Raw genomic sequence first — 72089 nt, 5'->3', positions numbered from 1 at the left:
TGCAAAGCTATACATTTGTGTTAAAACATAGAAGTGGAAGGTATAATAGGGTTGTAGATGCATTAATTAGGAGACATTTGTTGCTGAAGGTAATGCAGGTTGAAGTGGTTGGGTTTGATGAACTCAAGAATCTATACCCTGAGGATCCTGACTTTACAGAGGCTTGGAAGGCTTGCAAAGAACCTATTTCTCTAGATAGGACCAAGTGGCTAGATTACATGATTCATAATTGTATGTTGTTCAAGGGAAGTCAATTGTGTATTCCAAGGAGTTCCATGAGGGAAAACTTGATCAAGGAGAAACACAGTAGAGGGATGGCAGGACACTTTGGTCAAGATAAGACCATTGCCATTATTAGGGAACATTATTTTTGGCCTCAATTATCATAGGATGTGAAGAAGATTGTATAGAGTTGTCAAGTATGTCAAACAACCAAAGGATTTAGTCACAATACTGGACTCTATCAACCATTGCCTGTTTCATCGAAGCCTTGGGAGGACATAAATATGGATTTTGTTCTTGGATTGCCAAGTACACAAAGGGGTAATGACTTAGTATTTGTGGTGGTTGATAGGTTCTCTAGGATGGCGCATTTCATTCTATGCCACAAGACTCATAATGCAGTACATATTGCATATTTTTTTTCAGAGAGGTGGTGAGGCTACATGGTCTCCCAAAAAGTATTGTTTTTGATAGAGATACTAAATTTGTGGGGTATTTTTGGAGGACTTTGTGGAAGAAGTTGAAGACATAATTGAAGTTTAGTTCTGCACATCATCCATAGACTAATGGACAATAGAAGTAGTGGATAGGAGTTTGGGCAATTTGTTGAGATGTTTAGTAGGAGATAAGACCAAGGGATGGGATTTGATTCTACCACAACTAGAATTTTCTTGCATTAATTCTATGACCAGGAGTACGTACTAGTAGATCACCATTCCAAATTGTGTATGGGAGGAGTATAGGGACTACACGAGAGCTGAGGAAGATGGAGCAAGGGGAGAGGACAAGTGTTGAGGTAGAAGACTTTGCTAAACATGTCAAGAACCTACATGAGGAGGTGCAAGCACCTATTACCAAGATGAACCTACAATATCAGTCTAGGGCAGATTGAAAGAGGAGATATAAGGAGTTCCAAGTTGGAGATTAGGTTATGGCATATTTGAGGAAGGAACGATTTCTAATGGGTACCTACAATAAGCTGAAGATGAAGAAATTTGGCCCCTCCAAAATTTTGAAGAAACATGATTCAGGGAATGCATATGAGGTGGAGTTGCAAGATGAGATTCACATTTCTCCTATTTTCAATATTGCAGACTTAACAAAATATCATGATAATGGTGCAGATGAGGAGATGATGTTGGAGCCATGTCCAATTCCTACTTCTAAGAAGTAAGAGATAGAAGAAATTCTAGATAGTCATGTGGGCTAGAGTACCAGAAATATGCATTATGAAGAATACTTAGTAAAGTGGAAAGGATGACCAGTAGAAGATTCAACATGGATATTCGCAACAGTTTTTTCCCAATTGGTTTTTCCTCTACCATCTATAAAGTGGTAGGGTCACTTTTCAATCTACCGTTGGTGTCTGATGTAGGAGTATCCAATGGTGTAAGGGCAATCCTGTATCACCCAAAAATATGCTTAGTGTTAGTTTTTGTTTAATGTATTTTCATTTATGGATACCCATTTGGGTCAAATAAAGATACCAACTCTCATAGTTCCACTATTGGTTTTCTAGGTTAGAGTTTTTTTAGCACCTTGGGATACGTGCCAATGTAGAAAATAGGTTTTTTTTAATTGAGCCATAATTATGATGAGTTATAGGGTGTAAGTTGGAGGGATGATTATAATTGTAATTTAAAGCACTGCAGAAAAAGAATTAGGTCAAAAGGCTTTATGGTTTGAAAGTTATGGCAATTTTAAGTTGCCTAGACACCTCCTAAGAGCACTTCAAAGTCAGATTTGAGGCACTAAATGGCCTTGTATGGGCCCAAAAATGGGGGAAAAGCACAAAAAATCCATAGGACTATAGAGCGCTTGGAGAGCTTTTTAGAAATGTATACAGTTCGTCAATCAGAGTCTTGTATCAAAAGTTATGCCTCCCAGAAGTTGGACTACTATTTTTGGATTCTTCAAATTTTACACCAACTTTTGACGTGTTTTCTAGAACCTTCTGTTTTGGTGGTGGATGCAAAATGGCATATTCTAAAATGTATTCCTAACCCTAAACCTAATTTGGGTTACTTAAGGACATTTTTGGCATTGTAAAGGCAGTTTTTTTGTGGAGTTTGGGAGAGGGTACTGTGAGGAGGATTTTTCTCCAGAATTAGACCATTTTAAGCCCATAGGGCATGTCTTTGAGTCTATTTTCATTGTACTGAATGTAATAGTATATTACTTTTGATAATAATATTCCCTTGTTCCCTATTGTGTTTATTTTGGTCTTGGATTGTGCCCTCATCAGATAGTGTGGTCAATATTTAGATTTATTTTGACATGATTTAATTGCAATGAACTACGAGTCACTAAGAGAATGATTGTACTACCTTACTATTACGAAATGAAGTCATTGTTTTTGGAAAGAATTTTCCTTAACGTGTAGTATGCCTTCTTGATGGACATACAAGAAGGAAACTATTGAGCTAAATTACTTTTCTTATGTAATTGATTGAAACATATTATCTTTCATTTGGCTACAAAAAATTGTGTTACTTGTCTTTGCAAAGATGTGTTACTTGTCTAGTTGAATTATAGACAATGTGTTGCACAATTCCATTACTTTTTTTGGTTTTATCTATTTAGTCTTTCTTGATGTCAGGCTGGGTATCATTCATGTCAAGAAAGATTCTAGGGAAGCTTAACAACTTCATGGTAGGTTGGTAAAGCCCTCCTATAATATTCTCTCCCCTTGTGTTCTGAGACAAGTTTTGGAGTTGATTTTAACTCGGTCATCATGGTTAGACCATCTGGTATCTACTATTTGGTATCTAGTATCTGGTCTTTGGTATTTGGTATCTAAGATCTAGTATCTAATATCTACTATTTGGTATATGTATTCTTTTAAATTTAATCTTAATTAAATATTATATTAACTTATCAATATTCCAATTACCTTGACTCTCGTTGACCTTCCCCATTTTATGGAGATTGCTAATGTGGCATTGGTTTTGCAGGAGCAGTATTTACATTAAGTAGGTATCAAGCAATATTTAATAATTTTGTGCATGCATAATAGATCTGATGTACCATTTAAGATTTTTGGATGTGTGGAGTTAGTTATAATGACTACTTGTATGCTTCCCTTAATCATATTTTTGGCTTTTAATGTATATTATATAAGATTTAATATTTTGACAATGTAGTTTTTTAAATCTAAATTTCTTGTTTTCTATGTATTAGATTGGAAAAGTGATCTAGAATACATTAGCACTAATGTGCACCTCTTAAGTGATCAGTTAAGCATTTTTATCATACATAATATTGTTTGTTTTATCTTTTAATAGTAAGTGTACATGTTGAAGATGCATTGTACTTTAAAAGATGAGGTTTTCTTTGTTGTTTAATCAAAGATATTTGATAAGTTTGTCAAATGATTACAACTATGAACAATCTATGATAATTGTTGTACAACTTCTTAAAATTATCAAAAAATACATAAAAAGTACATCTTGTAGGGCCCATTTACCATTGCACCAAAAGCCATGACTGTTAGTGAACATGGAACACCACATAATTAACCACATGTGGGCAGGGGAGCACGTCGCATCACCCAACAATCTCCCCCTCAACGTGCATACTAGGTGCTTACGCGGGTCAGGAAGGCACTGGGGAGATTTGAACCCATGACTAGGCCAAAACCAGGCTCTGATACCAATTGTAGGGCACATTTACCATTGCACCAAAAGCCATGATTGTTAGTGAACATGGAACACCACATAATTAACCACCTATGGGCCACCTGTGGGCAGGGGAGTGCGTCGCATCACCCAACAATCTCCCCCTCGATGCGCATACCAGGGGCTTACGCAAGTCAGGAAGGCACCGAGGAGATTTGAACCCATGACCAAGCCAAAACCAGGCTCTGATACCAATTGTGGGGCCCATTTACCATTGCACCAAAAGCCATGATTGTTAGTGAACATGGAACACCACATAATTAACCACCTGTGGGTAGGGGAGCGCGTCACATCACCCAACACATCTTAACTTTTATTTTGACATGTTAAAAATAAAATTTGAAATTCATCAAAATGTTACCATTAACATCTAGTATGAGATGAAACTTGACAAAGAAGATGACAAATCAATACTAACATCCATCTTAATAAAAAGTGTTCTTTAAAACACAAAGATTTTTTGACAATATTAGCACATCACAAAAACAAGTAATTATTTAAGAAAATATTAGATATAACAAATGAAGGTGGTTTCTAAACTTTAGGATTTTCTTTTTGTAACTTTATAAAAATTGTATTAGAATAATTGAATATTATTAATTTCAAATATTAAGGATGTTTATCATATTTTCAAATGATATCATTTACACATTCAATGACATTTTAACTCAAGATAAGACAACTACATGAGTAGAGAACATATCAAAGCACAAAATAATATAATATATCTTTTAAATCAATCCAAACTTCAACTCAACTTGATCTTAAAATTTTAGATTAAAGCACCTCAAATTCTAAAAGATTCATGATATATTTTTTAGATTTTTTTAAATTATTTGTATTTAATATTCTCATACATACATATATAAATATAAATATATATGCATGTGTGTATATATACATCCATACATGCATGTATATACATACATAACATGCATAGGCACACATTTCTCAAATAAGATTCATGTAATAAATCACAACACATAATTTCATGTAAAAAATAATAATAAAATTGTTTGATTTTTCACAATATATAGAAAATATTTATTACAACTTAGAAAGAGGGGTAAACGCTTTTGACCTGGAGCTATGAACCAGTGAGGCCACAAACGGGGGACCTCATCCCCATGAGATTTGAACCTTGATGGCAAGGATAACAACACAACAACTTAACCATCACAACATGCCACTATTGGCAATATTTATTACAACTTGTTTCTAATATAAATTACAATTATATCTGTGTGTTATCTAAACAAATAGTTTTCAACTTGATTTTGTCATTTACTAAGATTCCAAAGTAGCTTTATATTTGTCAGCTATCTATAATGAGGTTAATCATCTTGATGAACAAAATGTAGTACAAACATGTTATAGTGGTCAAATATTTTGATTTTATAGTTGAGTGATAACACAAACATGTTTTTAAATAAACAAATGTATTAGAAAATTGGACATTCATTGAATTTGTTATAAACTAAATATAAACTCAAATTCAAGATTCAAAATCAACTAGTACAAACACTTCATTAGGCCCATTTTCTAAGTTCAATCTATAACACTATAAAAAATAGTGGTTGCTATTACCTATGAACTTGAGAGAACTCAATTTCAAAATTCTCTATATTTAGGTATAACCTATCAGCAATACTACTAGTAGTAAAAATATTGTAATAAGTTGAATTCAAGACTTTGAACGTGTATTTATAAGTTCGTTTCCATTCACAATATGTAATAAGAACATAAAGTGAATAAGAACATAAAGAAAAATATTGATTCTATGACTATATACATGTGACAAATTAAAGGTTTCTAATTGAAATAAAAGTATTACTTTCTCACTAATAAATAGATAAACAAATTTTTTTCCTAAAAACAAATTTGCATTTTAATGATCGAAATTAACTAATAATAAAAGCAACTAAAATTGATAAGAAAAAATTATGAACAACTTTAGTTTAATGATAGATTAAGTACAATTTTGCTAGAAAGTCATTTTTACATAACTCTATTAAACATAGTCATATTTTATTTTGTTAGCATATGCTAGGTCATATTCTTTTATGGTAGTTATTCTCTTTTTATAATCTTTTCTCTTATCCCCTAAAGCTTTGTTTGGTTCGTGGAATTAGATCATAATTGACTTTTGTAAAAATTGGATTTAGAAAATTTTGCTTTTGTGTCGAAAATTCAAAATAGAATTAAAATTGCAGAATTCTAATTTTACCTCAAAATCAGGTTATCAGACTTCCCATTAGCTACTTGGAATTAAAAATCAAAATCTGATTACACTTCTTTTAGTAGTATAAAAAATTTCTTTTTAACTTTTTTTTTTTGTTCGATGACAAGATTCAATGATTTTTAACTAATTTCTTCCATGCCTATTCATAAGTGGATACAACTAGTGATATAGTTTCTATTAGAGCTTGTATTTCACTCTTTTCAATTTTGTTGTGGCATCTTGCCCATATACCTCATGCAACACCTCTATAAGGGGTTTTCTAGCTCTATCGTAACCTTTGTGTTCTATTTTTATTTAGTTGGAAAACAATGCCCAAATGTCTGATTTTACTGTAATCTTCAAAGCCAATCCATTTTTAAAGAAAAATTATAGTTTCTTATCTGAAACTATCTACTCTTATTTTTTGAAATCATTTTTGGATTATTTTTTGCAAAAAATTGTCTTTTAATCCATGTAGGATTTTGCATACTATTTTTTGTAACTATTTTGTAGTCAATTCTAAGTTCAACAACAATTTTCATGTTTATTTGTGATTACTCGTGGTTCATTTTTTTTTCTTGCAAAAGGTTCTTTGTTGATCTATAACTAGTTCATTCTAGACATTTTGATCAGCCATTTATCAGCAACAAAAATATGATTTAAAATGTTTTTTTGGTCTTTTCAAAGTTTCCTAAGAACTTTAAAAAATGATCTTCCCATTTATCTTCCACGTAAATCAAACGGGCCTACTAAAATCTCAAAAATCATTTTGAAGATTCATAAATTCTTGATTTGGCTAATTCAAGATTTGTAGAAATCTCAATTTCTACAATTCCACTTACCAAATAGAACCTAAAAGAAGATGGCATCATGTTATTTAGTGATTACAAGATTTCCATAAATTAGATTTGTTTAAATGACATTAAATTTTTAAGCAAGTGCAATAAGCAAGGATAAAGTTAAAATCTATGGTTCCTTTAATGATCTTCTTAGCTTATGCTAAAAATGTAACTTTGAAAGAAGGATATTGACATCCCTCAATAATATTTGAAGGTTGTGTGCACCAATATGATCTACAAAAAGGGAGGTATAAGTGGACACCTTTTTTCTAAAATCGGGTAAAACTAATCTTCGAAGACCCATTTGAGGGTCATGCACTCAAAATGGGAAGATTTGTAAAACACAAAAGTTGCAGTACTTTAAATCTAGTTTCTAAACTACTAAGGGATTTTTATAATAGAAAAAATTAGTAGGGTCAAACCCCATGCCCACAAAAAAATGTTCCTATTTTTTGCTGAAAAATATAATGTAGTTGTTTCCATGGACTCAAAAAAACATATAATTATGTTTAGTATTTTTAAAAACTCTTTGTTAGGATGATAGGTAAATGTGAGATCTAGAAGTTGTGTATTTAAAAAAAAAATGACAAGTAGCTTTTTTTAATGATTTTTTGAAGTGACTCCATCCTGAAATTCTAGTACCTCTTCATGTGTTTGGCATAACTTGCATCAAAATAATCTAAAATCAACACTTTTTTTTAAATGTGTATAGAATAAAGTGTAGAACAATAATATCTAATTTATTTTCCATTTGGTTAAGTAGATCAAAATTTATTAAAAAATGGTAGACATATGTCTGAGACGACTGTCAAGGCATTGATATAGAAAAATCAACTTCACAATGCCAATCTTGTCCAAAAATTAAAAAATTACATGGTTAGAAAGGTAAGAAAATGTGTGAGATTATGGTGGTAATTTTAGAGATACCCACTTCACCATTTACAAACATGATGAAGTCAGAGACGCGAATTGATCTTAGAAGTTGAAAAAATGTCTAAACCAATGAAAATTAGAGGGGAAATATCAACCCAAGCCTTTGGGTAGTTAAATGTGCCTATTACCAAGCCTAAATGTGATTGCATTTTTTGTTAACAAAACACGATCACTTTATTCTTTGTATGACTAAACTATCTAGACATAATGTGATTGCATTATGTCTAGTATGACTTTACTAGACATAATGTGATTGTGATATGTCTATGTAAAAGTATAGTAAATTGTTTAGAGGCCTAATTAGGCCCAATTAATGAAGCAACTACCTAAAAATGGATTAATTGCATCAAAGAAATGATTGGAGAGATGACTCACTGTGGGTTTTATACAAAGATTCAAATGCCAATTATATTAAGGAAAGTTTAACTTTAGGAACTTAGACTGTGGGTCTTGGAATCATTTAGTTGTTGTTCATCCAAATGATGGTCCTTAGACAGAAGACCTAAGTAAAATTTAATAGTACCATGTAAGGTCGAGATATAGGAGAGAGATTCTTGTGGTTGAACCATAAGATAAATCATCTTCTCAAGAAATGATGAAGATTTCTTATGAAGGCTTCACGGTACGTCCATTCATTTTACTCAACTTTCTCTTTTATTTTTGTCATGTAGTAAAATTTAGTGATGGTTTTTTGTGTGTATGCCATGAATAGGAGGAAGAAGGGTCTAAAATAAATCCTAGGGTGCATCACCATGAAAAACAAGGAAACCTACAATAATATTCTTGTTGAATAGAGAGATAAATTTTTGGAGCTCTTTGCCAAGATGGAAGAAAATTTGATGCTCAAAATTGATAGCCAATTTAGTGCAGATCTTGAAACAATGAAACATGTTGATAACATCTTAGGTGAATGTATGGATATAATTCTAGAGGTGCCTCAATTTCTTTGTGTGTGTGTGTGTGTGTGTTTGAAACAAGAGATATAAAAATTTCCATGACATTCTAGTAGTTGGAGGTGTTATCTTCATTACAAGTTTTCTATTACAATCTAGTAGGTGTAGGTGTCATCTTCATGATAATTTTTCCATGAGAGTCCAGTAGTTGTAGGTGCCATCTTCATCACATGTTTTTCATGATAGTTCAATAGTTGCAGGTGCCATCATCATCACAAGTTTTTCATGACAGACTAGTAGTTGGAGGTGTCATCTTTATCAAATGTTTTCCATGACACTCTAGTAGTTGCAGGTGCCATCTTCATCACAAATTTTCCATGATAGTCCAATAGCTGCAGGTGTCATCTTCATTACAAGTTTTCTAAGTACATGTGCATTGAAGACCTTCTTTCACCACCTGAGCTACTAGTAGATGGTGAGTATTCATAATCATAATCTGATATAGGCTGACATGCATATCATGTGTTAAGTGAAACCAAAGTGAATGTTAAATAGGTCTTCCTAGTTTGAACAATCTTGGGAACCATCATAGCCTATCAATATGTTGGAACACCACTAGATTTGGAGGGTATAGAAATGCAACCATCATTAGCATATGTGATACACTTTATTTCATATATTGCAATCATATTTTCACTTTAAACATAAACACATTTCCATTGTAATAAATATTTGTATAAGTATTTGTGTTTAAATATGTAGTTATGACTTTGCATGTTAATAGGGCATGCAGAGCTTATCATTGAGCTTCATATTTGTATTTTCATTTAGGTACTATAAAAGGACTAGGAGGTCTAGTTGGGAGAAAACTTCAAAACTGACATGACATCAATTGAGGTGAGATATCTAAGATTATTGCAAATGCAATGGTTGTATCTCCTTTTTTGACAAATATAAGAGCTTCTAGAGGCTTGTTGGCCCTAATGCATCAAAAGGGGTCATAATGGGTCTTAGTGTGTCAAAAGAGACATTAGGAGCCCTTAAGATCCCATAAGATCCCTCTAAATTTTGTTTCTAAGTACATGTGCACTAAAGACCACCTATTACTACTTGATCCACTACTAGATGGTGAGTGTTCATAGAAACGATCCAAATCAAATTGTGATTAGCCACTTTGAGAGGAAGAAAAGTCAAATATCATATAATGATTCATGTGACCAAGCATTGAAGAGTCAAATCTCCAGTCATAAAGATCCACATGGCTTCAGACCCACAACAAGCCAAGTGAAGTGGTTAATAAGCAATTGAATCCAACGACCCTCGCTTTACTACTTTAGCCAGATGCAAACTCTTTAATCTTCATAGTGTAGCGGGAGCTGTAGATCTCCTTTCACCTAGTAATTTATAGGCCTAGATCATCAATTCATCCTTATCATGCAGCAAAGCTAAGATCGAATGATCCTAGTCATGTTTCGGGCCTAAATGTTGAAGGACAAAAAGTTTTGGAGAAAGTCTCTGGAATAATGACACTTGTCCATACTCAAATACATTTTGAGCCAAAAATAAAAAGGATCAAAACTAACTTGAAAAGTCATCCAAAGATACATCCATGGATAGTAAAGCATAACATTGTATGGTCAAATCTAAAGCTTCCCAGAATTACACTTTTCTACCAAGTGACTGTACAAAAGGCCACATGTCAAGAAGAGTCAACTAGGGTTTGACTAACCTTTGAAAGGGCCTGATTTAGATTCAAATATATGAGTATTGTATATCAATAGACAAATGAAGAATGAGAGATGCTTTGTAGCAGTAGCAGGATGAGATTTCAAGTGGGCACTTGTCATGTACAGATAGGATCCAAGATTCCTTATTCTTCTACATCTTTCTCTTCTTTCTCTTGTAGGGGGGTTGATTCTAGTCCATTGAGTAGAGCTGACAATATCCTCATTCCAGGTGTCATGTTGCTAAAGAATGTAACTGATGCAATGAATGCCTATAAAGCTAAATCTGTAACTCCAAAGAAGAACTGATGTTCTGTCAAAAGCGTTATATTATCCCTACAAGATGTGACAAGTGTCACCCCTTCTTCCTCTCTCTTTTTCTGATATTTTGGCCATATTTGGCATTCTCCTCATAGGCTAAGGCTTTGTAATAGATGACTAACCAGTCAATCCTATTTTAAGAACATGTCTATGCTTTGTATGGTAATCATGAAATGTAACTAGCCAGTTCTAAAGGGCCTATAAATGTAACTTTTTGAGAAGTAAATAACATCGACAAAATTTCTATGTGGGAAACCCCCTATAGCTGGGATTGTTGTGTGAGACTCTGCGTCCATATTTTAATTTTGCCATTCATGTTAGTCTAATTTAGCTCTTGTATGGTGCTTGGAATAAAATGTGATGATAATGAAATTTGTGGGATTGCAAATAAACTAGGTTTTGTTTCTTTCTCTTCAGTGGTTATAAGATTTATTTCCCTTATTTATAGTATTATCTCATTTCCTATAATGTATGCAAGTTAGTGCATGTGCATTTTCATGGTTGTGTGAGAAGTTCAACATTTTGTTGATGTAAGCTATTGAGTAGGAAGCAAGTTGTTGTGAAATCTCAACAATTTGGTCAATTTGGGTATTTCTTAGTTGTTCATACTTTCTCTTCTTATGCAGTATGCATTATTAGATAGTCTTGCATTGTTGCATCTTGCATTCAATAGATTTGATAGACTACATTTAGGTGTTAGAATAAATTAAAAGTGGCTCATATGTATTCATAGTCATGAAGGTTGTGAGTCATCATCTAAAATCCACTTGGATTGCTTGAAGTGTTGCGTAATCTGGTCATACCTCTTCTGCTCTCTAGTAAAGAGCATACCCCTAGATATTGTTGATCTATTAAAAACAAGATTCATTGCAAACCTTTGCACACAAGGGAGTTGTACCTTTCAATTCAGGGGTCCTTGATAGAACACCTACATTGACCCATTCTATTGCTAACTACTTTGTCTTTCACTACATTGGGCACATTAAGAGTTAGGGTATAAAACAAAATCCAAGGAAGACAAACTGTTAACCACTAGTTTTTGGTGACTCTACAGGGGATTTGAATCAAGGTCTAGTGCTTGGGTTTTCATTCTAAAAAATTAATAGGTTGCTCCCCAAGGATGGAGGATGGTGACTTTGTATGAAGGACCTACTTTCTTTGGTCTAGGAAGGTCCGATGTAACTCAATGGCCATGCCAAATTCAAAAAATCGGAGAAGGCCAAGGCCTAAATCGACTCTCCAAGAGCTCAATGAGACTAATGATAAGTTGATATAAGAGTTAATGGTTCTATATAAAGCAAGCATCTCCCATGTCATCCAAATGAATATCAACATTGAAGATGATCATGTTTCTGCATCCCTATGAGAATGTGTGTGCACCGAATTCTGCAAGTTGAATGAAGAGATGAGGTTGAAGAAAGAAAGGCTGAAGCTCATTACCACTCTCAAAGAGCTCAATGCCATAGATGACAAGGTATTTCGTGATCATTTTTCCCAATATAGAGAGAGTATGTCCTATGCAATTAGCGAAAACATCAGTATTGAAGATGATCATATGTCAAAGATGTTTTGGAACCACATCTATGCCCATTTCCGTAAACTAAAGGATTTGCATGAATGTGAAAGAAAGATGATGAAGCAAGCACATATAGTTGAACATGAAGGCCTCCTGGTAAAGTAACCAGATTACATCCTTGATAGTTTTCCAATGTTTTTTGACTAGGTGAACATTGCATATGTTCCAAAAGTTGAAAGTAAGTCTTCATCAAATGCATTTGATGAAGAAAATCTCAAATCAAAGGTGGATGATCATCATACTATCCTAAAGAATCCATTCCATGATGAGAAACTAGGAGGTAAGACTTTAATATCTACCTTGAAGATGTGCAAAGAGAGACCCATGAAGAAATCCTACCAGTATGAAGAGGAGCTTCATGAAGATAAGGTAATGCTTCTCAATGGTAAGGAATCTTCTCCTATGTAAGATTTGATTGAAGAAGGAAGTCTTGTTGACAATTGTTAGTCTTTGGACACTTCTACATCAATAGTGGATACAAATCTCCTTTATAAGAAGGAGGATGTATTTTGTGAATCCTTGTCATCCCTCAGAAAAATGAGTCATTTGATGGCCCAACTACTAGCTCAGATCAAATAGAAGAAGGGTTTTTCATGATTGAACCTCCTATGTTTAGTCCTGTTATTTTTAAGAATAATGATGATACATTGGAGAATAGGGAGAATCATGATTACTGCATATCTAAGGGTGATTTGATTCTTAAATTCAAGGAAGTAGATTTCTATCCAAGAGCAGATCTTGTGTAGAAGAATCCTTTATGTGCCCAAGTTGACGAAGCTCAATTATGTGAGAGTGATACTGAAAGCCTCGGTGCTAATCACCCTACTTCTATTAAAGAAGTGGGTATCCATATTTCTCTCCTAGGAGATCATCTAGAGGAGACTATAAATGAACCTGAGGAGGATGAAGTGATATGTAATGAAGCATGGCTTTTTGGACCTGAGTGGGCATTCAGTCAAGTCTTGCATACTACCTGGAGGTTTTGAATTGCCATGATGCTGATGTAAGTAGTGGTCATGTTGGGAAAACAAAACCAATTATGGAAGAAAGGCTCCTACTTCTCTCAATTTGTCAATGGTTTCATGTAAGTACCTTATGTCGTTAGTTTCTATGGTGGAGGTTCTTCCTACCTCTATACATATTTTAGGTTAGGTTCTGTGCTTTAGTTTAGTTTGTTTCTTTCCTGCTTTGTGTGTTTTCTTTCCTTGTGTTTGTTTGCCCTACTTGCTTACCACCCATTTGCAGTTGCATCTCCCTGTGTTATTCTAGATTTTACAACCCAATGGACAAGGTACTAATCTCTGCAATTCTAGTTGTGTGTCCTATCATAATAAAGAAGTAAGGTAGTTTGTTGCTGGTGTGTAAGTGTGTTCTCTTGATTCATTTGGAAAAACTCAGAGATATCTAGGCTTCTACTTAGGCATCCTCATACCTAAGTTCCCAAGTCAGAGCCTGTTGTTGGTACACTTTAGATCTTCCCAGTTTTGAGCTCCTAAGTGAATGGTAATCCAATGCAAAATATGTCAAGTCGGGTCTAAACTACCATTAGGATGGCTTTTCTTCTCATATACCCCTGTGAGCCTAACGATGCGAAAAATGGAGCAAGCCAATAACTATTAGTAAACTAGGTGATTCTAGGATGGGCGGGCAAGTGTCAAGCTTTTCCTAAGATGAGAAGAAAGATAAATGAGCTCTATCGATACATCTATCTATGCTCAAAACCTGCTTGAAGTGAAGAACTAGTTTTGTGTACATTAGAGAAAAAGATTGCATGAAGATATAGAGCTAGAGAAATGAAGAAGGAACTAGTTGAATGAAGAGATCATGGAAAGCATAGACAAAAGTTGGCGATGCATTTTAGGTCATTGATGTGATCCGAGCAACAATCTAGATCAAATCCCAATCAGCCACATTAGGAGACAAAAAAATTAAATATCATAAAGTAAGGATTCGTGTGACTAAGCATTGAAGACTCAAAGATCTATTCATAAAGTTCCACATGGTGGTGGACCCATGACGAGCCAAGTGAAGTGGTTAATAAGCGATTGGATCCAACGACCCTCACTTTATTACTTTAGCTAGATTCAAAGTCTCTAATCTTCAGAGGGTAGCGGAAGCCTTAGATCTCCTTCCACCTAGTAAGTTGGGGGCCTACATTGTCAATTCATCCTGATCATCCAACAAAGCTAAGATCAAATGGCCCTAGTCATGTTTCAAGCCTAAATGTTGAAGGATAAAAGGTTATGGAGAAAATCTCTAGAATAATGACACTTCTCCACACTCAAAGCCATTTTGGCCCAAACATTAAAAGGATAAAAAATGACTTGAAAAGTCATTTGAAGGTATGCCCATGGATAGTTAAGCATAACATCGTATAGTCAAATATGAAGCTTCCCAGAGTTAGGTTTTTCTGCCAAGTGACTGTACAAAAGGCCATGTTTCAAGAAGAGTCAACCAGGGGCCTAATTTTGATTCAAATATATGAGTATTGTATATCAGTAGAAAGAGGAAAGATGAGAGATGCTTTGTAGAAGAAGGAACATGAGATTTCAAGTGGACACTTGTCATGTATAGATCAGATCCAAGATTCCTCATTCTTCTATATCTTTCTCTTTTTTCTTATTGTATGGCGATTGGTTCTAGTCTATTGAGTAGAGTTGACAATATCCGCATTCCAAATGTCATGGAGCTAAAGAATGTAATTGATGCAATGAAGGTCTAAAAAGATAGTGTCACCTCTTCTTCCTCTCTCTTTTTCTGATATTTTGGCCATATTTGGCATTCTCCTCATAGAGAGATGATTGATCAATCAATCCTATTTTTAGAACATGTCTATGCTCTATATGATAATCATGAAATGTAATTGGCCAATTCTAAAGAGCCTATAAATGTAACTTTTAAGAAGTAAATAAGATCAACAAAATTTCTATGTGGGCAAACCCTTGTAGCTGGGACTATTGTGTGAGACTCTGTGTCCATATTTTGATTTTGTCATTCATGTTAGTCTATTTTTAGTTCTTGTATGGTGCTTGAAATGAAATGTGATGTTAATGAAAGTTGTGGGATTGCAAATAAACTGAGTTTTGTTTCTTTCTCTTTAGTGGTTATATGCTTTATTTCCCTCATTTATAGTATTATCTTATTTCATGTGTTTTATGCAAGTTAGTGTATGTGCATCTTCATGGCTGTGTGAGAAGATTGACATTTGGTTGATGTAAGTTGTTGAGTGGAAAACAAGTAGTTGTTGTGAAATCTCAATAATTTGAGCAATCTAGGTATTGCTTGGTTGATCATACTTTCTCTTCTTATACTATATGCATTGTTAGATAGTCTTGTATTGTTGCATCTTGCATTCAATAGATTGGATAGACTGCATTTAGGTGTTAGATGAACTTGAAAGTGGCTTATATGCATTCATAGTTGTGGAGGTTGTGAGTCATCATCTGAAATCCACCTAGATTGCTTGAAGTGTTGGGTAATCTGGGCATACCTCTTCTACTCTCTGGTTGAGAGCATACCCATGGATATTGTTGATCTACTAAAAAAAAATTCATTACAAATCTTTGCACACAAGGGAGCCATACCTTTCAATTCAAGGGTCTTTGATAGAACACCTACATTGACCCATTTTGGTTCTAACTACTTTTTCTTTCACTACGTACATTGAGCACATTAAGAGTCAAGGTATAAACCAACATCCAAGGAAGACAAAGTGTTAACCAACAATATATATCCACACGTATCGGGTATTTGTCACCACTTGAGATACTAGTAGATGGTGAGTATTCATCATCATCATTTGACATAGGTTGACATGCATATCATGTGTTAAGTGCAATCAAGGTGAATATTAACTAGGTCCTCCCAATCTCAACAATCTTAGAAATCATCAGAGCTCGTTAATATATCATCACACCAGATTTGAAGGGCATGGAAATGTAGCTAGTATGAGGTAAATACTATTGTTTCTATGAAATAAAAATTTCTTTTAAATTTCTCATGAAGCTTTTGTACAACCATCGAATCCTAATTCACAAAATTCTTCACAGTGGCAAGAGAAAGAACAAGAACAAACTAGTTGGATCTAATGTGTCAAAAGGGTTCATGTGGGGTCATAGTGTATCAACAAGGACACTAGGAGTCCTTAAGATCCCTTAAAATACCATTTCTAAGTATATATGCTTTGAAGTCCTTCTATCACTACTTGAGCTACTAGTAAATGACACATATTCATCATCATCATCATCATCTGATATCTAGGCCATGCATTTCATGTGTTAATTACAACCAAGGTGAATGTTAACTAGCTCCTCCCAGTCTCAACAATATCAGGAATCATCAAAGCCAGCCAATATGAGACTCTTGGAGCTTCAAAAATATCACAAGCAATAGATAAAAATGAGGTGTTTGTTTCAACTGTCATCTATTTCCACAAGCTTCGAGTAGGAGAAGGTATGTTCAAAAAAGTCCTGTATATGATTATCCTTGGAAATCTTGCCTATCCATCATTCAAATTATCGGCATATAGAAGGCATCAAATTGTTAGAGGTCTTTTGGAGTCTATAGCTTGTGAAGCTGATAAACCTTTTGCGGTACACTTTGTCAATAACTGAAGATGATAAGAAAGAGCACATTAAAGTGGTTGTACATTCCCGTGTACGTTGGAAAAAGACATCAAAAGAATTTTGGTACTGAAATCTGATCCACACAACCAAAAGGAAAAAATGTGCTTGACAACTGAATTTGCTGAGGTACTTGCAAAGTTTTAGAGAAACCTTTGAAAACATGAAAGAAGGTTCACCTAATTCTTTGAAGATTGAGCTGGTAAGAATGCTACTCCCCTCAGAATCATTGGACGGAGAACAACCAGAAAGTTCAGGCCTTCATCTTATGGGGATGATGGGGATGCCTGCCTTAAAATGCTTATAGTTTCAGAAGTTCTTGGTGCCAACGAAAAATGGTGTCATTCAAACTTGAAAATTTACTTGCACCTAAAGATCTATACTTATAGAATCAACATGGGACAGTTAAACCATGCCATGAACCTTGTGAGGTACACTCACACATTGTCAACAATTTTCCACCCAACTTGCCGCAGCTTGTGTAGATTTGAATCTATAATCAAGGTCTGAGACCATAATAATTTCTTATATTCAGGTAAGAATTAATTGAACAATAAATTAACTGAAAATTCTATCTGATTTATAATAATCAATACTCTAAATTAATTAATATAATATTAAAATTCTAAACTCTGTATACGAAACTAAAATTGAGTTTTATTTTTTTCTTCAAATCAATACAGAGTGATCCATCATCTGACTTATCAAATACTTAAGCGAAGTCTGAAATGACACCAGATCTGAAGGGTGATTTCTTCCCCCCACCAGTTTTCTAAATATACACGTTTATTCATTGAAAAACAAGGTGATCATCTTTTTCAGAGTCAAATAGACAGATCCTGGATGCCACTTACCCTGCAAAATCCTCACTAAATCTGAATCCAATCTTAAGATGCAAAGGCATAACATGGGGAAAGAAGAAGGCTAAGAAGACGACGGCGAGGAAGGATGAGTAAGAAAGTGCGATGAGAACATAGGGAAAATGATAAGTTATGAAGCATCAAATCATAAACTAAGTCCAATATCAAAATTCCACTGAAATATCCCACATAATTAAGCTCCAGCAAATCAGTGGCACAAACACTGGAGTATCTTATTTCAATTTATATATGAATGACACTAATATTTATTGCTCTGCAACCTCTGAAATCACATTTAAACCCCATTTTCACAAGTGAAACATATTTTTAACTGTTTTTTGACATTGAACAGCAAAGGTGTCTTATTGCATCCTAATACAGTTCGTTTTCTATTGACATTAAATAGATTTGGAGAGTGCTTTCTTCCTTGCCCGGACAAACCATTCATGGGCTGCCTCAAAAGTCGGGAGAATTTTCACAACACTCTCCCTTTTAGAAACTAATTCAATCCAAGCGCTCAAATGTGGGCATTTTTCCAAAGGAATCCTGTATTCCCCAAAAATTTCCGCAGAATGCCACAAGAACACATAAGGAACAAATACAATATCAAGATAACCAAATTTATCTCCGCCAAAATAGGGTTTCCCCCCTGAAATTTTCGCCATCGCCTCTTCCAGCAGAAAAAATGAATCAATGAACTCTTTCTTAGCAATTTCCTGAGCTTCTCCCTCCTTCACTATTACTGTATATCCAGCCGTCCAAAACTGCCAAGAGCAAAACCCAATAAAATAAATACATAGGCACTTTAGATACATAACAAATCCATAGATAAGAACAAGATGATTTAGTATAGTTAATCGAAACCTTACCTTGTTGTCTATGAAATTGGCCCAAAACCTTGCAGTGGCTTTTTCATATGGATCTGTGGGTAGAAGAGTTGAAAAGGAAGAGTAGGTCTCGTGTATGTATTCAAGGATTATCAGAGACTCCGACAATGGCTTCCCTTTGTGAATGATGGTGGGCACGGTCTTGTAAATGGGATTGGCTTGTAAAAGCTCAGGGCTTTTGTTGTTGAGTGTATCCTCTTCTTGTGTATCATACTCCACACCCAACTCTTCCAATGCTATCAACACTCGATTAGCATAGGGACTCACCCACAGCTTTAATACTTTGATTTTCTCAGCCTGGCTACCCATTGCTCTTGATCACTAATCAGTTCCTCCTCTGGAAAATGTATGGAGAGATGAATTGAAATGGTTGTGATGAATTGAAATATATAGAGAGTCGGTATAGAAGCAAAGATCAAAAGGTCTTCAAGCTCTCGCCAGCGCTGACGTCTTATTCCACTAAAAATATTATGGCCTGGATGACCACATGCTTGGATCATCACGCACGTCACTCAGGTTAAAGATTTTTAAATTTGTCATCAAATGATATGCTTTAGGTACGGAGAGGAGCGAATGGCTACATAAACAATAACCCACACCAAAGGCACATTAACCTTCTACAATGCAGATTTAAAGATGAACTTTCAAACATATGAAGGGGTGTGTATCATTGCAAAATTAATAAATTCAAATCAAATTAACTTTCACGAAACAAAAATGCAGTGCGTCAAAGTTCTTGTCAATAATGAGAAAAGAAGGAAAATTGAGATTTATAGATATAAATGAAGGATATGACGAGAGAGCTAAAATAGAGAATGATATGTTATTATAAGGACAAGTAAAGGTAGAATGATAGAGAGAGTTGAAAGGAATTTAAAAAATATTAATAATTATATTATTTTAAGAAATATATAAATAACAATAGAAATTATATTATATGAATGAACTAGTCATTTTTACCAATTTAGTTATAAGTTGAAATATTTGATTTAAAAAAATATATTGTTGATTACTTAATTCAAACTACCAAAATATTTAATAGTTCCAGGGGTAGTATTAGTTTTAAAATTTGTAAAATGGTATAAAAAAATTAGAGTAAGATTGTAAAATAGTAGCTAGTAAAATATAGTGTGATCATGGAATGTGTCGAAAGGGGTCATAGGTCATCTTATGGCCCTTTTCGACCCATATAAATGATTCTATTATGTCCCTAGGGGTCCTAGGGTCCCTAGAGACATATGTTGTAATAAAATGTGTCGAAAGGGGTCATAGGTCATCTGATGACCCCTTTTGACCTATATAAACAATTGTAATATGTCCCTAAGGGTCCTAGGACCTCTAGAGACATATGTTATCATAAAATATGTTGAAAGGGGTCATAGGTCATCCTATGGCCCCTTTTGACCCATATGAATGATTCTAATATGTCCCTAGGGGTCCTAGGACTCCTAGAGACATATGTCATCATGGAATGTGTCGAAAGGGGTCATAGGTCATCCTATGACACCTTTTGACCGATATAAATGATCGTAATATATCCTTGGGGGTTCTAAGACCTCTAGAGACATATGTCGTTATGAAATGTGTCGAAACAGGTCATAGGTCATCCTATGGCCCCTTTCGACCCATATAAATGATTCTAATATGTCCTTAGAGGACCTAGGACCCCTAGAGACATATGTCATCATGGAATGTGTTGAAAGGGGTCATAGGTCATCCTATGGCCCCTTTCAACCCATATAAATGATTTTAATATGTCCCTAGGGGTCCTAGGACCCCTAGAGACATATGTCTTCATGGAATGTGTCGAATGACCTATGACCCCTTTCGACACATATAAACAATTATAATATGTCCCTAGGGATCCTAGGGCCCCTAGAGACATATGTTGTAATAAAATGTGTTGAAAGGTGTCATAGGTCATCATATGACCCCTTTCGACCCATATAAATGATTATAATATGTCTTTAGGGGTCCTAGGACCCCTAGCGACATATGTCATCATGGAATGTGTCGAAAGGGGTCATAGGTCATCCTATGGCCCCTTTCATCCCATATAAACGATTCTAATATGTCCCTAGGGGTCCTAAGACCCCTAGAGACATATGTTGTCATGGAATGTGTCGAAAGCATATAAATGATTCTAATATGTCCCTAGTGGTCCTAGGACCCCTAGAGACATATGTCATCATGGAATGTGTTGAAAGGGGTCATAGGTCATCCTAAGGCACCTTTCGACCGATATAAATGATTGTAATACATCCCTAGGGGGCCTAAGACCCCTAGAGACATATGTTGTTATGAAATGTATCGGAACAAGTCATAGGTCATCCTATGGCCCCTTTCGACCCATATAAACAATTCTAATATGTCCCTTGGGGTCCTAGGACTCCTAGAGACATATGTCATAATGGAATGTGTCGAAAGGGGTCATAGGTCATCCTATGGCCTCTTTCGACCCATATAAATGATTTTAATATGTTCCTAGGGGTCCTAAGAGCCCTAGAGACATATGTCGTCATGGAATGTGTCGAAAGGGGTCATAGGTCATCCTATGATCCCTTTTGACCCATATAAACAATTATAATATGTCTGTAGGGGTCCTAGGACCCCTAGAGACATATGTTGTAATAAAATGTGTCGAAAGGGGTCATAGGTCATCCTATGGCCCCTTTCGACCCATACAAACAATTATTATATGTTGTTATAGTAACAAGTACAAATAATATAGTAAAAATATAATAATATAGTAAAAATAATAATCATATAGTATAATAATCATATATATATTATATTTATAGATTATAATAATCATAATAACATAATATATTATTATATATTAATAACATAGGTCATAATAATAATAATATATAATAATAATAATAATATATTAATAACATATATATAAAATATATTACATTATTATATTTAATAATAATGTAGTAAAAATAAAAATAATATAATATAATAATATATGTTATATTTATAGATAATAATAATAATAACAACAATTAGCGGCTTGATTTTGTACAATGATCAATTTTGACAGATATGTGTAGATGCAATGAGTTTTTGAGGATGCATTTGTACTACATGATACTACATGATTTTGTATACGGATTGTACATACATTATTTTTTGATATATACATGACATGATTCGATGGCCCTATGTGTATATGGATTATGTGATGCATATGATATCTATGATGTGGATACTAACACTTGTGATGCAGGATGTGTGTGATGTGATATTTCCTATGATGTATGTATATGATGCCTAAAATGTGGATGATTCAAGTTTGCTGGCGATTATAAGATGTATTCATTATTTTATTTTACATGTATGGATGCATTTATGAGATGTTTTATGATGTAGATGCCTCTAGATGCATGTGTTAATATGGATGTATGTAAATGAACTAATGATGCAAACTAACTAAATGAACAAAATGCCTAATGAATGCAACCTAAAATGAAAATGTCAATGAAATGAACCTAAGGAATGATTATCTATCAAAAATTTTCACTCATAGAAACCAAGTATCATAGCATAGGAGGGGAAGGAATAAACATAACCGTTGTCTCAAACATGGCTCAATGACACCCTATACTACATGAACCCTAACTACATGATATCAAGAGATTTAGTTGTGTTTATATGAAAGAGCACACCTTAATTTGATTTTTTAAATGAGTTTATGCATTATATGCTATAGAAGCATAAATGAAACAACTCTTTTGCGTAGACTAGAGACTTTAGAACAATAGGTGTAGTTTACATAGTCATGATGGAACAAATGTCATATACACGTTGGAGAGGTCTAGGTACACCCAAAGTCTTTTTAGGGACTTTTAGTGGAACATGTACTAACTTGTTTCCCCCAGTGTGCAATGCATTAACATAACTTGAAATTTACACATATGTAGTAAAGCCTCAAAAAAAAATCATAGCACAAAAAACACGTGTAATCAATGAGAGTCGTTCAAGTATGACCAAAATATGGAAGATCAAGGCACACCATAAACAACTTCCACTAACACACAAAAAGAAATCAAGCAAAAAGAGACCTCATGACCAAGTAGTCATTTAGTCCACAGTTCCTGCCAAGAACCTTAGGTCTAGAAGTGAATGTCGTAATGTCACCTATAGGAAGGATTCAACCTATGAAAGTTTGTTTTGTGTGACATCAAGTATCATAAATTGTTTGTTTGTTTTTGGAAAATGTTATGAAAAGAACAAGTTTCTTGAATCATTAAGTCTCAAATGGTGATTTTGTTCAAGTCCTAGTGTGGTCACTGTTGTGAAAAAGCTTAGTGTAATGGGATTGGAACAAACACTCAACAAAAAAATGCCTCACAGACTAGAGGTCTTTCAAAAGATGGAGGTGAAACAAATCCTTGCAGACAAGAGGTCTTCTTTTTATTGGATGCATGAAAAGCATAAGCTAGATAAGACTTTGCACAAAGGAAATGGAATGGTGAAATGGAGTGAAGGGAAATGAGCCTTATAGATAATGGATCAAAATTCTTTTTTCAGGAACTTTTTCTTCTTTTTAGTCTTTTTTCAGGAATGTTTTATGATTTTTTTGGATTTTTCTATTTTTTTTGAATTTTTACGGGACTATAAGAACACCGTACAGGAACTGCAAAACTCAAGCATAGAACCGCTTGAGATGTTGGATATTTACAAGATCAGGGAGTGGATCTCCCTCTAGAGTGGCAATCCGATATTCCCCAGAATAATATTTGGCTGTAATGATAAATGGACCAAGCTAATTAGCCTCAAACTTTCCTTTCTTTTCACGATTTCGGAGATTCTTCATGTTATGCTGCAAAACTAAGTCACCCACTTTAAACTCTCGTGGCTTGACTTTCTTATGATACTGAAGCTGAAGGTGATTTTGATACATGTGGAGGTGGTTTAGGGCATTAAGGCATCTCTCATCAAGGAGTTACAACTCTTGAAAGTGAGCAACTTTGTATTCTTCTTCGGACATTAGATTCTTCAGAGAGATTCTGAGGGAACACTAGTGTATTTCACCCTAAATCGCGACCAAAAATTGCGACCAAGTTTTTTAAATGGGTTGGTTGGTCGCGTTATAAAGAAATTTTTTTTTTTTAATAACATGTCCGTATTGGTCGCAATTGCGAAAAATTAATTACGTCAGAATTGCGACACACACGGTAGCATACAATAAAAAAAAGGGGCAAAAATGTAATTCACATTTCATTTGGCGAAGCTGTGAGTCCGATCTCCATCAACATTGGCGCGAGGGAAGTTGCGAGTCTGGTCTCCATCAACATTGGCACGAGGGAAGCAAAAAAGTTTGGTCTCCATCAACATTGGCGCGAGGGAAGCAAAAAAGTCTGGTCTCCATCGAAAAGGGCACAAGGGCACATCTGCTACAGATCATTGACGGGTGTGTTTGATTGTAGAACATTGTAATAAAACTTTGTTGTGACTTTTGCTATGATTGTAGACTTCCATTTGTGCTTTCCCTTTTGTTTTAGCTCTTGTTCTTGCCACCTCCTTCATGCTCCAATCACATGGTATTTTAAAGTTTTTTTTGGGGTTTTTTTTTCCACTTTTAATGATATGCAGTGTATCATCTCATTAGATTCTTCACTCATACTATGCGACTTTCCACGAACTGCCTATTTGGATTATGTTCATGATCTCAACTATTAGGGGGAACTCTGCACACTTTGTCTTCTCTCAACTGTGTAGGGTTCTAGAATTTTGAATGCTTTTGATCTCCTTAGGGCTTGAAGAGCCTTATATTTATCAGGTCTTCTTCCTTTGAAATGGATGTCGTCTGAATTGACACTGAGTTTCTTATCAAACACAATTGGCTACTTTGCATAATTCACACTAATAGAAACAACAACACCAACTACTTGTTACTCTACAAGGAAAAAGTGAGCAATCTTTTGTGTCTGTTACAAAGTGCACTCCACATTTAATGATTCGTCTTGATAGAAGTCCTCTCCTTGGAAAATAACAAGCTTTTTCATTCTTGAATAGGGCTTGACTACTATTCCATTTATCCCAGGAATGCCATGTAAAACTCTCTACCATATACTGACATATTCAGGCTGTATTGTGTTTTTTAATGGACACTTTTAATGGATTTCTACCAAGCCACTACTTTAAGAATATGCTCTCTTTTGTCAAGATTACTTTCTAGGATAGTTACTAAACTTTTTATGTCAACACTTCAGTTAGAAATATGCTTTCTTGTTCAGCAACACAGAATCTGCCTTGTCTTCATAATTTTGTAAAGTTCTATGATGCTCATCTTGCAAAATCAACCTTGACATTTTTAAAAATTCATTGAAACATAGTGCATATTCCTTGTTTCTTGTATCATATTTCATTATTTCACAAAGTTATTCTCATGATCAAATCATACAATTACATAGCCTGACAGTTCCTTAAATCAAATTAGCATACATATAGAAAAAATGCACAGAGATGGCAGGTTGTGAAAGCAATCATATAGGGCTGCAACGTGGGTGGCCTGTATTAATCCTTGAAACCTTCCATGTGTATGAGGGCTTGGCACTACTGACAGTTGGCTAAACACATAGAGCGCATTCTTTAATTTAGAAACTACTTGACGAACCTCATCAGCAGTATGTTTTTGCTTTTGAAGTGTTGAAGTTGAAAACTTCTGCATGGCAACACCAACATCAAAGTGTAACATGTAATTTGAGGGTGCCAAATGTACTACTCTTAATAATGTTCTTTTACAATCTTGCCACTGTTCTGCTTCATAATGTGATCGAGCTAAATATAATAAAATTTGGGTGTTAGTGCCAAAATAGAATTTCCTCAAACAATTTTGATACATTTTCACTGCAAGCCCAAACTGTCCTTGTGCAAAGTAAACATGTGCTAGATTTACATCAGGCATCTGAACAAAGATGATTCCTGCTACAACTTCTTGAACCTGTGTGAAAATTTCCTTTGCAATATCAAAATGACCCCTTTCGGCTAGCACAATGCCTGCCCCATTTGCAACATAGACATTTCCAGGTCTCTGAGCCAACACTTTACAATACAGTTCCCTAGCCTTATCAAGATGTAGTCCCTCCGCATTTGGATCCTTCTTCTCATTGCATGAAGCTGCAAAATAATTCCAGTTTCCAAGAGAAATGTCAGCATAAGCATCCTTACCATCTAATACATTTTGTGTAGTTTTAATTGTTTCTTTTGCTTTAAGCCAGTCATATGTTTTTAGTTCCAGGTTGCCAAGCATGGTAATCACATTGACTGAGGTTTTATCCACCTTAAGTGCCTCCCCAATCAATTCTAGGCTTAGTTGGATCTCATTTCGAGCCTGGGCCATGGCTGCAATTCATAGATATGCATCCACATAACCAAAAAACTTGAACAATATTAGTCTGTACAAAAGATTTGCTTTTTCAGTGTCATGTAGCTGTTCAAATAGCCTGGCAAGATTAAATAGTATGGCATATGAAATATTTTACATATTCAACAATGGATGATCTATATTCCAAGAGATCTTTTGTAGTCAAAATAGAAGTTTGAAAATTGTTGAAAATCTAGTATAAGTTTATGTTGAAAATGCTTCTAATCTTTTATATTGAATTCACCAAATAAAGTTATTTGAGAAGATGTTTTGTAGTCAATATAGAAGTTTGAAACATAGAAAATGTTATTTTTTAAAAATTTGTTTCACAGAAAGATTTTGAAGTCAACAAAAGGAAAATCAAGTGATGAAATTTTGTTCCTCTTATGTTCAATGATATAGTTCTATTATCTTTTATTTTTTTATTGAATATATATCTTAAAATTATTTTAAATAAATCTTAGGTTCAAATTTATTCAATATTTGATTTATTTTTCAAAAATAAGAAATTGTAACCCACTTGGAGATTTTTGTGACATATGACTTCTAAATGATCCATGATAATTTAACTTATATCTTGAAAATATTCTAGATTGATTTGATTTACATTATTACATATATACATATATGTTTCTAGAGATATTTACTTTATTTAAATATGTTGTTGCTTCTGATCTATCTACTGTATAGGTAAAATACTAAATGTTCACCACACAAAGAGTCTTTTTGATGAAATGATGTATTCACCAAATAAGAAGTATTACCAATGTAGGATGGAATGAATTATTTATTATATCATCCCCAAAATACCTCAATAGGAGACAAGAGGTAGTTGAATCATGAGCTTTCCATTGAGTTCGAAGATATTTTTAGGAAAAAAAAAAGTATTTTTGGAGAATGGTTAACACTATAAAAGACAAGTTATCTAAATAGATTATTGAATTTTTTGTTAGAAAATATCAACTAGGATAAGATTATAAATCAAGGATAACAACATGATTTGGTATCCTATTTCCAAGATAAAATAGGGTACAAAGAAAGAAAAGTGGTTCACTCATAATATTCTAAAATGCTAATTTGGGTATAAATTATGTCTTGTTGTCTTTATGGGCTTCATTTGGCTGGTCATTAGCTGAAAAACTAGAAATATATAAAAATCAATTAAATAAGGATAATCATTTATAGTTTTTGTATGAACACATTTAGACTATTTTAAATTAAATATATTGATTTTCCTTTGCATTGAGTTGCTATAATAATTTTTTTTGTTTCAAATCCATATAGTAGATTAAATAAAATGTCTCATTATTTCTATATTCACCACTACTTATAGGTGAAAAAAGAACATTCAAGCATTCAAGGACTATTGTGATATTTTTTTATGCAAGCTCACAATGTCCAATAGACTTTCAAACAACCAAAATGCTTCATCCCATGTATGAAAGTTTTCATTTATAAAATAGTTATTCTGTGGTATATGAAATATTTTATATATTCAACAATGAACGATCTATCGTTCTCTTGTAACATTTAGCAAATAGTTTGAATACTTGACTTTCTATGATATTTTGTTACTTGTATGCACATTTTTGGGGAGCCAAATGACAAAGATGAGCTTGAAATATTTGAATACATTCCTTTTCATATGAGTGATTATGAACCTATGTCAAGATAGATTGAAATATACATATATATTTTTATCGTACACTTATGTAGTGCACACATTTAGATATGTGTAGTTACTTTTAAACATGTTAATCTAGTGTAACTTATAAAATGTCTAATATAAGTCTAGGTTGAAAAAGGTTATAATTTTTTAATGGAATTTGTCAAATAAAGTTATTTTAGCAGATGTTTTTTAGTCAACATAGAAGTTTGAAAAATAGAAAATGTTAGTTATTATTTTATTTACTTCATAGAAAGATCATGAAGTCAACAAAAGGAAAATTAGGTGATAAAATTTTGTTCCTGGGTAGGGCCACAATAATGGTTCCCACTTTCCATAATGAAGAAATCAGATGGAAAGTGGGGAAGCTAAATTTTAGGGACTTCAAATGAAGCCAAATCTTTGAATGAAGGTCTCAAGGGGCTTCACTCAAAGCCTCCATGCCGATATTGGTGTGGGGGCTTTGAATGAATCTTAGGGCTTCATTCGAATTTGACATGCAGACCTCGTTCATACTCCTAATAACCGATCAAAAAAGCTTTTAAATCCAACATTTTTTCTTGTTTGTCCCATGGTTTCATGTATGAGTTGGTGGACTAGGGCGCTAAGAGGGAAGTCAGTAACATCATAGCTTGCATCAACATCTCCATCTATGATGCAGGAGCACCTATTCATTGGATTTCTCATGGATAAATTCATATTTTAAATTATATTTAATTAGTATTTAAAAAGCAACTCAATTTAAATAGTGTTGTCACTTTATCCCATGACAACTCAAGTGAAACACCTTCTTCTTCTAGTCGATGGAAGAATTCCATGTCCTTTAAACACACAGGAAAAACTTCAGAATTGATACTGGGGCTTTTATTGATTAATTCAACCCAAACGCCATTTCCTAATGCCTCCATGAAAGTTTGCTAAGCCAACTCTAGTTCATAATGCTCAAAATGAAGAACCCCAATGTTATTTAAAAATTCAATGGGTACATCTTCTCTACTCTTCTTCAGAAGAGACTTTGTTGTGTTAAGAGAATCTAAGGCTGCACTGGGGTCTGATGATATCAATAACTCACCCATCTTAATAAAGGAATGAGCATCACGTGGATCTATGTGAGTTGCCTTTCTTAGAATTTCCAAAGCCTTCTCTTGCTACCCTTGTTGAGCATATATATGGCCTACAGCTTTCAAGCTCTCACAGTTCTCAGGGTGAACCTCCAGAACCTTTTCAAAATTTGAGAGAGAACTATTAAGATCTCCCAATTTCATTTAACCTGTCCCAACCCAAACTATGGCAACACAAAATCTTGTGGCTTCTAGCTTTCCTTGACTGATGCCATGTAGTAGCAGCCAACAATTTCATAATCACCTTTGCTATGATAAGATCGTGCAAGATTATAATATGAATGAGATTTCATGAGAGGGTGGTCTGTCGAAACAAGAGCTATCTCAGTCAACTGTTCATTTGGATCTCCACATTGCTAATCACTTGGATCAATGCTTTTTTCTTTCTTCACAAAATAGGTTTGATCCCAAAGTTCAGTAAGTCAAGAAAGTGAACCATTTAGGTTAGTGTCTCCCCTCCCAAATGATTTCCTCAAAATCAATATAGATGGGTTTTCAAGGAGTAATCCACGTCCAACAGGAATGGGTGGTACTAGTAGTGGAACTTTAAGCCCTGTTTAAGTTTTTCTTTTCTACTTCCTTAAGTACTCATTCTAAAAATTAGATGGAAGCTTGGGCTATTCTCTATACTCTTGAGAAAGCCTGTGTATCGGTCTGGAAAATGATTTTTGCAAGATGGACTATGATTCTTGTCACCCTTCTAAATAGTGGAAATTTTCTAGATTGCTTTTGGAGGCTAGCCCTGGTGGCTATGCTGATGTACAATTTAATATGTTCGAGAATGAATATGAACCTTTTTGTTAATATGATTCTAGATGTTAAGTAGTTAGCTATAGATGCACCCTTATGTGTGATTTTTTTTCTTAAATTAATATAAAAAGGTGTGGCCCCTTAGGCCACAATTTACGTCGAAATGAAAAAATGTAAAATAAACATAGATATGAGATAAGAAAAATAATAAACAATGGAATAATAACAAAAGCAATAGCCATTGCTAAAGTCTACCCTTCTCATACTTTGTCACTTGCATAAGCTCAAAAGAAGAGATGCTATAAGCCCTAGAAAAGACATAGCTGTTAAACCTAGGAATTCTCATAAAACTTTTCAATGTGGAAATCGTTTCTCATCATGCATCTGAAAAATAAGTCTCACCGTAGATTTTTCTTAAAATCACAGTCAATGAATTTAAGGCTATAAGAACAAACATGCCTACCAAATATGACACTTTGGGTTTCAACATTGAAACCAAAAAGCATCAACCTACATTGGACAAAACAATTTAAACAAATTGAAATGGAGTACCCAAATCGGGAATTGCTAAATGTCCTAATCAACCAGTTTTTACGCTCTGCAGTAATGACCTAGTATTTATGCCAATTATGCTAATTTTTTGTGGAATATGTATCATAAATATTGCCTCAAATCCTTAGCCTACCCTATGGGCCTAGAACCTGTCCAGTTTGCAAGTACTAACTAGAATTCAAAACCGATATCTTGATGTATTTGATAAATCATTGTCAATTGTCTGATTTCTCTTTATTATCATTTCTTGAAGGATTGATGGGTGGATTCTTAACCAATTGATGTCTTAATTATAAATATTTAAATGATTGGATGCTAGAATGGTTGATACTCGAATAGTTGATATTTTCCTGTATAAGTGACTAATTGTTTGCTTGCTGGTCTGATTGTTTGGTTATTTTGATATTTGATTCCCAATTGATGATAGGTGGACAATTGAATGGTTTACTTTGATGGATTCAGGATTGATGATTTAACAAATGTTGATAGTGATGATTGAATGAATGCTGATTTGATATATTGGTGTGTAATGATTTCATAAATTGATTCTTGAATGGATTTCTGATTTTGTATCTAGTTGAATGAAATGACATTTGATGGTGAATTTCTATTGATCTTCCCTTTACATTTTATTTATAAAAGAATTGCCACTCTTCAAAAGGAATTGAGTCGCCACCCTTCATTGCTGCCTCATGGAATAATAATTTATTTCCAAACGATTGTTTGCTTCCTTCATGTTCTCTTCTCATAGAATGGTCTCTCCTTTATATCTTAATCCTTCAATACTCATAACTCTTTATTGCATTCATTTTGATCATTCACTAAACTTAATTAAATTATAATTATATTACATGTTATTTTAATTTTTTATATTTTTACTTTTTATTTTTATTATTGAATGTCATGTCAAAAAGGGGACATTATAGTGAGATGCATTACAATATAGCAAAACAACGAGAACATTATTGAAACAAACTGATACAACATTCAGATTATAAAATCAGACTGCTGCAACAACACAAATTAACTTAACAAAAATAATAGAATACCATTCCCACAATGATCGAACATTTACCCACTAAGCTACACCTCTTATAAATAATGTAAGATGCTAATAACACGTTGATACTGCCATCACACATGCCAAATTAGACTGATACACACTAAAAGCCACCCCAATCAATTGTAGCTAACATCTAGATGCACACTTATAATTGATGTCAATCAGAATACTAAAGGTCTGGAATAGGGCATAGTGGCTACTGATACAACAGGTACAAACTTGTAGAAAGCTCACCAGATTCGCCAAAGTCTACATAACTAAGACTTAGCATCAAAGGTTCTCCCTAGGCACCTCAAAACCACCAAATATTGGCCCCAAAATAGGATCCCTTCATCTTCAAGCTCTCACATACTTGCTCCACTTGGTACAACACCCCATAAAGGTCATCTATTCACTTTCAACTTGGATAGCCTACAATATGGTCTTTGTATACAATTCATTTTTTGTCGTTTCATTATATGGTTTGAACAAGTGTGGAAAAAAATTAGATTTTTATTATGAATTTTCTATTCACCAATCTATGTTAAACGAATTAGCAAGGTCACTTTCCTAATACTTTATGAACTGGATGCTATTTGCAAGGTCAGTTTCCTAATACTCACTATAGTACTTGCTATTCAATTGAGATAGACACGACTCATTAGTTTGTTTGTATTCTCTTTGGATTTTGTTAAAGAAGATAGCTGAATGCTATATGATGAACTAAAAGTTCTGTGGTGTCAACAGGCTTGTGCATCTCTTGAGCCAAATTAAACCCCAGTGATATTTGTTGTTGTTCAAAAGCGGCACCATACTAGACTATTTGCAAACAACCATGCAGATAGGCATTCTATAGATAGACTTGGGAACATCTTGCCAAGTCTTCAGTACATAATAAAGCAACTGAATTTCATAAATTGTTTTTTTGATAGTTGATTTTTTAAAATATTTTCCATCAAAAATTACTTATTACATCTCATCTTTTTTTTGCACAGGAGCTTGCAATTCTGAAGAATCTGATAGCGAAGAATTTGAAGAAGATATTGTAGCAAAGGTATATTTGGTGTTCTTTTTAAAGTGAAAATGTGATTGGAAATTTTGTATATTGTCATATTTCACTTGGAGAAAGGTCAAATTGTAAATAGAGGTGAAGTTGTATGGATTTAAGTTTCTTCTTCATTATTTATAATGCTCTCGATTCCTCCTTTGTAGCTGTAAAAATACTTGTTTATTTTCACCTTTCCAGATACCCTTTACCAGGTTCTTCAAGATTCCAAAATATCTTGGGCTGACCCCACTCCAGCATGTCCTAACTCCTACTTGGTTCAGAGACCTAACTCCTTTTTATATGTGTCTTCCTCTTACTACTCCATCTGTAGGTTGCAAACAAATCATCCTTCTTCCACCAACGAGTCATTCCATTCAAGAAAGACCATGTCTGACAATATCAACGCACAAAAAAATATGGAGAGAATTGCTAGACTGTGGTCTAACTTAAAAATAAAAGGTGATGGAAAATTTTATTGTCCTTGCAAAATGTGTAAGGTCTTAAAGACTCGAAGATATCTAATCACAACAGCTGAGCAACATTGTAGGCAACATGGTCACATTGAAGGGGGAAACGAGTATCACCCATTAGTATGCATTTTAATAGTTTATAAATTACATAAGACATGATTTGATGATGACATCGTGGTCATGGTTAATATAAGGTCATCATTTTCATATAGGTCAACATCCCTGAGTTTCATGTTATGGACCATGGCAATTCAGAGAATGCAGATTTCCAAACGAGGGAACGTGGAGGTGTGAATATTGAAGTAGAAGGTAATGATACCATGGAAGAAGATCAGGATCATGAAGATCATGATGATCAAGATGATAATGATGATGATGATGATGCAGAGTTTGATGTACCTTTACTTGAGAAGGCACACCAGTCCCTATATGAAGGCTCCAAAACAACTCTTCTTTCCGTTGTATTGCTATTGGTGAACTTGAAGGTTATGAATGGTTTATCCAATGTAGCAATGACACGTATGTTAAGGTATTGCATCTTCTTTCATTATTTTACTCATAATTCCCTTACAATTAACATTGGGATCGTGTAGTGATTAATATTCTTTAAATTAAGAAATTATATTTTTGGTCGTAGGTTGATAGGTGAGTGTTTGTTACCACCATCAAACATTCTACCTTGCTCGTATCGAGAATTATCTGCCATCATGAAAGATATTGGAATGGAGTATCAAACAATAGATGCATGTCCAAACGATCATATTATATATCATAAACAACATGAATTTGCAACACAATGCCCTACTTGTCATATTAGTAGATATCAATCAGATTGATTAACGAAAAAGGTGCCTCGCAAGGTTCTTCGGCATATTCCCATTATTCCACGTCTACAACGATTATTCAAGTACAATAGCTTGGCACAATTTATGGATTACCATGCACACAATAGAAGTCAAAATGACATTATGCGAATGCCTGCAGATGGTTCAAAATTTAAGGAAATAGAAAAAAAATGGCCACACTTTAAAGAAGAAACTTGTAATCTCAAGCTTTCATTGGCAGCAGACGGTGTCAATCCTTATGGAGAGATGAGATCTACTTACTCAGTGTGGCTTATTTTTGTTATCAACAATAACATACCTCCTTGGTTGTCCATAAAGAGAGAGCACATAATTTTGACACTGATTGTTCCAGGTATTTTTTGATTTAGTGGTCATCTAAATTAATTTATTATTACTAATCCATCAAATGGTCAAAATAATTATGTAATGTTTTTGCTCATTCAACTAGGTAAGTACTAAGTCAAAGATATCAACATATATATTGAACCTCTTATTGATGAGTTGGTGGTGTTATGGAATGGGGTTACTATGTATGATATTTGTAGATCAATAGGACAAAGACAATTTCAATTTCATGCAATGCTTGTATGGATAATATACGATGCCCCTGGGCTAACACATTTTTGTGGTATGTTCTCTTCTTGACACCTCTTTTTTGGTATGTCAAAGTTAACACATTTAATCCAATTATACACGATCTTGTAGGTCTTCAGACAAAGGGTAAATTTGTATGTTCAGTTTGTGGTCCAAAGATGAAATCTCGTCATTCAAAAAGTTTAAGAAAGTAGGTGTTTGATGAGAATAGACACTTTCTGCATAGAAATCATAAGTACCAAATTATCAAAAAACATCTTTTCAATGGTCTAGATGAGACTACGTCAAAGCCACAGAGAATGACACCTCACCTATGAAAGTTGGCATACAGTAAAATAAATCGTCGAGGTAATGTCATTCCATTTGATGCTTTTTGTTTCAAATTTATATTTCGATATTGTGTTTTGTTTACTGATGATGTGATTGATGGTTGTGAAGGTCGTCAAGACATCAATGTCCAACTTCCAAAAGGACTAAAAATTTATCCTACGCAATTTACTAGGTTGCTGTACTATGAGAAACTCCCAATTGTGCATTTGTTTGATCCTATGCATATTGGAAAGAATGTAGTAGAGACATTATGGAAAATCTTGGATGTAAGGTGTGACAAAGATCAAATTGTCAAAACTTGTAGTGACATTGAAGAATCCAACCATGCAATGAAAAATGGTATTTGACCAAATAACAATGGAGAACAGATTGATACAAGTGCCCCTAGTTGGTTATTGTCAGAGCAGCAGAGCAATGCTATAAAAGAAGTCATAAAAAAAATACGATTTCCCACAGGATTTGTTGCGAACATAAACAATGTCATATCAAATAAAAGTGAATTTGGGCCAGGGTTGAAAACACACGATTGACATACATTTATTAAGGTAATTCATGTTATTTTGTATTCACTATATATTTATATACTGTATGTAGTTTCAATTGCATTCTTTTATAAAATATTGACAAGATCATTTTACAAATATTGCAGTACGTTCTACCTCTATCTCTCCCACACCACTTTACCAACAATGTCAAATAGGTTATATATGATCTTAGAAAATACATGAGGTGGTTGTCATCTAAAGAAATCAATAAAGAAGATATAAAATATTGGAAGAGAAAAATTCCTCTTCTAATGTGTGAAATGCAAAAGTGTCTACCTCCAAGTTTTTTCAATGCACAAGAACACTACCTCATACATCAAGTTGAGGAGATTGAATTGTGTGGACCTGTACCAACCAGTTCAATGTGGATGGTTGAGAGGCACTTGAAATTTTTGAAAGGCTTAGTTCTAAAGAGAGCACATCCCGAGGGTTCTATGGTGGAGGGATATATGGTATACCAGACCATGGTGTACATTATTGAATATCTTCCTAAGTTTGCAGCAAACATCCATGTAGATCATATTTGGGATCCCAACTCAATTAAAAAATTTGAAGGGGAGTACTTGATGGGCAAAGGTAGATCGAGGAAAGTGAGAGGTAAATCTAAGATGTTATTGTAGTTAATTAATTCATATAAATCTTCAATATAAGTTATTTTTAATTGGTGTATTTTTTTGAAACAGGTGGTCAAGAGTGGGATGCAATACATTTGTATATTGCGAACAATCCTGATTGGATGATGGAATGGATTAAACGATGTCAACAAAATGGTTGCTCATTAACATGGGAAGGTGTTGCTTCATTGGTTATAGAAGCTCATCATAATGGAGATTCCAATGTTATGCCGATGGTAGTTGATCTAGTAAAGGGTTTAAGAGGTGGAGAGGTACGTAGAAACTTATTAATGATCATAACTCGACGTATGTTTCGTATCAACTCATGATGCAAATTCTTTACACACACTTCAAAAAGTGCAAGTCAAGCACCACAAAGCTATGTACTATCATGGCCACAAATTCTGCATAAAAAGGTTGGATGACACAAAGAAAACTTGTGATTATGGGATAACTGCAGCTTTTAAGGTCACCAATATATCATCTAGAAACGGCATTCATCCTCAACAATCTCAAAATCAATACTATGCATGGGCATCTTGGATGATATAATTGAGTGTGAATTTAACACCTTCAAAGTAGTTCTATTCGTCGTCAAATGGTACTAGTTACGACTAAATCAAAATGATCTAGATAGAACGGTTATTCAACATGATAATGGATTTACAATGATCAATACAAGATCGTTTGAGCTAGTTGGAGATGAGCCCTATGTTCTTCCAAGCCAATGTGAGCAAGTGTTTTACTTAGAGGTTCCAAATAAATAGGGTTGGTCGTTTGTTGTTATACATGATCCAAGAGGAAGGTTGATAAAGTATAATGTTATGTAAGAAGAAGATATTGAAGATGATGAAGAAGCAGATGATGAAGATCAAGATGATGCTGATGATGATGATGGCGATGGTGATGATGATGATGATGATGGTGATGATGATGATGATGGTGATGGTGATGATGGCGATGATGATGGTGATGATGGCGATGATGATGGCGATGATGGCGATGATGATGATGATGAAGAAAAAGAAGAAGAAGATAATCAATGACTACAAACGCCGTCACCCCTTCTATTGATGATCTTGCATTCCATATATTAACGTAAATTTTTTCATGTTTACGATGTTGCATATTGTTCATGTTATCTTCTAAGTTATTTGTAGCATACATGTATCATGTAATTTTTAGCTAACTTAAGATAAACGATTAACATATGTAGGAAATTTGATTACATATTTATTGTGTTCATTTCTAATGATTACAACATATTTTATTTATAGTTACCAATGTTTATGTTGTGTCTGATTATGACCCTTTTTGCAAATAGTCAATTGACTATAGGTACATCGTCACCCCTTCTATTGATGATCTTGCATTCCATATATAAGGGAAATTTGTTCATGTTTGCGATGTTGCCTATTGTTCATGTTGTCTTCTAAGTTATTTGTAGCAAACATGTATCATGCAATTTTTAGCTAACTTAAAGTAAATGATTAACATATTCAGGAAATTTGATTACATATTTATTGTGTTCATTTCTAATGATTACAACATATGTTATTTATAATTACCAATGTTTATATTGTGTCTGATTGTCACCCTTTTTACAAAAAGTCAATTGACTATAGGAAATTTGACCCATTTGGTGTGGATTGTGCATAGTGACATGGATCAGCAGGTGTAAGTCAATAAATAGACATCATTTTCTTATATTCTTCTTGTTTATCATTGAGCATGTATGTTATAAATAGACATATTATATAATCATATAATGTATATACAGACAAAGAAGGTCTGTATAGAAATATAATTGTATAATCACTTTCAACTTACTACATTTTATATTTGTCACTTTCACTTTCCATTTGATGGATTGCAGGACCCACCAAATAGGTACTTGTTGGATCTATCTACATCGAATGAGGGAAATGAGGAACTGGTAGATGAAAGCTCTACATGTAGTATGACTAAAATAGGGAAATCAACTACAGGTCAAAAGAATAGAAAAAAATTTGATAAACGCATGCAATTTTTCCTTGCTAATGGGGCTCATGTTCTTATGATGATGAGACCAAAGGCGACATCAAGGTGCCCTTTCGGTACTCACACATTGAGAAAGAATGGGTACCCAATGAGCTACCTCCAATTAACACAGATTTTTGTGTTAATGAGAGGATATATCACATTGCTCCATCCTCATTACATGGTTTGGGCCTATTTTCCATGGATGGGATAAAGGTAGGTTACAACGAAGTTGTCGAATTGTTCAAGTATGTCGATCCATGTTACAATTACAATGATTGGATGCAGATTGTTTGGTATAAAAAAAGTATGCGTAGGTATGGGGTATCAGCTAATTATATACAACAGAAAAAAAAATGATCAAAGTAAAATATTTGCTATGTACATTGATGGGAGACCAAAAGCAATAGGTAATATTGCAGGTTTTATAAATAGTATGCGACCTTCTTCAACTAGTAAGCAACCCAATTGCATATTTGAGGCGTGTGAGGGGAATGAAGTTTTTGTTTGTGCAATAAAATCAATAAGTGCAGGGGAAGAACTGCTAATCGATTACCATTTAAATCGCATAGATACAAACAAAGTTACTATCATGAGGGCTGTAAGTACTCTTTACCATTTTGTTAATAATATTTTTTTTGCTGTCTATTGCTTTCTGTTAGCTGAATTTTTTATGTTTAATCTTTGTGATAGGACGATATGGATCTGATAGATGATAGAGGTCACTAGGATGCTACTCCCACCCCTTCTTCAGCAAGGGTAAACCTTTGTGAAATTGTACAAATTAGATAGTTGAAAAATGTTATATTATTATGTTATTTTATTTACAGTGTAAGTGCTATTTACCATTTTGTTAATAAGTTTTTTTTTTGCTGTCGATTGCTTTCAGTTAGCTGAATTTTTTATGTTTAATCTTTGTGACAGCACGATATGGATCTGACAGATGATAGAGGTCACCAGGATGCTACTCCCACCCCTTCTTTAGTAAGGGTAAACCTTTTTGAAATTGTACAAATTAGATAGTTGAAAAATGTTATATTATTACGTTATTTTATTTATGGTTTTTTAGTTTTTATGATAGTTTTACTGATATTTCTCTCACAATTTGATGTTCAGGATAAGGGTAAAGCAATATCAGTAAGTGTCGAGCCACTAGCTACGCCTTCTGATGAGGATATTGCTGAAACTCCCAATTTCATAAAAATGTTGAAGAAAAAATTTAAAAAAATTAATTTAGAACAATGAAAATTTTGGATGAGGCAAATATGGAATCTAAGGAGATGATGAAGAGGCTATCAGATTTGAGAGCGCAAGCTCATCGTTATGAAGTAAGCTCCAATGAATATTTAGTTATAAGAAAAGTTTAATAAAGATTTGTATTTTGTAATCTTTTATGTTGTGAAGTAAAATATGTAATATTGGCAAAAATACTTTATTGATGCAATTTTTTATAAGAGTTGTAAGAAAATTTAACTACTAAATTCTTGTTATACAGAAATTTTTGGCAACTGATCCATAACTTTGTCAAGGACAATGCAGTGAGGCCAGTAGTAGCAGAGCTCCGACTGCCACTGGTAAAATAATCTTTTAGTTGACAAGTTAGAAGGAATTTTTTATTTCAAACATTCAAAACTTCTTAACTCTTACTTTTATTATTTCAGAATGTCCTTGCTAACAATGTATTGTTCAAGTCATCCAGTGCAGGAGACTCCTAATAGGTTGATGGACGCCCATACGAGATTGTCAACTACAATGTCGACAACAAGGGGATGTCTAGCTGGTAAATCCTTGTTTTGCTATATTTGGTTTTGTGTTAATTATGAGTTGATAATATGTACTTTAATCTTGGGTGCATCACATAGTGTATTGTTTTTTTTGTGGTAGGAGATGCACCGTCTGGTACTCTACCAAATGCGGATCATAGTGCATGTATTGGTGATAATTCACCATCATTTCCTAGAGCTACCCGTATTTCTAGCACAGGAGCTATGCAAACATCGTTGTTGATTGATGATGATGAATCAATGCCTTTGAAATGTCCTAAGATTCCAGGTACTTTAAATAATATTGTTTTATATTGTAATAAGGATTTTCTTGCAAGACGTAAACATGATAGGAAGTGGTTTGGTAGGATCATCTGAATTATCAATGACCTTTTGTCTATACCAGTAATTCTCTAGTTTAGCAATTCGGTACATTGCAATTTCATGCTTTTAGTAGAAGATACTAACCAATTTTTGTATAGAGAACCAAATGTGGGAGTCTTCTTTCATATTCAATGTTCAGTTTTCAATGATTTCCCACATCATTGCTATTTCCTGTTAGATTTTTAGAGTGCTCACTTTCAGCTTCACTGTCTATTTTAGCAATATTTGTTTTCCATAATATCCTAGGTATGATTAGTGACAACATCAATTAAGAATGACAAAAAATGAAGGTCATGGCAAGTTATATGTATTATGCACTATATTTTTTTTTCAAGGTATACTGATTAATATAGTCACAGTACATTTTTTAGTTTCAGAACATCAGCAATAGAACCCTAGTAGAGTTTGACTGGTTTTAGGCATTTTAAATTTTTTTCCAAACTTCTTTTTTGGTCAATTTTGGTCAAGTTGATCCTCCAACCCTGAAATAGATCACTAAAAAGATGAAATGTATCTCATTTTATGTATTTGTTATTCACTATAAAAAGTATTCTTCGCATGATTCATTTTAATGGTTCTTACTATTAATTATCCCATGACATTTTTTGCAGGAAACGATACATTTTATAGGAGGCTTTATGACCTCACACTGTGAAGATTCGGGCCCAACATATGTAAAAGGTGGAACATCATAATTGAACTAATTTTATCCCATTATTTTTTTTCATATCATTAATTGGTGCAACATTTTTCCTTTCATTCGGGTCTTTTCTTATACTAGCTATATCTAACAATTTTGTGTTTTTTCTTAAAAGGTGGAACTACCAAGATAAAAAATTAAAAGATGAGCTCATCAAAGATATAGAGCATGAGTTTGGTAGTAATATTTTTGATCGTAAGAAATTGTTACAAAAACTTCCAGACATCTTAAGGTTGTGAGGGACACATATAGAAAGGGCCTCGTCCTAAACCCGAAGTACGAGCGTCCTCCCTTTGTTTTAGTGAGTGACTGGAATGAGTTCATTTTGGATGAAAAGGAGAAAAGGGAATGTCCAAAAGAAAGTACACCAAAAAATCCAAAAGAAAGTACACCAACAAATCTGAAAAGGTATGCCATAGTATTAACTACTAGTACATTAATGAGCAAATTTAGGGTTCAACTTCAGTATCAACAATTTCAACTAGCTCAATTTAATCTATCTATTGATGAAAGTTATGTAATTCATATGCTGACACAATTGCTTATAAATCTCAATCTGGGCATAAATCTTACATAAGATATAACTGACACAACTACTTATAAATCCTAAATTCATATGCTGACACAATTTCTTATAAATCTCAATCTCAATGCTGACACAACTGTATATATCTCAATCTGGGCATAAATCCTACATAAGATATAAATAGTGTGCTTATAACTTCACATATAGCTATATTATGTCTTGAAAAAATAGTAATGCTCAACTACATGTACCATAGTTGTATGTGTTAGCAGTATAGGTGATAAATGATATTCAGTAATTGTAATGACAAGTACAATTTTTTTGAAAAACTTTGCAAGAATTTTACTAATGGTCAGTCTCCTAAAAGTAATAAGCATTATGTTCAATGCCAGAAACACAAATTAATGACAACAATCACGTTCCTATCTTTGAGGATTGAAAACAACACTTGTAGATTTATATTTATTGGTATTGTGGAGAGATGATCCAGCCTACACTAGGTAAGAAAAACTATTTGAGACTTCATTTGGATGACATTATGTATGTTACCTATAGACCATGGCTAGGCATAGAGCTATCAGATGATGTCTTCTCCTAGCTAGGATTCATGTTGGTATCTTAGCCACTGAATGGTCATTCTTCATTGAAGATAGAGAGATTTTCGCTAACCCATGTCTAGAGACAATTCAACTATCAATACAATATATCACAGGAGTACTGTAGTTACACCTGCTTCACCAAGGAGGTAAAGAAAGGTTGTTCTCCTAGATTGGACCCAATTAGATGTGTGGAAGATGTTAGTGGCCTTTCCATTTATAGGTGGGACTACTTTCTAGATGTAGTGAATGATGGTGTCACTCCCTAGTACATAGAGCATTTGGCCACACATTCATTTCCTCATATAACTGATCCTATAGGGGTAGTTAGTCAGGCACCAAGCCCTGATGTTCAGCAACTACAAGAACATCCTTTGAGGGAGGAGAGACCATTATAATGGCCACTGGTAGTTCTTGTGAAAATTCCTTCTCATACTAATTTTCTTAATTTCTACAGTAAAAGTGTTAAAGTTGACTTTTTTATTTTTTTCCATCCTTAATTCTTCTTTTACTGTGTGACTTTTAAGAATAGTTGAAGCTTATCTAAATAGTTTTCTATCCAAGTGTCAGCTTTTAAATCGTTTGTTGTGGATGTAGACTATACAAAACATCCTCCAAACTATGATGTAATGTTTCTGATCTTCTCAAACATTCTGAATGGTACTCCACTGCTAGAAGCAATTAAAATTAACATAGATTAAGACAAGTCTCAAGTTGTGAGTCTTCTACTGGAACAATGCTAGGTAGTTCCTGTTAGTTGCTAGTTATCTTAGCAAATCAGTGGGGATTTTGTTTCAGTTACAATCACCATTTATAAAATCAGTTCCATGTAGTGTGGAGGCTAAAGAAGCACTTGATGCACAAAGGTGATGTCTTTTAAATTGAAAACAAAAAAATACTTACTTTTCAGCTACGGGTAAAAAGGAATGCTACTAAAACAATCTAAAATTTGACATTCGCCCTCAAGTTTATACCTGTTGTAGCCTTGTGGATAAAAACACTTTGAGTGTGGAATGTAGGGATAAAAATTTAATCTATAAAATCTACTAGCTATTTCAACTTTTAGCTTATTGTTTACTTTGTGTGACAATGGATAATATAGACTGTCGAAATTGATGTGTAATTTTATGGAGAGGCATGTCAGAATATGGATAAATACTTAGCATGAACTCCATGGATAAATAGCATGATTACACATGTCAATTAAAGGTATGATGCTATAATTTCTTCCCTTTTTTCATATTTTTGGTGGAACATGCTATTTTATGCTAAAACCTTCATACCATATAATAATCCACTATTTAGTACTGATCTTTATATCTATATCATCTAACATATTTCAAACTTTTCATAGGTTGCAGGACACATCAAAGGCAACAAAGGTGAGGTTGGAAAAGGTTGGGCAGCACAAACTTGGCTCTGGGGGATATTCGAAAATCAAAGCACGCGTTGTAAGTAGCAATAAATGAATTGCAAAGAAAAATGATTTATAAAATGAAAATAATTTTGTTAATTAATAAAAAAATGCAGGGTGCTGATTTTAATCTGGAGGCCACAGAAGAACACAAAAAAATTGCCTTCAAGCAAGGCTATGCAATGGTGGCTGAATGCCTACGATAAACTTCCATTGCCCCAACCAAACAGTCTCCTGCATCATGTGCACAGGTAAATATGCCAACATATATATTAGAAATTGAATACTTGAGCAAAAATTTAGTTGATAATAATGTGCATGACATTGCAATGCAGCCTGTTAATCGTGACACAGATCATATGCAGCATCATGAAGCCCCTGATGTGCATTGTACTATCGATGGAGGTGCTCATTTGTTATTTAAAACTAATTATATAATTATTAATAAAATTTAACATCTTTAATTGAACTTGGTGTAACCTTTTTTTGTTGAGGATATAGAATCATGTCATGCTGAATGAGTGCCGGAGGATGTTCAGACTGATCAGCAGGTAGATCATGTCACACATTCAGGTAAAGAAAATCTATGTTTTGTTCTTTTAAATTAATTTATTGATTTATAGTTCTTTTACTTAAATAAAAACTCATAATTCACTAATATAAAATGGTGCGAATTTAACCCATGGAGTACTTGTTATTGCAGCGGACCCCCCTTTGGTGCAACAACCTCATGATGTTCCTGAACGGATGAGGAGGAGACATGTGTTAGAACCAGTACAGGAGAGGGATGATGAGGACATTGATATTCCTCTTAGAAATTTTATGAAAAAAAGAAACGGCAAGAGAGCAAAAAAGAAATGATTATTCATGAATGACTTACTCTTGAATATTGTTAATGAATATTGTGTTAATGAATATTATTCATTAATGTTGGGTGTTAATGAATTATTTAGGAATGACTCATGCTTGAATGTTGCATGTTAATGAATTATTCATGAATGTTGTGTGTTTATGAATTTTATGTGTTAATGAATGTTATCATGTGATTATAATGATTGAATGCTATATTTCAAAAATGGATGAATTGAATGTTATTAAATGTTAATGGGGATGACGAGGACATTGATATTCCTCTTAGAAATTTTATGAAAAAAAGATACAACAAGAAAGCAAAAAAGATATGATTATTCATGAATGACTTACTCTTGAATATTGTTAATGAATATTGTGTTAATGAATATTATTCATTAATATTGGGTGTTAATGAATATTGTGTTAATGAATTATTCATGAATGACTTAATTTTGAATTATTCATGAATGTTGTGTGTTTATGAATTTTACGTGTTAATGAATGTTATCATGTGATTATAATGATTGAATTTTATATTTCAAAAATGGATGAATTGAATGTTATTAAATGTGAATAGGGAATTTAGAGTGATGTTAGGGGGGGGGGAGGGGCCAAATGAGCTTCCACCTTCACGTGGTTGGCCCTATTAAGTAGAGAATATTTAACTATTCTTGAAACCAAGTGAAGCTCAAACTTTAATCTGAAAGCTTATAGTTAATAGTGACAACCAATTAGCAAGTCGAAATGAAGTTCTTCGTTACAGGTACCTTTTTAGTTTTTAAAGCACAATATCATGTTTTAATATTGTATAGTTTTTTTTCTTAAGTTAAAGTATTCTTTTACTATAACAACATAATTTATGACCATTTTAGTAACTATTCTAACATCGCTTTATGACAAATCTTGTTTTGGCAAAGATGGCGATATGTGGTGCTGTCTATTCCTTGGGAGATTGGATTGCATAGTTCTATATCTCAACATCAACATGGAAAATGGTGTGAAATTGCACTTTCTTTAGTCGTGGTTGCATACCTACTGCACTCTTTCATTTGAAAAATGAATAGAAATACCATATCTAGTAGCTTCTCTATGTTGTATTCATTTATTGGTAATGATTCAATGTCATGCCATTTGATGGTAGCTTCTAGAGTTTCATTTTGTTGTAAGGTGTGTCTTATCTTTTCAAGTTTGTATACTCCATTTGGTAGTTTGGTATTAATTGATGATGTCTTGGATCTTCTACCTTCATTGTAGTCTTCATCATCATCCAACTTTTTGTTTGGTATTTTCCATGTTATTCTCTATTTCCATGGTCTTCAGCATGGTTGTGTATTTTATCTATCTAGTTCAAAGACTCTATGTGCCTAAGGTGGAAGCCATTTAGAACTAACAATTGGAGAGATCATGTTTCCCCTTGTAAAACTAGAAAATGTCACGAGTTTAAGGTCAAGAAGGAAGAAGTCATAACATTTTGAGTAGAAAAATATGCTTAAAATTACATATTTAGTTGATTCTTTGGTGAAGTTTCTTATTTCAATTCAATTTATTTTGGTTGTCAACCAAATTCCTAACTCCAATGTATATTGTATTTCAGTGCTACATTTTCATAGGGATCTAAGTAAAATGATAGTTGACTATTATTTATATTTGAGAATTTGTGTTGTGCCTTACTATGATCCTCTAATAATAGAGGACAAATAAATCTAAATTTGTTTCTCATGTCCCATGTTCGATGCTTCTTCTTGTGTAACTAACCACTTTTGATGTGGGTTATGAACTCTAATGCTAGTATGCTATTACACTGCCATTTATTATAGAGTAGATATAATAATTATCTCTGAATATACTGTAAGGGTCTCTAAGCATGAGTAAAGCAGTATTACATAACGTAGATCTGAACTCAAAATTTATGATGTTTTCCACTCTGGAGAAAGAGGGGAACTTAATAGACTCGTAACACACCCCATTAGAAGAGATCCATTGGATGGTTTTTGTTGGGGTTTGACTCTCCTAGTGTAGTGCTAAGCTAGGCTTCTAGGTGCTAGGATATTTTCTCTTGTTGGTGGTTCTAGACCCGCTGAATGCTCTAGATAATTGTCTGTCAAATTTTGGTTGAAGGAGCTATGCTTGGGCTATCAAGTCTTATGCAAATTTTGTCCTATTTTGTGGTGATAACATGAACTTTTATCAGTACAGAAGTATGGTCTATAAATTCTTAGAGTCTCTAGTGCCTCTAAGATTTACACCGTTGGGTGACTAATTCGTTGAAGTCCCTAATGTTTGGTGACATTGAGCTATACCTATGTGAGTTATGTTTGGGTTTTCCTTCCTCATCTTCATTTCACTTTTGTGAGTTGGTTTGCCCGAGGCCATTGGAAATTCCCTTTGCTAGTTCCTAAAATTGGATGGATCTAGTACAATTTTGGGCTATTCTATGTTTGTATTCTAGTTCAAATAGAGATCTCTCCACTTCAATCATGGTTGATGAGAGGCCACGGGTGAAGCATTGAATATGAGGGTTTTCCATTTTGTTGTAGAGATTGCATCTCTATAGGATACATGCCTAATGATTGCCATTTTGTGTCAGATAGGTGTTGTCACTTGATGGAGGGCCATGGAAAATGACCATTTGCAATTAGAGCTTCTGATTCTGTTTTAGATTTTCCTTTTGAGGACTTGTTTTATAATGAAGAGAAATTTTTTTTTGATTATATTGATGCTTCTCATGCTGTTGGTCTGAGCTAGACTTCTATCGCTTCCATTCTTGTTACAATTTTGGATGTTAGACCATATTTCAGGTGCGATGCCCACTAGCCTTGTGGCCTATGTTGTTGAAGTTACTGTTCCCACTTCTATTTTGAACAAAATTCTATTGATAATGCTGACTCTTAAATAATCACTCTTGGGCCTTGTTGACAGGTTGTAGTGGGGTTTCCTTTGTTGCAATCCTAACAATAGCGTTGCTTAGACTTTTGTCCAAGTGCATAGGAAAAGGTTTATTTTGTTGTGTTGTTGATGCCCTATGTTTATGCTTTCATCCCTTATTTGTGTAAAGGTTAACAACCCCTTGTTTTGGCTGTTATAGAAAAACAACATATTAATATCATCCTTTCAGATTGAACAATACTAGACGAGTAATGATACTATCTTGAAAAATACAAGAAGCCAAGACTACAATATACACTCGTTTGATGAAGCAAATAAAATACTTCCAACAATAATTAGTCAGAACTATCAAAGTGAATTTTTAGGATTGTATAAACACAATTGGAAAATGGATCAAGAAGATTTCATGTCTTTCTCATGGGTGGCAACTTTGGTTATTATGTGTAAAATTGACCTCATTCTTTTAACAATTATTTTCATGTTATCCGTAGAATTATTTTTTATCATTTAAGTTTCTTGTTCTTGCAAGATGAACTATGAGATGCAGTGTTACTGGTGTTTGCAAATAAGTAGGATATTCCCAATGCAATGAATGTTGCAGAGATCATGATAAACTTGGGATGCATTCTCTTAGGTAGCGACACTTGTGAGTATTACATTCTTTATAATTTTCAGTATTAAAAATTCTAGATACTAATCATCTATTATGCTGCACTATTTCTACTTTGCATATAGTTTATCATCACTCTAGTAAATGAGAAAAAAATTGGAATGTTTAGTGTTGCTTGTGAAACAACTTGTATCATGTCCTAAGGTATATACAAAGCATATGTGATTGTTTGTTAGAAATAAATCCTTTTATTTTAGTTCTTATGGCTTTTGTTTTATTTTGCAGGTTTGAAAGATTACAATCAAATAGGGTTCAAGAATTTTGTATTACAAAAACGTCTTATTTCTTTATTGATACAGATAGATTGAGGAGGCAAAAATTCAGTTTTGATGCATACTCATATGTAGGATGCAAACTTATTTTGATGTGACATTATGTTTGTTCTCTTTCACATTTTACTATCAATTTTCTATCCAATTTAATGACCCAAAACTACTGAGAAAAATTGTGAAGGTACTGATCATGCCATTTCTGTAGTGCTTATTGAGAGTAAGCTAGTTTATATCAGCATTAGCTATAATCTCCCTTGCATTCCACACCATACATTTTATGATGAGCCTATTCCATTATGGCTCACTCCCAAGTGGGCTTTTTTCTTCCTTTTAGGTAAATTAGTTTCTTCTACATGGACTTTTTGTTTTGATTCTACTTTTTTTAGCATCATTATTTAGAATCTCACTCTTTGATTCATCATCAGAATGTAAGAACATAAAAATATGTAAACTGTATTTTTGTAGTTGCAGATTGCAAGTTTTTTCTCATATTACATATTTTGTATGCTTAGACAATGGATCATAGTATGATCTAAATCATTGATATTAAAAAATACAAAATACATACACAATCAAAATCGAAAAGCCATACATAATATTCAAATAGACTGTGGAAATTTGATTAGTTTGGAATTAGTTTTAATTTTTGTACTTGTACAATGTCATACATGTCTAAGTATTAAATGTGTGAGTTATTCATGTTGTGGATCTCGGCCTCTTGTTTCCGACTAAAAATTTTCTTTTGAGGGGTGATCAAGATTTTTTAGTCTTTGGCCTCTTGTCTTCTTTGTATTTTCAAGATCTTAATGTCCGTAGGTTTACTTTGGTTTGGTTGATCAAAATTTTCATTTGTAGAATCAATGAAACATGTTTGAGGGTTTTTTCATTCATATTATTTTAAATGTTGTCAGATTAGTTTTCTCATTATACTATATTCAACTCTTCCTTAGTTGATCTAGTGTATATCTTTTAGCATGCATGGTTCACCACACACACTATTTCCAATACTTTGTTTGATAGTAGTAAGGTTTAAATTATCATTCAAGACATTGGGTTGATGTGTAAACTTTATTCCCTTTTCATTGTTTCTTAATGTGTGTGTACCCTTTGCAAAATGAATTTAGAAGTGTGCTTTTTGTTTTGTTTCACCATGACATGTTCTTATAGTTTTCCAATGTTTGAAAGTTCTTGGTGGGTCACAAAATCCATTAATTAAATTGAAAGCAAGGTTTGTATGTCATGAAACTCTTGCATTGCTCATTGCATTTGAAGCCACTTGTAACTTTTTTTTTTAATAGTTTTTTTGGCTAGCATGAACTATAGGCTAAGCAATCCAAGAAGTTTGGAAGTAGCTGTGGAAACAACTATAGAGTTCCTAAATGCAACAGTTAAGCAAGTGTTGGTTAGGGGTCCAAAGTTGAGGGTTGTTAAGGAAAAAGATGCATTTACGAAATTGAAAAATGCTTCAGGTTATGTTGTGGCCACAATGCCATCGACTAAGGATAAAGTTTCAGAGACTCTTCCACATTTCATAAGAACTTACTGGGGTGTAGTCGATACTGCATTCTGTGCTGAAATAGTTGAGTCTGTAGATTCTTACTTATTTGCAAGCCCCATTTTTAATGAATATAGCTCAATGGGATATTCATTACTCTTGAAGAAGGAGAAAGCTATAATTGTGTAGCCTAATCTGGTAACTATCACAAATGGACCTACTTTTGGGTGTATATTAATGAAAGACTTCTTAGAAGCCATCACAAAGAAGTTGAAGCACAATACAATGGCCTTCAATAATTATTAACATATATTTGTGCCTCACGGTGTTCCCTTGAAAGGTGCTCCAAATGAGGCTCTTAGATTCAAATTGTTATTCAAACACATCTAGGTAAAATTATTGAGAATCACTACATATCATAAAATGACTTATGGTTCAGTCGGTACTTCAATCCTTGGTTTTTTTGTTGCTCCCATAGATTAATGAGTAAACACTTCTTATTTGTAGGCCATGCTATCAAATGAGACAGTTGTCATTGCAAAAAATGGTGACTCTTGGTTCAACTTCCAGAAGCTTAAACTCCCAGAGAAATGCAGGTAATGCAAAATCTCTTGCAAAAGTTTATATAATTAAATTTCTGACTCATTTATTTTGATGATGGATCATAGTGTATGATTTAAAATGTTGATCTAACCAAGAAACTATTGAAAAAAAAAATTTCAACAACAAAGTTCATAAAATTATAATACATGATTTGTCTAACTGACTAGCTTGTTACCTGTAAGTCACAAATTTGCGCTGAAATAGTTCCTACAATTTATTGCAATTATTTATTCCCCTATTTGGAATTGGTTATCAGGTTTAGTTTGAAGAATCAGTAATTTGTGACATTATTTTTCTCAAGGCTTGTGCCAATGTTGAATGATTCATTCTAATGTTGATTTTGTAGGTATGGGTTTCAGATGCAGTATGGATCAATTGGTTGGTCTGTTGGAGCTACACTGGGATATGCTCAAGCATTGTACAGGATGAGTTTAAGGCCCAATCCCATCACCTTGAGAGGATCGTAAGGCTTGTATTCCATTTTCATTGATATTCCCCAAAACCATTTGTATCTCTACTAGCATACTTCCTTCATTGCAATAGTCTTTGAATATCTATTCTTGCTATTACAATCAATGCTAGCAAAGCTTTAACACACAAATCCACTCAGAGTTTCAAAAGAGAACTAAGGTTAGATTGAAGGATGTGGAATTTCATTCTCTCTCTAGACCATGTGGCAACAATTTTAGCAATTTTGCAGTACCACCTAGAATACTTAAATGATGCCCTAATTCTTTGTCATTGCTTATTCCACAAAGTGCCCGTAATATAGAACTTTGTATAACATAGTGCCCCTCATAACCAGTCTATGTTGTACTACTATTAACTAAATACATAATTCCTCCCTACTACCCTCAACCCTTAAGCATACTTGGATTTCTCAATGGTTTCATAGTACTTGCACTTAAATCAGTTTTATTAAGTGTCTATTGACTGCACATCTTTTCTTGTGTTTTTCTACAAACACAATATTTTAGAATAATTTCTAAATCCATTTGCAATCCCTGAATGATACATGATGTCCAAGTTTCAGCTATTTAATTGCAATTATTGAGTTTCTAAAGGATCCATGTAATTCATCATTTTATGAAAGATTCAATTAGTTTAGTAAATCTTTCTTTCTAGTTGCAAAAAAATGCAATAACTATATGCAAGAATAATGAACTGAAAAGTGATCCAAACTAAACTGAATCAAATATCAACACACCTAACAAGAAAAATGACACACATTAGCGCTAAATTTTTCATCCAGTAAAACAATAAAATAAACACAATTGCTATTAAAATCTTGTACTACCTTTTTATGTTTATCGCTTACCTATTTGCAACTCCACAATCGATATTGGCAGTCTCTTGCCCTCACCGTGCAATTGAATTACTTTAGTTTTATTGGTGCAACTGAACTACAAGTGCCTTTTGTATTGTTGACAAATCGTAAGCTTTCAACTTTTGTGAAGCCATTACGGATGCAAATGAACAACTGGTGAGGTGTCAATTTTAAGGCAATTTTTTGTTTCTATAATGTACAGTTCAATTGCTAGAAATATTTCATCTAGATTGTTAATTGATAGATTGTTAACTTTTCATGTCATTTTCTACTTTGGTTGGGTAGTTCTCCTTGCATTTGTAAATCGTAAATCTTGCTGCAATCTTTAGCCTAATGACAGTTTGGTATTACATCCAAGGCGATAACATAGTTGACTTAAAACTTTGCATTAAAGAAAACATCAAAGGATAATATTTGAATTGTGGATATTTGTAAATTATGTGGTTTTAGACATAGTTATAGTTATATATGCGCTCTTATGATGATGTGATTAGGACTGTAAGTTTTTTTTGTCACGTTTATCTATTTGAAAAATAGATGAAATTATTGGCTTTCATTCCTGATAAATAATTCTTTCCTAATTCTATTCTTCCCTGTAGGAACCAAAATTTAGAGGTGCTATGCCAATTATTGCAAATGCTTTGCTCTCATAGGAGCCTTTTAAACTGCACAAAATTTGAGTTGTAAAGCATAATTGCTTGGTGGAGACTTAGGATATCGTGCACATTTCTTCCTCCTTCCCATTGTTTTGTATGAAATAAATCATGTGACAAATGAAACAATGGTGTGGAGGTAGAAATGTGCACGATACCCTGACTCTCATGCACTGAGAAATTATGCTTTAGAATCAAGTTTTGTGCAGTTTAGAAGGCTCCTATGAGAGAAAAGCTTTTACAATAAATGGGATAGCTAATCAAAATTTCTACATATCTTCGTCTCAATTTCGACACAAATGCAATATTTTGGTCAAAATTTTGACGCAAAATTGGTCCACTTTGGCATTGCGTATATGCCACCGGAGGAGAAATTTGGATTCGTCGCAATTTGACGCACCACTATGAAGGTTTACGTCGAAATTTTGATGAGCACCACTAGAAAATGAGTTAATATCACTTCAGCTTGGACCAGGGAAAGCGATGAAATTCGTGTCGGTAAGTTGACCAATATGTTGTCAAAATTTTGACGTGGAATGTATGTGGCAAAAAATTGACCAAAAAAGACCAACAACAAGCTTGGTTGCCTTATCGACCTACTCTTGTCAAAATTTTGACCTTTTTGCGTTAAAATTCAAGCCTAAATTTACTAGTGGAAGGGAGCTCAATTTCGATGGGTAAGACAAACGTAGAACCATAAACAAGGGCAAATGGAGTGGCTCTTATGTTGGTATGGATGGAGGTATGGTAGGCCCAAAGGGCAGGAACAAGATGGAGGTGCCAATCATGGCCAACTGCATCAACGATTTTCTTTAGGCTTTTCAAAACGGTTTTATTAGTAGCTTTAGCTTGGCCATTTCCTTAGGGGTAGTATTTGGTGGAAAAATGTTGGGTGATTCTGAATTTCCTACACAATGTGGCAACTTCCTAATTTTTGAAAGGGGTTCCATTATCAGTCATAATATCTTGAGGTATACCAAAATGATAAATAATGTAGTTCAAGATGAACTCCAAAATTTGTTTTTCAGTGGTGTAGGTTAATGGAATAGCCTCAACCCACTTTGTGAAGTATTCAGTGGTGACAATAATATACTTGTGGCCATTTGAGGAATTTGGGTATACTTGACCAACAAGATCGAATCCCTAGCAGGAAAAGGGCCATGGAGTGATGGTGGGTTGGAGGTCTTGGGTGGGAGTGTGTATCAAATCACCATGCTACTAACAAGGGACACATCTCTTTACAAAATGATAGGCATCTACTTCCATAGTAGGCCAATAGTAACCCATTCTAAGAAGCTTTTTTACTAACGTAAGGCCACTAGAATGGGCACCACAAATCCCTTGGTGGACCTCTTCTAACATCATTATGTCTTCATCTAAATTGACACATTGAAGGAGGGTTCCATCAAAATGTTTTCGAAAAAGTGTGTCACCTAGGATGGTATATCGGGCATTGCAATGAATGAATGTTTTTCTCTAATTTGGGGTGAGGGTTATGGGAATGGTTTTGTGATGTAAATAGGAAAAAATGTCGGCGTACCATGGAGACTCAGGACCAATAATCTCACACACCAAATCTAAATCGGTTTGCTCATAAGTAGGAATAAAAATATTCTCAACAAGAAACTCACATTTAGGCCTATATTCTGGCATGGAAATCATGGAGGAAATAGTAGCCATAGCATCTACTACTTTGTTATTAGCCCTTGGGATCTGCTGAAAAACTAGCTCTGTGAAGTGTTGTTTAAGATCCTTGACTATCCTACGGTATGGCAACAATTTCTCATCCTTAGTGTCGTATTCATCTGTAACTTGTTTAATGAAAAATTGTAAGTCTCCAAAGACAAGAAGGCTTTTGATATTCCATCTAATAGCTTGATGCAACCCTGTGACTAAGCCTTCATACTCACCTATATTGTTTGTGCAAGGGAATGATATCTTCTAAGACTTAGGAATGAGATCTCCTTGTGGTGTAATAAATAAAATTCCTACCCTCAATCCCTTTTGTGTGAATGAACCATCAAAAAATAGTTTCCATGGTGTAGTGGAGGTAACAGTCATAATGGTGTCATCTAGAAAATTTGCTACTATGGGATGGTCTCCTAGAAGAGGAGCTTCATCAAGTTGGTCTGCAATTACTTGTCCCTCAATGGCCTTACATTCTTTATAAACAATGTTGAACTCACTCAAAATCAAGACCCATTTTGCGACTCGACTAGTAAGGGAGGCTTTTGATAGCAAATATTTGAGTGGATCTATCTTGGCAATGAGATGTGTAGTATGATTAAGCATGTAATGGTGTAGCTTCTGCATGCAAAAGACTATTGCCAAACAAGCTCTCTCAATAGTAGTGTAGTTCAACTCATAACCAACTAATTTTTGACTAAGATAGTATATAGCTTGCTCATTACCATTGTCATCTAATTGTGCCAAAAGAGTACCTAAGACAACCAAAGTGTCTGAAATGTATAGGATCAATGGTTGACCTACAATTGGAGGGACTAGAACTGAAGGATTAGCCAAGTATGCCTTAATTTTTTCAAATGCTTCCTGACATAGACAATCCAACTAAAACTTAGTGTCCTTGCAAAGTAAATGTTGAAGAGGATGAACCTTATCTACTAATTGAGCCACAAATCATCTGATGGACTGTAAATTTCCTTGAAAACTGTAGAGTTGTTTCAATGTGGTAGGTGGAGGCATTTCCATGATGGCTTTGACTTTAGCTAGATCTACCTCAATACCTCTTCTTGACACAATGTAGCCTAAAAAATTGTCTGATTTGACCCTAAACACACATTTCTTAGGATTTAGGTACACTTTATATTTCTCCAATCTTTCAAAAATGGTGGTGAGTACATCAATGTGGGACTCACGTGTCTTTGATTTTCCTAGGATGTCATCAACATAGTCCTACATTATGACATGTAGAAGATCATGGAATATTGTGGTCATTGCACATTGATAAGTGGAACTAGCATTTTTCAAGATAAAAGGCATGACTTGATAACAAAAGGTTCCCCAAGGGGTGGTAAATGTTCTTTTATGTTGATCTTCTTCTACAATTTTAATTTGATTATAACCAAAGAAGCCATCCATCAAAGACAACATCTCATGCCCAGCAGTCAAATCCACTATGATGTCTATGTTAGGAAGTGAAAAATCATCCTTAGGACATGTAAGGTTTAAATCTCAAAAATTTGAACACACACAGATGCCCCTAGATGCTTTCCCTATAGGAACAATGAACTTTGCCTCTAATATTTTCTGCAACTCTACTTTGACTAAAAGTGCTACCTTAGGATGCATTTTGCACAACTTTTGCTTCATTGGTTTAATCCTGGGATCTACTGTCAAGTGATGCACAACTAAATCTGTCTAAAACAAGCATATCTCTATATGACCATGCAAAACTGATTTTACCCTTTCTCAAGAATTCAGTCATTGCCTTTTGTTCTTTAGGACTTAGGGTGGCTGCAATGTAGGTGATTTGTGGATTATCCTCTGTACCCAAGCTAACTGGAATTGTGTCCTCATTCAAAATGGATGAATTTTTTGGTGGTAAAGATCTAAATGGAAATTCAATCTCTCCCTCTTCTAGCACCTCAAGGAGTTTTTCACCAGAAGATGCATCCTTTATTTTATCTTTTTCCTCATCCAAAAGTGCCCTAGAAGAGTTTTCACTAGAGGATGTTTCTTTTATTCTTCCATTTTTATTTTCTTTTTCACTTTTGTGACTAAGAGAGTTGACTTGGTTACCAAATTAGGCTTCCTCATTGTATTGGATCTCATGTTTGTAATCTTGGAGATTCTTAAGGCCAAAGAGTGCCATCATTGCCTCATCAGACTTACAGATATTGAAAGCTGGTGGTGTGTCCTGAAGTTCCCAGTCTATCATGTCAGGGTTGGTGAGAGGTAGGTTGGTGGATGAAAGGTCAGCTATGCTAATGGAATGGACATGGGTATATAGGTCATCTTCAATGTATTTGAAGGGTATTTTGAAGAATTTCTCCTCGTCAGTCTTAGAATCAGATTCAACCATACAATAGTTGTTAGCAAAGGATACCTTGGGTTTAATGGATCCCAAACCACATCCTTTAGGATAGCTATTAGCTTCTAGGGGTTGTCTAATTCCATCTTCTTTAGGCCCAAGGCTGGTACCATGATATCCCATGTTTTTGATAATGGGAGGGGCCTTAACATACTTATCCTTGGGGAACTAGACAGGTTCATCTTTTCCATCATAGTATAGCCAATCCAAGATATTAGATTCCATGTGCTCATGACTAAGTGAACCCCAATGTTAAAATGTGGTCTTGTTAATATGAATGGTTTCCTTGTTTGTAGGAGGTGGTAATTGTGAAGGTTTTCCAAAGGAATGAGGCGAGAGTGGTAGCTGTCCAACACACAAGGCATTTTCAAACTTATACTCTTCCATTCCTAAATCAGTAAAAGTAACCTTCTTCCCTATAGTATTGACCTTAGTATCTTCCACCTTTTCTTTTCCTTTATAGGAATTGGAATCATTATTGACTAACTCTAGCATTTTTGTGGAAGGTGATTCTATTTCTGTGAGAGGCTTAGGTATACATTTAGCAAACTCAGTGATTGGGACAAAAATTTGCTAGTACACCTTCCAATATTTTACAAAAGGAGAAAGGCATGGGATCTCTTGGAATTGTGACCTCTCTCCCTTGGTGGGGGAATTCCAAGCATTGATGATAGGTAGATGGGACAACCTTTAGTGTATGTATCCAAGGTTGACCAAGAAAAATGTTATATGGAAAATCCAAGTCTAGAACATGGCATTCAATATTTATGATGGCTGATCCAACCTTTAGTGGTAACATGATAACCCCTTTTGATTCTCTTTCCCTTTCATCATATGCTTTGATTGTTATCCTCTTATTGACATCTAAGAGGTCCTCTGGAAGTCCCAAGAAATGAATCATCTTCAATGTACATCGGTTCAAACCAGATCCATTATCTATAAGGACTCTCTTAATCTTATGCCATTGTATAAGGACTTCAATGTGGAGCAACAAATTATGGTGGGGATTAAGAGCTTGGAAATCTTTATCTATGAAGACAAGGTGTTTTTGCGCGGCCAGGTTTCCAATCATGGTGGTGAATTGGGAGGAATTAATGTTTTTAGGAACATGAGACTCTGAAAGAGCCTTCTCCAAAATTTCTTTGTGGATGGGTGTGGTTAGGAGCTCAAGAATGGATATTTGTGCACAATTCTTACCTAACTAGGACAACACATCATAGCGAGAAGTGGGTCTTTGTGAAGTGGATGGTGCAGCAGGTGCATGTGGAACTGATGGATTAGTGTGATTGAGAGTCAGAACTTTCAATGTAAGTCTTCCTCATCAAGTGGTTGCATCACAATTGGCTGCTTGTAGGACAAGGGTATTCACATGAGTGTCTACCTCTTCAATGTGACCACACACAGAATCAAATCCACATATATCATTGGTTTCTATTTTACCACACAAATCCTTCTCCCCTTTGTTGGCCGTGGAATGTACCAAGTTTCAAAGTTCCTATAATTGTTGTGCTAAATCTTGGTTTGGTTGCACTTGTGACTATTGAGAATTTTCAATCCCACCTCCCAAGCTATAGGGAGCTTCAAACATATTATAGGGTGGTGGGAGTGCTCCACTTTGGCCAATGTATTGGTATGCAGTCGTTGGAATTGGCAAAGATGTTTTTACCATACTTGTTGGAATTTGTGAATAAGAAAAATACATTGATTGTGTTGGAATTTCCATCTATCGAGTAGAAATTTTCCCAATGTTTAAGCATTCCATAGTTGGACCTGTTAAGGTGGACTGCGAAATACTAGCAGGCATAGTAGTGTTGGGTATGACACTAATGATTTGTAGGATATGTTCCACACTTAATTGGAATGTTGGTTGTGTGGTGCCACTTGATGTAGATGTAGCACTAGTTGTCACTATTGGTCCTTGGCTAGATGCTTGGGTTGTATTTGGCAACACGGGAGCACCACCCTTTGTAATCTATCTAAAAAAGGTGGCCTCATCAAAGCTTGTAGGGACATTAACACCATCTTTAACCAAGTTTAAGAAAATCTCAATTTTGTTTATCGTAATAGAATTTTCCATCATTTCGACATTGTATGGATCTGCAAGGAATGTTCGAACATCATTAGGGATATTGTTGTTGTCAATAGGATTTTCCTCTTGGTATACTTCCTCATCATCATTTCCCAAAGTTTTGTTGCAAAAAGGATCTTTTGGTTCTTGTGTGGATGTTAAGCTTGGCATGCCAAAGTTTGAACTAGAGGGAAATCCTCCCACTAATGATGTTATGTGTGGAGGAAAAGGATTCTCCATCTCTTTTTTCCTTAATGAGTCCAATAAGTGAGACATGGGATTAAATGTAAATCTACTAGATCGTGTATGTACCATGCAATAATGACCAAAACAATGGATGGAAGACTATGGAAGAAAGAGGGGAATGTGGGAGAGAACTATTGAAACTTATGTGATGAAGGGGGTCAACAAGCTAAATGTAAACAAAAGACCTTGGTTTAGCAAACAAAGTGTGATTAATCACTATTTGGCGATGGACTTGTGATCCCAAATAAGTGATAGGTGTTTGCTTGTGGATAAAAGGTCTACTGTTGTGATCTCAGAAGGTGTTCTTATGCCAATGTCTTTAGGTTCAAATGATCAAATTCTCTAGAGGAAATTTGCAAATGGGAGACTATAAATGTGGAAAAAGGAAAATGGTATGTGAAAAATGTAGGTGTGGTGGTCACTTATATGGTTAACTCAATCCTCACTCACTGGGAACAAAAACCTAGGGTTTACTCTTACCAATTTCAAAGTTTTTCATTGTAATCAATTCTATCGCAGCAACCTTCTTTAGCTTCTTCTTTTTGGATGTCTTTGATAGCATATCAGAATTGTTTTTCACCATGTGCTAGATTTTTCCTTTCCTTGTAGACAAATGGTTTGTACAATTTTACATTCTTATGTTTGACTTTGTCGGTCATGGTAGGAACAAAACAAGACTCAGTTTCAAGGACAAACTATGACTAGATTCAACCAATTTCCAATACTAGACCAATATAAGACTTTTGAAAATAACCATGAGTCAAGAGGACCCACCTACCATTGTTTCACTCACTGAAGTTTAGCTCACAATTTCACTTGTTTTGCACTTGTTGGTTTTGAATGTTTAAAAAATTAGGCATGCAAAACATGCCAACAATCCTAATAAGGCTACAACTAGGATATACAAGGCTTATCTAAAGGGTGTCCTCGATATACACAAGGTACATGAGGCCCAAATATGTAGATAAAAGAAAATAATGCCACACAACTAGAGGGAGATGGTAACCCAAATCTCCTCCTTCACTTCCCAAAGGTATAAAGTTCTTTGGGGCTTAGCCAAGAGTGACAAGATTTTTCTTCCAAGAGAGGTGTCTTTCGATTCACCTCCTGATTTTTATACTCTGCCAGAACACTAGAGTTGAGGTCGTGCCAAGGGGTGATGATATCCCCAAGCAGGCCTCCTAAAAAAGAAAAACAAGACCACTTATTTCTTGTGCACCCAAGATCACCTAAAGGCGCGAGGGGAGAGAATACATAAGTGGCCTTGTGGTTTAAAAGACACACGTTCTTTCCTAATGAAGCTTTAGGTTTTGTAATCTACTTGAAGACACACGTGTTTAAAGCATACAATATTTTATTAAACTTGAAATCATTGTCAACATAAATGAAAAGCACAAATTTGTTAACAAGAAAGTAAATTGAGTGTGTGCATAAAAAAAATGCTGAAAATGAAATCAAATTTCCTTTGAGGCATTCAAGAGTATGTAAATTTATTTTAAACACCAATTCCAAATGTTTGCTAGCTTAGACATTCATGTCCATTCCCTTAAGGCATTCAAGAGTGTATGAGTTCATTTTAAGCACCAATTCCAAATGTTTTCTACCCTAAACATACATTCCAATGAAAAGATGGTTCATTCCTTAAGGGCATTCAAGATTGAGTTTTCTACCTAAACATCCATTCTAATGAAATATGAGTAAATTTCTTTAAGCTATTCAAGATTGGATGGAAAGTTTTGCCTTTAGGAACTCAAGAGTGTGTTTGGAGATTACTCATTAATTTGTAGCATTCATTCAAAGGACAAATGATTATAACATGCAAATTAATTAACCTTTACTCCTAAAGTGATAAAGATCACTACTAATTTCCTTAGTGACAAAAATCACTATTGGTTTGTTTTAAGTCTTTCAAGGTCTATTTTCTACATGAAAATTCATCAGCAATCCCTACAAACCACTAGTTAGCGAATAATAATGTTTCAAAGTTTCACAACTCTGTCAAAAAGTGCAAATGACAGATCATAGGAGTAGACGACAGTACGTGCAGATGCAAAAAATATGCAGATGCTTAACTGCAGAGATGACAAAAAGAAAAAAGGTACAACTAGTAGTCAAGTACTTTTGTCATACATAGACGAAAGATGAAGATCAGAGACACTAAAATGTAGACGACAAAAGGACATCAAGCACACAACATAGACAACTTAAAAATCGTAGACGACAGAAGACTACGTGCATATGACAAATTAATTTTTGAAATTAAAAAACCCACCCCCAATGCAGATCACAGAATAACATACATAGATGCTAAAACTATTTTCTCAAATACAATGTAGAGAGGCTAATATGCGTAAACGTTGGTCTATAGAGATGATAGACTGCAGACAACACTACGTTCGACGCAGATGACAATGTGAGGTTTTTTGTGATGGACTGCAAATTCTTGATGGATTTTTGAGATGAAAACAAGGATGTGGGTCCCACCAGGCATGCCAAAATGTATGCTAGAAAATTATACCTGTTGGAAGTAAAGGTTAACAAATAAACATTAGTTGATGTGCATGCATTAAAGATTCAATAATGAAATAAAAATTAACTAACATTTGCTTGAGTTTTGCAACTTAAAGAAACCAACAACTCAAGTCCTCAAGCAACCTCAAATATCTCAACAAAGGCACCCATGAGAGACCTTGTTGGTGTGTTGGATTGGAGGGATGTTTAGTGTGCTCTCCTAAAACACAACTATGTTTGAATCTTTTGATGTGTAGGTGCAAGTGTGATTGATGAAACTATGAAACTAAGCTATATGAGATGAAGAACATGTCAAAAAATGACTATGGAGGAAGCTATGTTTGAAAGCATTCAAGGATGTGGAGATGGAATGCAATAAAGAAACTAAGCTAATGTGCAAGTTAGATTAGTATGCAAGAGAAATGAAGATCTAAATGCATGAGTAAGCTAAATCTAACAATGCAAATGCAATCTAAAATCAGCTACCAAATGTTAGTATGCAACATGAAATCATTATGAAAACTCTAAAACTCAAACTAGCATGATAACATTATGAAAGCTCAAATCTGAAACTAACATGATAAAAATGCATATGGAGGAGATGAAAATGCTTGAGACAAGGGCTCTATTTATAGGCTTGAGAGAGACCTTGGGTGAGGTGGCATCTATGTGGCATCCACATAGTGCCACAAGGAGACACGTAAGCAAGCCATGTAAGTGGTCAACATTCAAAATTTTCTCACACACGTGTGAGCAAACTTGGAGAGAGAAGTGGGGGACAAAGCTTGCAAGAGGGAGTGGCCTCACACATGTGTGAGCACACACTTAGGCTTAAGAAGGATTTAGCAAGGTGATTAAGGTAATTAAGTGGGATTAAAGGGTGGATAGGCTTATGAGGATGAAAGTGATAGGTTGTAGGTTAGGCTTTAGGTTAGGCTTAAGATTAAATTAAACAAGATTTAATTTAATCATAGGTTTAGAGGAATTAATGAGATGGAGAGATTTAAATAAATATAATTTATTTAAGAGGGGGATTTATGGAGGATCATGTATTAGATAAATTTAACACATTAAGGCTGGAGGTATTTAAATTAAATTTAAATAGCTTAAGATAGTGAACCTATTTAATTAAATAAATTTAATTAAATAGGTAGAAGAATATGAAAAATATAATTAATTAATTATAATGTCAAAGATAATATTAAATAAATTAATAGTCTTTTGGGATGATTTTAAGCATCTACAATAATATATTATTATATATTAATAGTTACGTTATTAAATTAAATAATAATAATAATATAATTTAATGTAATTTCATATATATTAATATATGTTATATATTTATAGATTAGTCATAACTCATAAATTTGTTTTTCCCTCCAATATTTTGGTGCTGGCCAATATTGGATATCCGATTTCATATCGGATATCCAATTTGAAATCGGATACCCAATATTTACTGGCATTATTTTTCCAAAATATTCTTTGTCACTATAGACCTGACAACATCACTTTTTGTGGGCCTTTTTCACAGGTTTTAGGAAAAGTCACATTTTGGGGCCCAAACAATCGAAAAAAGTTTGATAATATATCCCTAGGTGTCTGATATTGTCATCTGAATGGGGAGTAGCAGTCGTCGAAAGGCTAAACACAAAAGGAAGGTATCCAATGAAGACATTGCAGCATATAGGGAAAGAGACAAAATAGAACACCAAAGGAAAAGACAAGGTATGTTGAATGTCAGTCAAGTTGACGATGAATTAGTCAAAGTTGAAATCATAGAGTTAGATAATGAATATGTGCAGTTAGGGAATGAAAATGATAATGCCGAAATTAAAAATTTAGAGAATAAAAATTTCGAGGAGGAAATGCTACCAGGTCATAATGTAAATTGCATAATTGACCATTCTGAACATGACAATGCACAAGAACCTTACATATCTCCTTATTATAATCAATATGAAGGTTCTAAAACACCAAAATGGATAATTAAAATTGATGAAACAATTATTACTAATTTAGAAGGGAAAAAATTAGAAAGAACCATTCAATTATGTGCTTCAAGACTATATAAGATATTTTTTTGGCAATAAGATAGTGGTGGAGCAATGTCAGCTTTTTATGCACTTATTAAAGATGCCAAAGATGAGACCTATGCTTTCCAAATTGAAGATTCGTGTCAATAAAAAGTTGGAAAGAAATGCCATTATTGTGAAGAATATTTTCAGTGCTCTCAATAGAATTGGGAAAAATAGAAGGAAGAAGGATAACAAAGCTGCTCGAAGGGTTATTATAACCTTTTTGGTAAGTCATCATTTGACAAAGGGTAGATATATGAGACAAACTTGTATTGATTTGAACCTAAATCGTACTAATTTGAGAAAAGAACTTAGTTGATGAGAGAGAATTGATGATCCTCTTCAAAATGAAACATGAGTATTTGGTCAGAGACTTCCACATTTTGATAAGAAGCTAACTAATGATGTGAAGGAAGATATCACACAATTTTGGCACTCTAGCTCACGAGTATCACCTAGTGCTAAAGATGTGTAAAAGTTGAGAATTGGCATTAGAGACTGCACACCACATCCTAAACACTATTTGGAGATAAGTCAAACTATGTTGTTCAAACAATTTACAGAGAGTCATCCAAGTCTTCATTTATCACAAAGGGATTTTGAATCTTTGAAGCCATTTTATTGCGTGCCACTTAAAATTAGAAATACATGTTGTTGCTAATATCATGTTGAGTTTTCTATGCACCATGAACTATTATGCTCCATCCGTTCTACTTTGCATAGTAAAAAAATGTTGGAGAATTGTGGTGCTAGTGGGCTTCCAAAATCATCAAGAAATTTGCTAGATCAATTTTTATGTCATAGAGTTGATGATTGTTTCTTTTATAGAAATGCTTACTTAAATGAGAAGTGTTTAGAATGTGGTGGCTTATCCAAGTTTGACACATGTTTCCATGAGGGGTGCGAACAAGATTTTGGAAAGACAATAGTAAAAAAAAGGTATATGAAATGTTGAAATACACATTGAAGAGTGGGGGTGAGGGCTCTAAATGTGAATTGGTTGGAAATGAAATTAGTGTGGCTAGTTTTATTTCAGATTTCAAGGAAAATCTTTTCTAAAAGTATGCAAGACATAGTCACAGGTCTCAATGGTTGGATCAACAATTTAAAATGTGTAAGGAGGATTTTTCCATTGGCACTATTATATCAGTTGTTGATTTTTCTGAGAACTACACATTGCAACCTCAAAATGAGACACAATCTCAGTATTACAACTCCATTCAGATTGCTATTTTCATCCACATAACATATAGACATGCCCCTAATAGTGCAGAAAATAATCAGAAGATTATTAGAGAGTATCATTTTTATACAATCGATGAGAGATCTCACTCTCATGAGTTTGTGCAACATTATTTCAAGAATTATTTTGATTTCTTATAGGAGCACGCAATTGCTATGGATAGACATATCATTTGGTCAGATAATTGTATAGGTCAATTGAAGAATGCTCGCATGTTTTATTGGTTGTGTAGGATGTACATAGAGAGGGGGTGCCTCATATTTAGAGTTTTTTTGAGTTTGACCATGGGAAAGGGGAACATGATGGAGCAGGGGCATGTGTGAAGAGAGCTCTAGTTAAGGAGCAATTGCAGATTTCAGCAACCGAGCTTCTTGATGCTTGTAGCATTGTTGATTGGTGTAGTTTAGCATTATCACAGGGGGGGACTCTTGATTCAATGGTATGTAGGTTCTTTTGGTTAGATGAGGAAGTTTCCATAGGTGATAGATCAGATTGTGCTATAGTGAGATACTCATCAAAAATGCATTCATACCGAAGCTTTGATTCTAGTACATGGACCATTTTGACACGAGAACTAGTTTTCTTTTGTCCTAGTTATTTTCAGTGTGATTAGGATCACTGTGAGTTGAGTGAGTGGGTGGATGCATGGGCTCCACATTATCTTATTCCATCATCTATCATACCCTCTATCAGAAATGATGACATGGAAAGTTCACTTGAACATAACCATCTATCAGATCTTCTTCAACCAAGACATGTCTTTGCATTGGTTGCACCATAGGGGAATGATGAGAAATCTAACTATTGGTTAGCATGTTCTGTAAGAGGTAAACAAAAGCTTACACAATCAATCACAGATGATGATGGATTGACAAATCCTACTAGTTCAGTGGTTGTCACTGGAACATGGCTGTGGACATACATGCTTAGAAGGAATGAAATTATTGCATTTGAAGACTATTAGAAGCACAAAATAATTATCATATATTCTCATCTTATTATAGCAAAAAATGTAAAGTTGTTGAAGCATCAAGGAAGACCAAAAGTAAAAGAAATTTTTACTATTACTAATGCTGATCATGAAGCCCTATAGGAGACCCTAAAATAGAGAGAGGACCCTACTAGAACACTCAACTAGGTATATTTACTTCTTATGTTATTTTCTTCATAAAGATTCAGTGAACCAATGATTATCTTGTTTAATACAATAAGTTAATAATATTTTTTATGATATTGGAATGCAGGTACATCATGAAGAGTGGGGGGGGGGGGGGGGGGGGTGTTGGGGAGAATTCCTAAGATTTATGATGTATTATGATGTAAAATGTGAAGTTTTTTTGTATATGGTTTTTGTAATAATGAAAAAGATAGGTTAAATTAGTTACACATTCTAATTTGTATTAAAGTTGGTTGTTATAGTTCAAGTCAAATTTTGGGTTCTATATATTTTATAGGCTCTAATTGTGTGACAACAATCACATAAACTTATTGAAATACTTGTGTGCTTTGATACATTTATCTAATCTATTTGTATAAACTCAAAGTATTGTTGTCCATATATATCCATTGTATATTTTACTCATTATTTTATTCTAATAATGTGATCTTATATATTGTCAAAGTTAAGCCCTTGTATTTTTATCTCTTTACCTATCTATGACAAGTTCTTGCATACATGTGTTCTTCAAGGTTTCATGAATTTATATTGCTCAAATTCTATAATGGAAAAAAACAAAGCAAGCCTACAAGTCACCCAAATTCCAAATTTACAACTCTAACAAAAAAAATGGATTGGGACCCAAATTCCCTAGGGAATAGGTCAACCTGGGTCATCCTATTTTGGAATAGTTGGACCTAGGTTAACCTATTCTAGACTTAGTCAACCTAGGTTAACCTTTTCTAGACTTAGTCAACCTAGGTTAACATATCCCAAAAAGAGAAGAGAATGAATTATGATAATAAAATTGAAAAATTAATCCTTATTGGTTATTATGACTCTAGTAAAGCCTATTGGTTGTATGATCCTAAGGGGAGTGAATTAACATCTCTAAAGATATGTCAAATTAAAATAAGTGTTTCACCTTTCAACCTTTTTCCATGTTGGTTTATTAGAAGAGAGACATGGTAGTGACACATCATCATACTTACCAAAAAATGTTGAGCTAGAATTCAAAATTCCTATTGAATCTATGTACAAGAAAGGAAAGATATTAATAATCCAAATTTAGGCTTAATGTACACTCCACAATTGACAAGTATTATACAAAGGTCACACTTGTAGCAAGCTTGAAAACTAACCTACTTTACCCTAACCAGTAACATGAAAAATACTAAATAAATTCATTCATTAGTTGGCTAAAATAGTTGACTTTATTCTTAAAAGTGCCATGATTAACATGCTTAAAGGAAAATACCAAAATATGGATAAATGAACAATATTGAATTGTTTGATGCAACATCTATTGAGGAATGAAAATGGTGTGACTTAATTCACATTGTTGATTGAAAGTATCAATGTTTGGAACTAAATCAACATGTTGCATTTGATCCTCTCCATAATCATCTTCATGTTCAAGTGTTGGTTTGAATGGTGACTCCTCCCTTGATTTGAGCTGGGCAAAATACTCAATTGCATAGCCTCTTGAAAGCACAATATTTAAGCTTGATTTGCTAGTTTCTATAGTGTTTCTCCTTTTTTTTGGTTCATCGTGGTTACCATGCATTATTACAACCATGCCAACTCTTCCTCCATGGTCAAGGAGTCCCCTCCTTTTGTTAAGGTAGCTCAAAGTTCATAACAACTATCAACCTCCTGAATGCTCTTGAGAAATGGATCCATCTTGCATTCATGCATAGAATCATTAGGAAAAATGCATATACTTTGAATTTTCAGTAGCAAGGTTCTCACAAAAAACTTTTACAATACTATAAAAATAATCTTCTAAGCTTTGGTTAGCTACCATCTCATTCATATTTTTTATCTTGGCATCGAATCGTTACCACCATTAGCTCTAAATGGGTGGGTGAACCTTAGTGACACCCTTGTTCTAGCAATGGAGACAATCCATCATCCATGGCCACCCTGTACCGAGTAGTCTCCAAGGTGCTCTAAGTTCATTTTGAGGTCAATCTTCTAAGGGTCATAACTTGGAGCTCATGAGGCTTATCGATGAAACATCAAATTCTACAGGACGGTGATGCCAAGGCCTAAAATAACCTATCTCATTTTTAATAGATCACATTCTATATAGATTTGACACAGCAATCTCGCTTGATGCCAAAACTCATAGTGTGCCTCAGTTCATAGGTGCACCACAATGTAACTTTGAACTGCTGATCTTGGAATCAAATTGTCAATTCCATTAGCTTCGGATGGGTGGTTGAACTTTAGTGACACCCTTGTTCTAGCCATGGAGACCCTCCATCATCCACGAGTAGCTCGTACTGAGTAGTCTCCAAGGTGCTCTAAGTGCATTTCGAGGTTGATCTTCCGAGGGTCATAACTTGGAGCTCGTGAGGGCTATTGATGAAATGTTGAATTCTACAAGATGATGATAATGAGGCCTAAAAATCTCATTTTGAGAGATCACATTCTATTTGGATTTAGCACAGTGATCTTGCTCGATGCCAAAACTCATAGTGTGCATCAGTTCATAGGTGCACCATAGTGTAAGTTTGAAATTGCTGATCTTGGCATCGAATTGTCAGCACCATTAGCTTTAGATGGGCGGGTGAACCCTACTGACACCCTTGTTCTAGCCATGGAGACCCTCCATCATCTACAGCCACCTCGTACTGAGTAGTCTCCAAGGTGCTCTAAGTGCATTTGGAGGTCGATCTTCCAAGGGTCGTAACTTGGGGCTTGTGAGGGATATCGATCAAACATCAAATTCTATAGGACATTTATTCCAAAGAATAAAATAACCTATCTCATTTTTGAGAGATCACATTCTATTTGGATTTGACATAGCGATCTTGCTCGATGCCAAAACTCACAGCGTGCCTCAGTTCATAGGTGCACCACAGTGTAACTTTGAAACCGCTGATCTTGGGATCAAATTGTCAGTCCCATTAGCTATAGATGGGTAGGTGAATCCTGGTGACACCCTTGTTCTAGCCATGGAGACCATCCATCATCCACAGGCAGCCTGTACCGAGTAGTCTCCAAGGTGCTCTAAGTGCATTTTCAGGTCAATCTTCTGAGGGTCGTAACTCAGAGTTCGTGAGGGCTATCGATGAAATGTTGAATTCTATAGGACAGTGATGCTGAGGTCTAAAATAATCTATCTCATTTTCGAGAGATCACATTTTATTTGGATTCAACACAGCAATCTCGCTCGATGCCAAAACTTGCAGTGTGCCTCAGTTCATAGGTGCACCGCAACATAACTTTGAAATTGCTGATCTTGGCATCAAATTGTTAGTGCCATTAGCTCCATATGGGCAGGTGAACCCTCATGAAACCCTTGTTCTAGCCATGGAGACCATCGATTATCCATGGGTAGCTCATATTGAGTAGTCTCCAAGGTGCTCTAAGTGCATTTCGAGGTCAATCTTCCAAGGGTCATAACTCAAAGCACATGAGGGCTATCAATGAAACATCAAATTTGATAGGATGGTGATGCCGAGGCCTAAAATAACCTATCTCATTTTCAAGAGATCACATTTCATTTGGATTTAGCATAGCGATCTCGCTTGATCCCAAAACTCACAGTGTGCCTTAGTTCATAGGTGCACCACAACGTAACTTTGAAACCATTGATCTTGACATCAAATCATCAGTTCCATTATCTCTAGATGGGTGGGTGAACCCTAGTGACATCTTTGCTCCAACCATGAAGACCTTGCATCATCCGTGGTCAGCCTGTACCGAGTAGTCTCCAAGGTGCTCTAAGTGCATTTTGAGATTGATCTTCCAAGGGTCATAACTTGGAGCTCGTGAGGGATATCGATGAAACGTCAAATTCTATAGGATGGTGATGTTGAGGCCTAAAATAACCTATTTCATTTTCGAGAGATCACATTCTGTTTGGATTTAGCACAGTGATCTCGCTCGATGCCAAAACTCATAGTGTGCCTTAGTTCATAGGGGCACTGCAACGTAACTTTGAAACTGCTGATCTTGGCATCGAATCATTAGTGCCATTAGCTTCGAATGGGCAGGTGAACCTTAGTGAAACTCTTGTTTGAGCCACAATGGCCCTCCATCATCTGCGGCCACCCCGTACTGAGTAGTCTCCAAGGTGCTCTAAGTGCATTTCGAGGTTGATCTTCTGAGGGTCGTAACTTAGAGCTCATGAGGGATATCGATGAAATATCAAATTCTATAGGACGGTGATGCTGAGGCCTAAAATAACTTGTCTCATTTTTGAGAGATCATATTCCATTTGGATTCAGCATAGTGATCTCACTCGATGCCAAAACTTGCATTGTGCCTCAGTTCATAGGTGCACCACATCGTAACTTTGAAACCGCTGATCTTGGCATCGAATCGTTAGTTCCATTAGCTTTGGATGGGTAAGTGAACCCTAGTGACACCCTTGTTTTGGCCATGGAGACCCTCAATCATCCGTGGCCACCTCGTACCGAGGAGTCTCCAAGGTGCTCTAAGTGTGTTTCGAGGTCGATCTTTTGAGGGTCATAACTTAGAGCTCGTGAGGGATATCAATAAAACCTTACCAAGTTTGGTGAACTTATCTAATTAATAATTTAAAGTTATATCAAAAATTGTTCAAAATTGCAAAAGTTGCGAAATTGCAATTTTGCAACTTTTGCAACTTTTTCTTGCAAAGTGAAAATGAGTGCAAAGAGTCAGTTAGGTGTTTGAGCATGACCATAAAAGGTTGGAAACATGTATATAAGGTGTGAAATTATAGCATGCATTAATGAAGCCAATTTTGTTAAGTGGATCAGTATGGGTTAGGTGAACCTTGTGTACAAGGTTAACAAGTGTGTTTATGTCATGATAGCACTTCAAATTAAACATTGCATCCAAATTTGATAATAAAAGTTATTAAAATGTTATTCACAAATTATTGCATTTGAATTGAATATAACAAACATGATCAAAATTAGTGATATTCCATAAACTTGAATGATATACATTATCCACAATAAATTGAACAAAACAACATACTAAATTAATATGTATATCATTGTGCACATAAATGACAAAAATATATATCAAAATACATGTATCCATAGAAAAATTACACAAATATATATCAAAGATCATGTATCCATAGACAAAGTACACACAAAAAAAATAAAATAAAAATATATATATATATATATATACACACACACACACACACACACATATATATATATATACACACACACATATATATATATATATACATATATATATATACATATACATATATATATATATACATATATATATATATATATATATATATATATATATATATATATATATATATATATATATATATATACATACATACATATACATACACACATAGATCCATATACAAAATGTGGCTGATCATGCAGTCAGAATGTGTATAGTATCAATGTTTCTGTAAACAATGTGGCATATGCCATCTCAAAATGTCTCATGACGCATCCTATGACAACTATATTATCCTAGGGTGTTGGTGGATGATCAAAATGCAACCTCTTTACTACACTAGGTGGATCAAATGCCTCCTACATAAACACAAAGGAAAACCCAAAGTTAGACTACTAAATTTATATGATTCTTTGTATCTAACATTGAATTACTCAAATGCATAATGATCTTTTTTTTAATGAATATTTATACTATTAAAATTTCATAATAAATACCTCTCTCATCGACCTCCTGCACTAGTCAGGAGTCCTCTCGTATGCCCTCGACAATGCTCATACCTCGTTGATTGTGGGCTGTGTATGTTCAAATATGTTTGTCAAATGAATCTACAACTTAAAATATAACATTATAATTCATAGCATTCTAAATTTATAACACATTTAATCATGAATTCAAACTATGACTTACTAGTGTAGGCTCCTCCTCAGGATATAGTGGCTACATCATCAAATCTACAAAACTCTCTCGTCAAACCTCGTGTGCACTAGGAGTCTTCTATGAGATACAAAATAGTAGTTGTTAATATCATGGAAATCAGTTTTGAATTTATTTATGAAGATAAGGAAAATAAAAAATAAAGGATACTTATACATACAATGGGGCTCTCGATGCGAATGGAAATGCCTGAGCGTCTATGACACAAAATTTGTATGGGCTCATTGCTAGTAGCCACACCCTATATACAATAAAGAATGCAATTAAATTTTATTACCATATATGATACAATATCAAATAGAAAAAATAATGAGAACACAACATAATGTACTCTAGACGTCTCAAGGCCAAATGAAATGGCTGAGAGCATGGCATCATCAACTTGTCTGAGCTCCTCCTTAGTCATCAGCTAAACATGAATGAAGATCACATACATGTATAAGTTAGTATGGATTAGAAATTAAAATTACTCTATTATAAAAATTAACTTTAAATCGTATATGTCATAACAAAAAATGTATACACATATTGACACAGAAGGAGTCCATGTCTCTACATTCCCCTCCTCTCTCACATTAGGGTTTGTAGCCTCTACACATGTGTTTGGTGTATCCTCATCTAATATAAAATGATAGTTAGGAAGATCACCTATGGGACCCAGAAAAATATTCTTGCACGTAATGCAAGTGTGAGGCACACAAACATGTGATGAGCTAGCCGATGATGAACTACCGCCAACATCATCAACCTATGAATGTCTCTAATGGTCTGAGAGCTAGCCTCTGCCATAATATGAGGATACTGCACTCAAGGAGGGGGGGAGATATCAGTAGGGGGGACAAAAGTGCCAGCTTTCTTCTGCTAGGAAGAGGGTCTATCTTGAGGAGCTCCGAGTCCTACACCCATGTTGAGCTTCATGCTCCAATAGTTCACTTAGAGTTTCAACACAAATTTTGCATATAATTT

The 72089-nt window shown here is 34.4% G+C and overlaps 1 protein-coding gene and 2 pseudogenes across 1 annotated transcript; 1 reads left to right on the top strand and 2 right to left on the bottom strand.

Moving 5' to 3' along the window:
• Nucleotides 1-18210: 18210 nt before the first annotated feature.
• On the bottom strand, nt 18211-19133 carry LOC149549914 (glutathione S-transferase U19-like). The gene is made up of 2 exons (XM_089793135.1): nt 18758-19133; nt 18211-18652 (listed from the first exon to the last, which is right to left on the bottom strand). The coding sequence occupies exons 1-2, from the start codon at nt 19082-19084 to the stop codon at nt 18287-18289; spliced, it is 693 nt and encodes a 230-aa protein (XP_089649261.1). The 5' UTR covers nt 19085-19133; the 3' UTR covers nt 18211-18286.
• A 4871-nt stretch (nt 19134-24004) lies between these two features.
• LOC149549913 (protein CTR9 homolog) lies at nt 24005-42111 on the bottom strand (annotated as a pseudogene).
• A 4-nt stretch (nt 42112-42115) lies between these two features.
• On the top strand, nt 42116-50377 carry LOC149549912 (pyruvate decarboxylase 1-like; annotated as a pseudogene).
• The last annotated feature ends 21712 nt before the right edge of the window (nt 50378-72089 follow it).

The sequence above is a fragment of the Cupressus sempervirens genome, chromosome 7, assembly GCF_028749045.1.
Source record: "Cupressus sempervirens isolate cs-2001-9-10 chromosome 7, ASM2874904v1, whole genome shotgun sequence".
NCBI classification, from domain to species: Eukaryota; Viridiplantae; Streptophyta; class Pinopsida; order Cupressales; family Cupressaceae; genus Cupressus; species Cupressus sempervirens.
This window is presented reverse-complemented; position numbering and strand designations above follow the sequence as displayed.

Bases quoted from the DNA above. Each gene is read 5' to 3' on its own strand.
- LOC149549914 (XM_089793135.1), bottom strand. From the start codon at position 19,084: ATGGGTAGCCAGGCTGAGAAAATCAAAGTATTAAAGCTGTGGGTGAGT. The intron at 18,653-18,757 runs GTAAGGTTTCGA...TGCTCTTGGCAG, and splicing joins CCAATTTCATAGACAACAAG to TTTTGGACGGCTGGATATAC.